The 72,089-nt window shown below is 44.0% G+C and overlaps 1 non-coding gene and 2 pseudogenes across 1 annotated transcript; 1 reads left to right on the top strand and 2 right to left on the bottom strand.

Moving 5' to 3' along the window:
* Positions 1–29,361: 29,361 nt before the first annotated feature.
* On the bottom strand, positions 29,362–31,433 carry LOC127298120 (uncharacterized; annotated as a pseudogene).
* A 6,339-nt stretch (positions 31,434–37,772) lies between these two features.
* On the top strand, positions 37,773–38,206 carry LOC127303935 (uncharacterized; annotated as a pseudogene).
* A 3,272-nt stretch (positions 38,207–41,478) lies between these two features.
* Positions 41,479–41,549, bottom strand: TRNAG-CCC (transfer RNA glycine (anticodon CCC)). The gene has a single exon. It is a non-coding gene; the product is annotated as a tRNA-Gly (tRNA).
* Between the last annotated feature and the right edge of the window lie 30,540 nt (positions 41,550–72,089).

Below are 72,089 nucleotides of genomic sequence, written 5' to 3'. Positions count from 1 at the left end.
ATGATTTTTCTGGTTTGAATATGTCTAGACCTTGTTTATCAACTTGCCTGTTTACTATATGACATAATTAAGAGGGCTATGTGCTTTGGTTTTTCATTCTTTAGATTTTTTGTCTCAATTTTTATGCCCATTTGAATCTTGGTCAAATCCTAGGTTTGACCAAGATTTAAATAAGTTTAAAACATGGAAATGAAAAGGTAAGCATCGATCCTTCTTAGTCGCTCTAAAATGAAGCTGAATTTTGGGAGGTTTTTGAAATTTCCATATTTGAAACCCAAAACCACTTCTCTTCATGCTTGACTTCATAAGACGAAGTTTAGGGTCGATAGGGGGTATATACATGATTTGTCTGGTTTGGATATATCTAGACCTTGTTTATCAACTTGAATGCTTACGATATGACATAAGAACACTATGTGCTTTTATTTTTTTATTTTTTGTGCCCATTTGAATCTTGGTCAAATCCTAGCTAGGTTTGACCAAGATTTAAACAAGTATAGAACATGAAAATGAAAAGGGAAGCCTGTATCCTTCTTAATTAGTCACCCTAAAATGAAGTTTTTGGGAGGTTTTTGAAATTTCCATGTTTGAAACCCAAAACCACTTATCTTCATGCTTGACTTCGTCATAAGACAGAGTTTAGGGGTTAGGGGGTAGATACATGATTTGTCTAGCTAGTTTGAATATGTCCAGACCTTGTTTATCAACTTTAATGCTTACTATATGACATATAAGAAGACTATGTGCGCTTTGGTTTTTCATTTTTCTGTTTTTTATTTTATGCCCATTTGAATCTTGGTTAAATCCTAGATTGACTTCATAAGACAGAGTTTAGGGTTAGGGGTAGATATACACATGATTTTTCTGGTTTGAATATGTCTAGACCTTGTTTATCAACTTGAGTGTTTACTATATGACATAATTAAGAAGGCTATGTGCTTTGGTTTTTCATTCTTTAGATTTTTTGTCTGAATTTTTATGCCCATTTGAATCTTGGTCAAATCCTAGGTTTGACCAAGATTTAAATAAGTTTAAAACATGGAAATGAAAAGGTAAGCATCGATCCTTCTTAGTCGCTCTAAAATGAAGCTGAATTTTGGGAGGTTTTTGAAATTTCCATGTTTGAAACCCAAAACCACTTCTCTTCATGCTTGACTTCATAAGACGAAGTTTAGGGTCGATAGGGGGTAGATACATGATTTGTCTGGTTTGGATATATCTAGACCTTGTTTATCAACTTGAATGCTTACGATATGACATAAGAACACTATGTGCTTTTATTTTTTTATTTTTTTGTGCCCATTTGAATCATGGTCAAGTCCTAGGTTTGACCAAGATTTAAACAAGTATAGAACATGAAAATGAAAAGGGAAGCCTGTATCCTTCTTAGTCACCCTAAAATGAAGTTTTGGGAGGATTTTGAAATTTCCATGTTTGAAACCCAAAACCACTTCTCTTCATGCTTGACCTTCTTAAGACATAGTTTAGGGGTTAGCGGGTAGATACATGATTTGTATGGTTTGAATATGTCTAGACCTTGTTTATCAACTTTAATGCTTACTATATGACATAAGAAGACTATGTGCTTTGGTTTTTCATTTTTCTGTTTTTTTTTTGAATTTTCTGCCAATTTTGTTTGACCAAGATTTAGACAAGTTTTACACGTGAAAACGAATAAGTAAGCCTGGATCCTTCTTAGTCACTCCAAAATGTACCAATTGATAGGTGCGTTAACTTTGCTTCATGGAAAAAATAATGTCATGTAAATGAGTTAACTTGGATTTCCTACCCTTGAAACCATAGGAAACTTTGTTCTAATGCACTATAATAATCAACCGAGCTTTTACACCAGCAGGTCTGTCACTTACGTGTGGTGCCCATGCGTGAGGTCCCACATTTCAGTGAGCACAAGTCACGTGCAATAGGTACGCAAACTCCCAGCCATCTTCTTTGTCAAGAGAAGACGCATCAGGATGCGTATTGGAAGTCTGTGGGTCCTTCTGGATCCTTCGGTTGTCCCTCTCACAAAAAAAACAAATCTCTCTCATTCTCAGTCTCGCTCGACTCGCTCGCTCGCTCGCTCGCACCTCCTGCTCACTGACAAACCCTGCACAAAAGTCAACATCATCACCCGAAAAAGGGGAGACACCATAATTCTCTCCCTTCTTCTCTCCTTCCGAGTGATCCCTCTTCCTCCGAGTTTCACTCGACGGGCAAACACACATGTGCTGCATAGTAGAAAAATCGACCTACGAATCTATAATTAAATAGGTTAAACTAGGGTTTTGCCCAGTACTACAGATCAAGGTTCAAAAAATCCAACTACGGGGTTCGAACAACCCCATTTCTAATCCAAGATTTTTTTCGACCTCATCCAATGGCCTCAAACTATAGGCCGGGTTAGCATCTAGTGCAGTATGTGTGAGAATGTATGCACTATGTGTGCTATAACTTGTGTGTCTTTCAAATTTGAACCAAATTTGAATAAGTTTGAAATATTTGAAATGGGGCTTTTGGCTTAAACGTTTGAAACCCAAAACGACTTCTCCTCATGCTAGACTTCATAAGACCGAGTTTAGGGTTAGGGGTAGATACATGATTTGTCTGGTTTGAATATGTCTAAACCTTGTTTATCAACTTGAATGCTTACTATATGACATAAGAAGACCATGTGCTTTTGTTTTTCATTTTTCTATTTTTTTAAGAATTTTATGCACATTTGATTCTGGTCAAATCCTAGGTTCAACCAAGATTTAAACAAGTTTCAAGCATGAAAATGAAAACTTAAGCCAAGATCCTTCTTAATTAGTCACTCTAAAATATATGAAGCTTTTGGGACGTACTTGAAATTTCCATGTTTGAAACCCAAAACCAATTCTCTTCATGATTGACTTCATAAGACAGAGTTTAGGGTTAGGGGTAGATATACACATGATTTTTCTGGTTTGAATATGTCTAGACCTTGTTTATCAACTTGAGTGTTTACTATATGACATAATTAAGAAGGCTATGTGCTTTGGTTTTTCATTCTTTAGATTTTTTGTCTGAATTTTTATGCCCATTTGAATCTTGGTCAAATCCTAGGTTTGACCAAGATTTAAATAAGTTTAAAACATGGAAATGAAAAGGTAAGCATCGATCCTTCTTAGTCGCTCTAAAATGAAGCTGAATTTTGAGAGGTTTTTGAAATTTCCATGTTTGAAACCCAAAACCACACTTCTCTGCTTCATGCTTGACTTCATATATAATTAAGACAAAGTTTAGGGTTAGGGGGTACATGATTTGTCTGGTTTGAATATGTCTAGACCTTGTTTATGAACTTGAATGCTTACTATATGACATAAGAAGACTATGTGCTTTGGTTTTTTATTTTATTTATTTTTTATTTTATGCCCATTTGAATATTGGTCAAATCCTAGGTTTGACCAAGATTTAAACAAGTTTAAAACATGAAAATGAAAAGGTAAGCCTGGATCCTTCTTAACTAGTCACTCTAAAATGAAGCTTTAATTTTGGGAGGTTTTTGAAATTTCCATGTTTGAAACCAAAAACCACTTCTCTTCATGCTTGACTTCATAAGACAGAGTTTATGGTTTTAGAGGGGTAGATACATGATTTGTCTTATTTGAATATGTCTAGCTAGACCTTGTTTATCAACTTTTGAATGCTTACTATATATATGTATGTGACATAAGAAAACTATGTGCTTTGGTTTTTCATTTTTCTGTTTTTTTTTTGGAGTTTTGATGCACATTTGAATCTTGGTCAAATCCTAGGTTTGACCAAGATTTAAACAAGTATAGAACATGAAAATGAAAAGGGAAGCCTGTATCCTTCTTAATTAGTCACCCTAAAATGAAGTTTTTGGGAGGTTTTTGAAATTTCCATGTTTGAAACCCAAAACCACTTATCTTCATGCTTGACTTCGTCATAAGACAGAGTTTAGGGGTTAGGGGGTAGATACATGATTTGTCTAGCTAGTTTGAATATGTACCTACATTGTTTATCAACTTTAATGCTTACTATATGACATATAAGAAGACTATGTGCGCTTTGGTTTTTCATTTTTCTGTTTTTTTATTTTATGCCCATTTGAATCTTGGTTAAATCCTAGATTGACTTCATAAGACAGAGTTTAGGGTTAGGGGTAGATATACACATGATTTTTCTGGTTTGAATATGTCTAGACCTTGTTTATCAACTTGAGTGTTTACTATATGACATAATTAAGAAGGCTATGTGCTTTGGTTTTTCATTCTTTAGATTTTTTGTCTCAATTTTTATGCCCATTTGAATCTTGGTCAAATCCTAGGTTTGACCAAGATTTAAATAAGTTTAAAACATGGAAATGAAAAGGTAAGCATCGATCCTTCTTAGTCGCTCTAAAATGAAGCTGAATTTTGGGAGGTTTTTGAAATTTCCATATTTGAAACCCAAAACCACTTCTCTTCATGCTTGACTTCATAAGACGAAGTTTAGGGTCGATAGGGGGTATATACATGATTTGTCTGGTTTGGATATATCTAGACCTTGTTTATCAACTTGAATGCTTACGATATGACATAAGAACACTATGTGCTTTTATTTTTTTATTTTTTGTGCCCATTTGAATCTTGGTCAAATCCTAGCTAGGTTTGACCAAGATTTAAACAAGTATAGAACATGAAAATGAAAAGGGAAGCCTGTATCCTTCTTAGTCACCCTAAAATGAAGTTTTGGGAGGTTTTTGAAATTTCCATGTTTGAAACCCAAAACCACTTCTCTTCATGCTTGACTTCTTAAGACATAGTTTAGGGGTTAGCGGGTAGATACATGATTTGTATGGTTTGAATATGTCTAGACCTTGTTTATCAACTTTAATGCTTACTATATGACATAAGAAGACTATGTGCTTTGGTTTTTCATTTTTCTGTTTTTTTTTGAATTTTCTGCCAATTTTGTTTGACCAAGATTTAGACAAGTTTTACACGTGAAAACGAATAAGTAAGCCTGGATCCTTCTTAGTCACTCCAAAATGTACCAATTGATAGGTGCGTTAACTTTGCTTCATGGAAAAAATAATGTCATGTAAATGAGTTAACTTGGATTTCCTACCCTTGAATCCATAGGAAACTTTGTTCTAATGCACTATAATAATCAACCGAGCTTTTACACCAGCAGGTCTGTCACTTACGTGTGGTGCCCATGCGTGAGGTCCCACACTTTAGTGAGCACAAGTCACGTGCAATAGGTACGCAAACTCCCAGCCATTTTCTTTGTCTAGAGAAGACGCATCAGGATGCGTATTGGAAGTCTGTGGGTCCTTCTGGATCCTTCGGTTGTCCCTCTCACAAAAAAAATAAATCTCTCTCATTCTCGGCCTCGCTCGACTCGCTCGCTCGCTCGCACCTCCTGCTCACTGACAAACCCTGCACAAAAGTCAACATCATCACCCGAAAAAGGGGAGACACCATAATTCTCTCCCTTCTTCTCTCCTTCCGAGTGATCCCTCTTCCTCCGAGTTTCACTCGACGGGCAAACACACATGTGCTGCATAGTAGAAAAATCGACCTACGAATCTATAATTAAATAGGTTAAACTAGGGTTTTGCCCTGTACTACAGATCAAGGTTCAAAAAATCCAACTACGGGGTTTGAACAACCCCATTTCTAATCCAAGATTTTTTTCGACCTCATCCAATGGCCTCAAACTATAGGCCGGGTTAGCATCTAGTGCAGTATGTGTGAGAATGTATGCACTATGTGTGCTATAACTTGTGTGTCTTTCAAATTTGAACCAAATTTGAATAAGTTTGAAATATTTGAAATGGGGCTTTTGGCTTAAACGTTTGAAACCCAAAACGACTTCTCCTCATGCTAGACTTCATAAGACCGAGTTTAGGGTTAGGGGGTAGATACATGATTTGTCTGGTTTGAATATGTCTAAACCTTGTTTATCAACTTGAATGCTTACTATATGACATAAGAAGACCATGTGCTTTTGTTTTTCATTTTTCTATTTTTTTTAAGAATTTTATGCACATTTGATTCTGGTCAAATCCTAGGTTCAACCAAGATTTAAACAAGTTTCAAGCATGAAAATGAAAACGTAAGCCAAGATCCTTCTTAATTAGTCACTCTAAAATATATGAAGCTTTTGGGACGTACTTCAAATTTCCATGTTTGAAACCCAAAACCAATTCTCTTCATGATTGACTTCATAAGACAGAGTTTAGGGTTAGGGGTAGATATACACATGATTTTTCTGGTTTGAATATGTCTAGACCTTGTTTATCAACTTGAGTGTTTACTATATGACATAATTAAGAAGGCTATGTGCTTTGGTTTTTCATTCTTTAGATTTTTTGTCTGAATTTTTATGCCCATTTGAATCTTGGTCAAATCCTAGGTTTGACCAAGATTTAAATAAGTTTAAAACATGGAAATGAAAAGGTAAGCATCGATCCTTCTTAGTCGCTCTAAAATGAAGCTGAATTTTGGGAGGTTTTTGAAATTTCCATGTTTGAAACCCAAACCCACTTCTCTTCATGCTTGACTTCATAAGACGAAGTTTAGGGTCGATATGGGGTAGATACATGATTTTTCTTGTTTGAATATGTCTAGACCTTGTTTATCAACTTGAATGCTTACTATATGACATAAGAGGACTATGTGCATTGGTATTTTATTTTTTGATTTTTATGCCCATTTGAGAATCTTGGTAAAATCCTAGGTTTGTTGAGCAAGATTTAAACAAGTTTAACATGTGAAAATGATAAGGTAATTAACTCTAGATCTTTCTCTTAGTAACTCTAAAATGAAGCTTTTGGGAGGTTCTTGAATTTACCATGTTTGAAACCCAAAACCACCGTACTTCTGTTCATGCTTGACTTCATAAGACAGAGTTTAGGGTTAGGGGTAGATACATGATTTTTCTGGTTTGAATATGTCTAGACCATGTTTATCAATTTGAATGCTTACTATATGACATAAGAAGGCTATGTGCTTTGGTTTTTCATTCTTTCGATTTTTTTCTGAAATTTTATGGCCATTTGAATCTTGGTCAAATCCTAGGTTCGACCAAGATTTAAACAAGTTTAAAACATGACAATGAAAAGGTAATTAATCATGGATCCTTCTTAATTAACCAGCCAGTCTAATTAAAATGAAGCTTTTTGGGAGGTTTTTGAAATTTCCATGTTTGAAACCCAAAACCACACTTCTCTGCTTCATGCTTGACTTCATATATAATTAAGACAAAGTTTAGGGTTAGGGGGTACATGATTTGTCTGGTTTGAATATGTCTAGACCTTGTTTATGAACTTGAATGCTTACTATATGACATAAGAAGACTATGTGCTTTGGTTTTTTATTTTATTTATTTTTTATTTTATGCCCATTTGAATATTGGTCAAATCCTAGGTTTGACCAAGATTTAAACAAGTTTAAAACATGAAAATGAAAAGGTAAGCCTGGATCCTTCTTAACTAGTCACTCTAAAATGAAGCTTTAATTTTGGGAGGTTTTTGAAATTTCCATGTTTGAAACCAAAAACCACTTCTCTTCATGCTTGACTTCATAAGACAGAGTTTATGGTTTTAGAGGGGTAGATACATGATTTGTCTTATTTGAATATGTCTAGCTAGACCTTGTTTATCAACTTTTGAATGCTTACTATATATATGTATGTGACATAAGAAAACTATGTGCTTTGGTTTTTCATTTTTCTGATTTTTTTTGGAATTTTGATGCACATTTGAATCTTGGTAAAATCCTAGGTTTGACCAAGATTTAAACAAGTATAGAACATGAAAATGAAAAGGGAAGCGTGTATCCTTCTTAATTAGTCACCCTAAAATGAAGTTTTTGGGAGGTTTTTGAAATTTCCATGTTTGAAACCCAAAACCACTTATCTTCATGCTTGACTTCGTCATAAGACAGAGTTTAGGGGTTAGGGGGTAGATACATGATTTGTCTAGCTAGTTTGAATATGTCCAGACCTTGTTTATCAACTTTAATGCTTACTATATGACATATAAGAAGACTATGTGCGCTTTTGTTTTTCATTTTTCTATTTTTTTATTTTATGCCCATTTGAATCTTGGTTAAATCCTAGATTGACTTCATAAGACAGAGTTTAGGGTTAGGGGTAGATATACACATGATTTTTCTGGTTTGAATATGTCTAGACGTTGTTTATCAACTTGAGTGTTTACTATATGACATAATTAAGAAGGCTATGTGCTTTGGTTTTTCATTCTTTAGATTTTTTGTCTGAATTTTTATGCCCATTTGAATCTTGGTCAAATCCTAGGTTTGACCAAGATTTAAATAAGTTTAAAACATGGAAATGAAAAGGTAAGCATCGATCCTTCTTAGTCGCTCTAAAATGAAGCTGAATTTTGGAGGTTTTTGAAATTTCCATGTTTGAAACCCAAAACCACTTCTCTTCATGCTTGACTTCATAAGACGAAGTTTAGGGTCGATAGGGGGTAGATACATGATTTGTCTGGTTTGGATATATCTAGACCTTGTTTATCAACTTGAATGCTTACGATATGACATAAGAACACTATGTGCTTTTATTTTTTTATTTTTTTGTGCCCATTTGAATCTTGGTCAAATCCTAGGTTTGACCAAGATTTAAACAAGTATAGAACATGAAAATGAAAAGGGAAGCCTGTATCCTTCTTAGTCACCCTAAAATGAAGTTTTGGGAGGTTTTTGAAATTTCCATGTTTGAAACCCAAAACCACTTCTCTTCATGCTTGACTTCTTAAGACATAGTTTAGGGGTTAGCGGGTAGATACATGATTTGTATGGTTTGAATATGTCTAGACCTTGTTTATCAACTTTAATGCTTACTATATGACATAAGAAGACTATGTGCTTTGGTTTTTCATTTTTCTGTTTTTTTTTTTTGAATTTTCTGCCAATTTTGTTTGACCAAGATTTAGACAAGTTTTACACGTGAAAACGAATAAGTAAGCCTGGATCCTTCTTAGTCACTCCAAAATGTACCAATTGATAGGTGCGTTAACTTTGCTTCATGGAAAAAATAATGTCATGTAAATGAGTTAACTTGGATTTCCTACCCTTGAAACCATAGGAAACTTTGTTCTAATGCACTATAATAATCAACCGAGCTTTTACACCAGCAGGTCTGTCACTTACGTGTGGTGCCCATGCGTGAGGTCCCACACTTCAGTGAGCACAAGTCACGTGCAATAGGTACGCAAACTCCCAGCCATTTTCTTTGTCAAGAGAAGACGCATCAGGATGCGTATTGGAAGTCTGTGGGTCCTTCTGGATCCTTCGGTTGTCCCTCTCACAAAAAAAAAATCTCTCTCATTCTCGGCCTCGCTCGACTCGCTCGCTCGCACCTCCTGCTCACTGACAAACCCTGCACAAAAGTCAACATCATCACCCGAAAAAGGGGAGACACCATAATTCTCTCCCTTCTTCTCTCCTTCCGAGTGATCCCTCTTCCTTCGAGTTTCACTCGACGGGCAAACACACATGTGCTGCATAGTAGAAAAATCGACCTACGAATCTATAATTAAATAGGTTAAACTAGGGTTTTGCCCTGTACTACAGATCAAGGTTCAAAAAATCCAACTACGGGGTTCGAACAACCCCATTTCTAATCCAAGATTTTTTTCAACCTCATCCAATGGCCTCAAACTATAGGCCGGGTTAGCATCTAGTGCAGTATGTGTGAGAATGTATGCACTATGTGTGCTATAACTTGTGTGTCTTTCAAATTTGAACCAAATTTGAATAAGTTTGAAATATTTGAAATGGGGCTTTTGGCTTAAACGTTTGAAACCCAAAACGACTTCTCCTCATGCTAGACTTCATAAGACCGAGTTTAGGGTTAGGGGGTAGATACATGATTTGTCTGGTTTGAATATGTCTAAACCTTGTTTATCAACTTGAATGCTTACTATATGACATAAGAAGACCATGTGCTTTTGTTTTTCATTTTTCTATTTTTTTTAAGAATTTTATGCACATTTGATTCTGGTCAAATCCTAGGTTCAACCAAGATTTAAACAAGTTTCAAGCATGAAAATGAAAACGTAAGCCAAGATCCTTCTTAATTAGTCACTCTAAAATATATGAAGCTTTTGGGACGTACTTGAAATTTCCATGTTTGAAACCCAAAACCAATTCTCTTCATGATTGACTTCATAAGACAGAGTTTAGGGTTAGGGGTAGATATACACATGATTTTTCTGGTTTGAATATGTCTAGACCTTGTTTATCAACTTGAGTGTTTACTATATGACATAATTAAGAAGGCTATGTGCTTTGGTTTTTCATTCTTTAGATTTTTTGTCTGAATTTTTATGCCCATTTGAATCTTGGTCAAATCCTAGGTTTGACCAAGATTTAAATAAGTTTAAAACATGGAAATGAAAAGGTAAGCATCGATCCTTCTTAGTCGCTCTAAAATGAAGCTGAATTTTGGGAGGTTTTTGAAATTTCAATGTTTGAAACCCAAAACCACTTCTCTTCATGCTTGACTTCATAAGATGAAGTTTAGGGTCGATAGGGGGTAGATACATGATTTGTCTTGTTTGAATATGTCTAGACCTTGTTTATCAACTTGAATGCTTACTATATGACATAAGAGGACTATGTGCATTGGTATTTCATTTTTTGATTTTTATGCCCATTTGAGAATCTTGGTAAAATCCTAGGTTTGTTGAGCAAGATTTAAACAAGTTTAACATGTGAAAATGATAAGGTAATTAAGTCTGGATCTTTCTCTTAGTAACTCTAAAATGAAGCTTTTGGGAGGTTCTTGAATTTACCATGTTTGAAACCCAAAACCACCGTACTTCTGTTCATGCTTGACTTCATAAGACAGAGTTTAGGGTTAGGGGTAGATACATGATTTTTCTGGTTTGAATATGTCTAGACCATGTTTATCAATTTGAATGCTTACTATATATATGACATAAGAAGGCTATGTGCTTTGGTTTTTCATTCTTTCGATTTTTTTCTGAAATTTTATGCCCATTTGAATCTTGGTCAAATCCTAGGTTCGACCAAGATTTAAACAAGTTTAAAACATGACAATGAAAAGGTAATTAATCATGGATCCTTCTTAATTAACCAGCTAGTCTAATTAAAATGAAGCTTTTTGGGAGGTTTTTGAAATTTCCATGTTTGAAACCCAAAACCACACTTCTCTGCTTCATGCTCGACTTCATATATAATTAAGACAAAGTTTAGGGTTAGGGGGTACATGATTTGTCTGGTTTGAATATGTCTAGACCTTGTTTATGAACTTGAATGCTTACTATATGACATAAGAAGACTACGTGCTTTGGTTTTTTATTTTATTTATTTTTTATTTTATGACCATTTGAATATTGGTCAAATCCTAGGTTTGACCAAGATTTAAACAAGTTTAAAACATGAAAATGAAAAGGTAAGCCTGGATCCTTCTTAACTAGTCACTCTAAAATGAAGCTTTAATTTTGGGAGGTTTTTGAAATTTCCATGTTTGAAACCAAAAACCACTTCTCTTCATGCTTGACTTCATAAGACAGAGTTTATGGTTTTAGAGGGGTAGATACATGATTTGTCTTATTTGAATATGTCTAGCTAGACCTTGTTTATCAACTTTTGAATGCTTACTATATATATATATGTGACATAAGAAGACTATGTGCTTTTGTTTTTCATTTTTCCAATTTTTTTAATTTTATGCCCATTTAAATCTTGGTCAAATCCTAGGTTTGACAATGATTTAAACAAGTTTCAAATATGAAAATGAAAAGGTAAGCATGGATCCTTCTTAGTCACTCTAAAATGAAGCTTTTGATAGGTTTTTGAAATTTCCATATTTGAAACCCAAAACCACTTCTCTTCATGCTTGACTACATAAGACAAAGTTTAGGGTTAGGGGGTAGATACATGATTTTTCTTGTTTGAATATGTCTAGACCCTTGTTTATCAACTTTAATGCTTACTATATGACATAAGAAAACTATGTGCTTTGGTTTTTCATTTTTCTGATTTTTTTGGAATTTTGATGCACATTTGAATCTTGGTCAAATCCTAGGTTTGACCAAGATTTAAACAAGTATAGAACATGAAAATGAAAAGGGAAGCCTGTATCCTTCTTAGTCACCCTAAAATGAAGTTTTTGGGAGGTTTTTGAAATTTCCATGTTTGAAACCCAAAACCACTTAATCTTCATGCTTGACTTCGTCATAAGACGAGTTTAGGGGTTAGGGGGTAGATACATGATTTGTCTAGTTTGAATATGTCTAGACCTTGTTTACCAACTTTAATGCTTACTATATGACATATAAGAAGACTATGTGCGCTTTGGTTTTTCATTTTTTCATTTTTTTATTTTATGCCCATTTGAATCGTGGTCAAATCCTAGATTTGACCAAGATTTAAACAAGTTTAAAACATAAAAATGGAAAGGTAAGCCTGGATCCTTCTTAGTCGCTCTAAAATGAAGCTTTTGGGATGATTTTGAAATTTCCATGTTTGAATCCCAAAACCAATTCTCTTCATGCATGCTTGACTTCATAAGACAGAGTTTAGGGTTAGGGGGTTAGATACATTATTTGTCTAGTTTGAATATGTCTAGACTTTGTATATCAACTTGAATATATTATTGTACCATGTCTCCACACAGCCCAAAATGCACATATTTTCAAAAGTTTTCATGCATGAGTACTTGTAACTAGTAAAAATAGATAGTAAAAATAGGAACCCCATGTATGAAGGATACTAAAAAGAACTCTTTCACATTTTTTTGGTATAGATTATGAGTTTGCTTGGCTTCATACACAAGTGAGTACATGTCATGCAAAAATTAACACGAAATTTAGTTATCATGACCCATTTTTGGCAGGCATTGTGCATATCACCTTGAGAAACATCTTTGCGAGCTAGTGTATTAAACGTTTATTCACATATAATGGATTTTTTTTTACTTTATTAGTGCACACAATGACAGAATCGGCCAAATGTGTATGATTTTTGTGAAGGTGCTAGAAAAACAAGATGCACTACGATGAAGCATGAAAGGAGGCAAGGGGAGGGATAGTGAAGAGGTGGGAGAGACCGAGAGATGAACCGCAAGGTAATTAAAAAATTGGGGCCAAAACGATTCCAACTTCCTAGGCATTGACCAACTTTGCCCCTCTTAACCCAACGTGGCGTTGAACCCGTATAAGCAACAACTTCCTCTTACTCCGCTTCTCCGAAATGGTAAGAGAACCTCTCCACTTAAGTGACCAATCGACATAGCTATGGCCTTCCGACTTGGCTCTCGGTCGCCGCGCGCGTAGTCCTACCACCGACGAGGAAGCGGAGAATCAGCGCCGCCTTCGCTTCGTCCATCGCGCACCAAGGCATAACCCGCCCGCTCCGCACCGGCCGGTTGTTCAGCCCGCGGCGGCGGCGCTGGCCGTGGAGCCCTCGCCAGCCGCTTTCCCGTGCGGGCCGATGGATGCAGAGGCAGGGATCTCCCACGCAACCCCGCATGCGACGCCCGCTCGGCCCTGGCCGGCTTTTCCGCCCGCGCATGCCGCATGGTTTTCTTTGCCAGCAGGTGAGATCCCCTTCCCGGCCGGCGCGAACGATGCGGAGGCAGGGAGCTCCCGTGGCCAGCCGCCTAATCCGACCGCACTTCAGCGGTGCCGCCGTGGAGCCAGGCCGTTCTTTCGAAGCGCATCACGGCGACGCCCTTTGCAGGAGCAACACCGCCAAGGAGCTCGTATATAACGTGATGTTCCCGGCACTCTATAGATGCCGGGATGCTCTGCAAGCTTTCGTGCAGGCTAAGAATGCGGCGGCTGCAAATCCCAGGGACGCAGCATTGCAGCGGCGCGCCGATGAGGCTAAGGAGGCGCACGCTTTCCACCAGGCGTGCCTCGACAGGCTTAACATCCAGCACGGCTTCGTGCAACCGCCAAACGCCGCTCCAGCTAAGATCCAAAAATACTCCGGTGAGCATATCACTCCGGAGTAGAACAATTCAATTTCTAGTACTGTAGGAGTACTTTATTAGTGCACAAACCTAGCGAAATTAAAGGTGTGTTCTTTGTGTGTGATGTAAATCTAAAAATTTGAAGGTTATAGCAAAAACATTTCTTCACAAATATTCGATGTGTTTGCTTGGCCTTATCTATATATCCGGTGAGCATATATGGATGCCAAATCCTTTACAAACTTAGGGCTCCTTTGATTCATAGGAATATGAAGAGTGTAGGAATAGGAAAGGTGTAGGATTGGAATGTCATGCCAAGTTGAATCCTATAGGAATATGGTGTGTCTTTGATTGTAGCAAAGAAAATTTTCCATGAGGTATGAGCTAATGCTTTTTTCCTATAGGATTTGTACTACAAGATTCCTGTAGGAATAATTCCTATAGGATATGTTCCTATGAATCAAATGACTTGTATAGAAATTTTCCTATAGGATCCAATTCCTACATAATTCCTATATCAATCCTATGAATCAAAGGAGCCCTTATATTTTTTAAGAGATCGATGTGCATGCATCTATCTCGCCATGGTAAATTAATGAAACAAGTTGCATATTTGCCAGAATTCCAAACTTCGTGAGCAGTATAGAGATCGAGACCTTAATTAATTATTATGGGTAGGATGCATGCATGCATGGACATTTTCTAGGGTTTTAAAGGATACTAGAGCTTTTCTAGGTCAATTTGCAACTATATGTATATTTGTTTTCTAGTTCTGGGCTGATCATTAAACTCAACATTGAATTGTAGATTATGTGAAATTAGTACATGCCATAAAATATAGTAATTTTTTATGTACCCTACGAGGCAGTACGTGTGGTGTACCCTTAATTATTAATTGGTAGACATGTACCGTTGGCATGTTTGAAGAAAATTTGAATTTGGAAGAAGTTTTTTAAGTAAAATTAACGCAAGCACAAAATCATGTGTGATGGTGAAATTTCTAGAACAAATTAATACAAACCTAGTAATATGAGTTTGTTTGGCTTTCTGCCCACAAGTGAGTATTGTGCGCATGTACTTTGATGCAAAATCCCGCCATACAAAACTTTTTAGTTATCATATGACCTCAAGTTTGGAAGAGATCGTATTTTAAGCAACTTCACAAACAAGAGATTCTAACAATTATATGCATGCATGAAAGAATGATTTCCCTTTTTTATTACTCTACAAAAATGGCTAGATGTGTGTTATTTGTGAAGGAGGGCTACCAAATTTTAACAGTTGCACATTATTGTCATAATTCCACCTTTTGGAAGCAGTAGGGTAGACATGCTTTCCGCTTGGTAGGATGTGTTAGTGCCATCAATTTTGTAGATATAGGTTCAAGGATTTGTTCATCTTAATCTGCAACTATATATGGATTTTTAAGCTTTTGCCTAGTAATTAAACTCATAATTGAAATAATGTAGGTTATTTAACTACATACATGCCATAAATTCTGACAGGAAATACTTGGACGTGCCTTGCGAGGGTGGTAACAAACAAGAACACAATGACCAAACTTCAAATGCCAATCCACCCACCAAGCTATACGATTGGCATGTACAATCGATCGACTCCTTCGAATCAAATTTGAATACAATAGAAGAAGTTTAAAAAAATTTCAAAATGAGATCAACTTGTGCATTGAGTCATCCTTTGTTATTTATTTGCTTGTAAAAATAGAAACATAGGCATATGAATGTATTCGAAACACTTCACTTTTCAACGGGGAAGGGACCCGAAGGTCCCAGAAAAACAAAAAAAGATTACAATAGTAGTACTCCTTTGAGAAGGCAGTAGAAGAAGGATCCTCGAAGAGCCAAATGCTTTTATTATTCACAGCTGTTCGGCTCTTTTCCTTCTCATGTAAGCTATCGCGCAATGATTATACTAATGGTCAGATGGTAGTACAACTATTTTCGCAAACTTCTGCGCCCTTCGTCATGTCAGCATCGTATCCCAGTGTGCAAGCAGTCTGCTCGAATGAAATACTCCTAAGTACGTACGGTATTCCCTCCAAAGACACAGCACACGGTATTCCCTCCAAAGATGCACCGTCGCCCCGATCTGCTCGAATGAAATACTCCAAAATACTTCTGCGCCCTTCGTCATGTCAGCATCGTATCCCAGTGTGCAAGCAGTCTCCTATGAAATGGAGACGACATTTTGTTGAAAAGTGTCGGTGCATGCTATATACCACACTAGTATGAGAGTTTTTACAGCATTATTCCGATTTCCACAGAATGCATTAAATTTGGACGCGATGCCACACTGACAAGAGTGGTTTAAACAAGGCCATTATTTTTATTATGTTATATTACTACAATACTCCAAGGTAGCACTTGTAGCCTTCGGTTGTACTCTGCCGGTCGCGCTGCCTCATTCGACCAGACTTTATTCTTCTTCTCATATATATATACAAAATACTGTCTGCCGAGGTTCGATGACCGCACCGTCGCCCCTCTCCGCGCCGCCGTCTTGGGCCGCGCCACCATTCTCCCCGCTGAGTTCTCCCCCGTCCCCGACGCACCACCGTCAAGCACCACCGGACCGATCTTCGCAGGTATGTACATCTCCAACCTCCGGCGAGTACAGAGGTTCATCGGTCATTGTGTTCGATATAACCTTAATTTGGGGATTGCAATGTGAGTAACTTACTGGGTTTTCTAGGAAATGAAAACGGCGTCGCCGATGCCCACACTGCGTCGGCGGATACATGGAAAGCGGAGACGGATGCTCTGCATGCATCGGCGGAGACATGTAAAGCGGATGCGGATGCGGATGCGGAGGCAAAGGCGAAGGCGGTGGCTAGGACGGGCCCAGGCGCTGTGGCGCTGGCAAATGCTCGTATCGAAGCTGCATTTTGTTGGAAAGTCTTGGCGCGTGCTTCGAGAGTTTTGGCGGCGCAGCCAGGAGAACCGTCGGAGGCTTCGAAGCTGGCTGCTTTGAACACGTCGAGAGCTTGGATGGTGACTTCATCTAAGGCGGCGCTTGTTGCATATGATCGTGACTCGTCAACCCCTTTGTAAGTTCTACCTTCCCCAACTGCAATGAGGTTAGATCTGGTGGATTGGGTTTTTTGCCCAAACCAGACGTGATGATGCATTGAGATGTTTTTGTATTTTTGATGATGCATTCTGCTTCTTTTGTAATTTGGGTGATTCATTATGCTTTTTAGGTAGTAATTTTTCTGATGCACTCACCTCTTCAGGAATTTTTCATGGTTTTTTTTTTGTTTTTTTTTCTGTCAACCTAGCTAATGCTCTCTGCTGTTTAGCCAGAAGTTGGATGATGCATTGTACTGTTTACATATATTTTACTCTGATGATGCATTTTGCTCTTTTAGCCTTTTAGGTAATTTTTCTGATTCCTTGAACAAAGGTGGGAAATTTCGATGAAGAATTTTGCTGTCAACTTAGATGATGTATTGTGCTGTTTACATTTTATTACCTATATCAAAGCTAACCCCATCTGATGTTACCACAGCGTTTTGGGTCCTGTAGAGGTCTCTTTTTCCTCCAATCGTGTTGACACGTTAGCAATTATTACTGTATATGCGAGATTGCCTTCCGTTGGTGCGTCCTATTTTTGTGGTGTTTTTTTTTTTACAAATTAAGGGCTTCATTGATTATGCAACAGGATTACAATTGCATTGTCCTGTTTACAATATTTTGATTTTGCTGATGCATTGTGCTGTTCACATTATTTTGATTTTGCTGATGCATTGTCCTGTTTACATTATTTTGATTTTGCTGATGCATTGTGCTGTTTACACTATTTTGATTTTGCTGATGCACCGTGCAGTTTAGGAAACTTTGATGATGAATTAGATGATGCATTTTGCTGCTTAGTCAAATTAGATGTTGCATTTTGTTTTAAAAATAGATGATGCAAGGTGTCTTGTTTACATAATTTTGACGATGCATCGTGCGATTTGCATAAACCTACCAGCTTCGGCCGAAGGACACCCACAACAATCAACGATCTGCTCGGAGATGCAGTCTCTCGTATTCTTGTCGTGCTTCCTCCCCATCCAACCTGCTTACTAGCTGCATCAGGCACCAAGAAAGCATGGAGGCAATGTATGGGAAGCAATTATTTCAGAAAGCTAACTGTGTCACACAACGGAGGAAACCCGTTGCTAGGGTTTTTCACCAACAACTCCGAGGACAATCGATTCATCACAGAGCATGATCTTCACCCGGCCATCTTGAAGATGCTGGCAATCCCGTCTCGTGAACGGTCCCAAAATCTATGTCCTGGGATGCCGCGATGGTATGGTGCTACTCCATTCTAATGTATCCAGTGGGTATATATCAGTCTGGGATCCAATTAGGCAAGTTCTCACAGCGATACCAGAACCACCATTGTGGCGCAATCACACAATTGAAAGCAGCGGCTCAATTCTCTCGTTCGAGAAACAACTCAACCGTTTACACATTGTGGCAAGTTCTCGGTTGTTTGGATAACAACTAAACGTTACGATGCACAGTGCTCATATCTACTCACCAGATTCAAAAGAATGGGAGTTTCTAGCTCGATCAACTCCGATCTTTGTCAGAGATTGACCGTAGACCGGCAACTCTCATAGGGGGTATTTTGTACCGGCCAACGAAGTCTAGATATATCATTGAGCTTGACCATGCAAAGAAGGCTCTGAAATATATTCGTGCCCTCATGAGACGCATGATATATTCATGCTTAACATTCACATCTTCAAGGGACATAATGGAGATGTTGCCCTTGTCGTTATAAGAGACTTCACCCTACAAACATGGGCCAAGACAAGATCATCAACAAAGCGATCACGAGTCATGGACATGTCATATAAATTTTGAATTGGATACTTTTTTGGCCTTGACACATCATTTCCATACAATTGGAAACATGCAGTAAGGTTACTCTGCGTATTTGAGGACAAAAATGAGCTGGTTGTACGGGCAAAGGAGGGAGTATTCCAATTAGATATGAGCAACTGGCAGTGGAGAAAGTACAATTCTGCTAGACGTTGGTGCACTTTACATCCCTACTCGCTAGACCGGGTTAGTCATTCATATGTAACCTTTGCATTCATTTACATATGACTTTTGCTGATCAATTTGTTCATTTCCCGACAAGAACCGACCTGATCCGTAGTGCAACATCAAGGACATGAAAAATAACGCGCTGTCAGAACCCATCTAATTCAAAGTTCAACATCCATAAGAGAAAAGGAAGTCGCATATGAAGGAGCAAGGCTTGTTTGGGCAAGAAGTGATAGCCCAGCTTTTGTTTGGTCTGATGTCTTTTAGTTTTCGTTCTGGTGGAAATGTCGCTGCACCATTTGTTTGTACTGCAGCTCCATAGTGCTAGCTGCTAGTACGTTGGCGCTGTCCTACGTCTGCTTGTTTTGGGGACATAAATATGCCACGAAACCTTTGTTTTATGTGATCAAACGGTCATCTCTCGCATGTATATGTTCGGGTTCTCGATGAAACCTTTTTGTGATCTGTACATATATTTGAGTCGATCTGTGTTTTGTTTTATGATGGGCAGGAGTATTTGTTTTACTACACCATTGTTTATCCGAATTGTATTACTCACTCTATTCAAAAAGTTAGCGGCTCACCTTTTTCCTTCAAGATACGGATGTATCTACACACTAAAAACATATATAGATGAAACCATCTTCAGACAAAGTTTAGTCACTTATGTATGGACGGGGTAGTATTATTTATGTTGTGCTCCCAAACAAGCAGACATCGGACAGCGCTTTGTTTAAAGTTCATATGTGTAATCTTATTCCCTTTGGAAGTTAAGCATTAAACTCTACTAGTACAACCGTGGTGGTCTTGTGATGTAGTACTCTTTAGATGCATTTGTGATGTAGTAGTACAAGATTTTTTTGAACTGGTATAGTACTATCTAAGAAGAGTACTCCCTCCGATTCACATTCATTTTACACCAAGAAATATGGATCGGAGCGAGGGAGTAAATTAAACATGGCATCTCGTGCATGAAGCTTGACATATCGATCAGGTTGGCTAGAATGGCAATACAATGCTCCTCATTAGGCAAATGCATGCCATGTACGATAGTATACATCCAGTAAAGAAGTCTATACTGACATAAAAAAGACTACATTGGGGATGAGAGTCAATTGGGGAATCTACAATACATAAAATCTTGCTCGTAGCTGATTTTGGCTAAGAGGGTTTTACTCACATTACACGTGCCACTTTCCTTGTCTCGCAAAACAAGTTCCAATAAAGGAAGAGGAAAGAAGAGGACATTGTGGGCGAGATTGAACACCTTTTTATGTGTTAAGCCGAGGCCTTGTTTAGCTGAGGATTTCGACTTAGTCCTAACAGCTCAAGACACCCAGAAATAAATTTCCTTGCGCGCACCACTCGTCAAAGAAAAATAACAAAATTAGCACGCAAGATTAAGAACGAAGTGAATTTAAGTAACTTGGTTAGCTTTTCAAGCAATATATTCAGAGAAAGAGCACACATGTCCGGCTAGAAATAATTGTAAGAGAAGAACAATAAATCTAAGACATCCCACTTCATATGCAGAAGGGACGCGACAGCGCATGGATTCATACCTTGAGTCGACTCTGGCTCGTAGAAGGGCGGTCGCGCCTCGAGGATGCCGGCGACGTCTCCACCTCGATCTCACATGTGATCGCTTCTCGGTGGGCGGTGCGCCACGCCATGTAGAAGATCTATCAAAAGAGGAGAGCCCGATGACGCTACCGACGCCTCAACCTTGATAGCACCGGCTTGTTGCTCCGCACCGAGATGCGCCACGTGCAAGATTTAGCGGATGCGCCAATTTTAGAGATATGTCATGATCGTTGTAACAAATTTCAACATGATGATGATTTGATCCTGCACTCGGCCTTGAACATAAGTACTAGTACAGTCTCACAATTTTTTTATCATTATACTTTGCGAGATTTAGCGGATGCGCCAAATTCAGAGATAGATCATGATCATGGTAACACAATTTTCAATGTAATGATGATTTGATGTTGCACTAGACCTTGAACATAAGTACTAGTACGGTCTCACAATTTTGTATCATTATACTTTGCAAGTTTTAGCGGATGCGCCCATTTTCAGAGGATCATGGTAACAAATTTTCAACGTGATGATGATTTGATGTTGCACTCGACCTTGAACAGAAGTACTACTACTATCTTACAATTTCTTTATCATTATACTTTGCAAGATTTAGCAGATGCGCCAAATTCAGAGATAGATCATGATCATGGTAACAAATTTTCAACGTGATGATGATTTGATGTTGCACTCGAACTTGAACAGAAGTACTAGTACAGTCTCACAATTTTTTTATCATTATACTTTACGAGATTTAGCGGATGCGCCAAATTCAGAGATAGATCGTGATCATGGTAACACACTTTTCAATGTAATGATGATTTGATGTTGCACTCGACCTTGAACATAAGTACTAGTACGGTCTCACAATTTTGTATCATTATACTTTGCAAGTTTTAGCGGATGCGCCCAATTTCCCCGGTACAACAGGATCATGGTAAAAAATTTTCAACGTGATGATGATTTGATGTTGCACTCGAACTTGAACAGAAGTACTAGTATGGTCTCACAATTTTTATTATCATTATACTTTGAAAGATATAGCGGATGCGCCAATTTCAGAGATAGATCATGATCATGGTAACAAATTTTCAACGTGATGGTGATTTGATGTTGCACTCGGCCTAGAATAGAAGTACTAGTACGGTCTCACAATTTTTTTATCATTATACTTTGCAAGATATAGCGGATACGCTAATTTCAGAGATAGATCATGACCATGGTAGTGACCAATATTCAAGGTGACGATGATTTGATTTTGCACTCGGCCTTGAATAGAGGTACTAGTACGGTCTCACAATTTTTTATCATTATACTTGGACCTTAGCGAAATTCAAAATCTCATAGGGGCAAAACTTCCCGCCTACAAAATACAAAAATTTCACACGCTTCCAAATTCCCATTCTACCCCTGTGGAGATGACAAGAAAGTCGGTTGGTGGGGGTCTGCCCGTCATTTTTTTGGATCACCACCTCCCTAGCCCGGAAACCCTCCCAAAAAAATTCATTTCCCTCAGACCACCCACCGGAACTTCCCAAGTCCCTCTCTCCCACCTCCACGACCACCGCACCGGAACATCCCCGCCGGACTTCCCTGGCCTACCCGAGCCCTCGCGATCCTCGTCATCCGGCTGCCTGCCGGAGCCGCTTCATCGACGCCGTCATCAACCGGATCGGATCATCCCCGCCGAACCTCAAAACCATATGCTCATCTAGAAGTCTACCGCAGTCGCTTCAGCTGCGGTATCGTCCACCCCACCGGAGCCGCTTCGCCGGATCCGTCGTCCACCGCATCGGATCTTGCTCACCGACACCGCTGTGCACGAACCGGATCTGCTTCACCGGCGCCGTGCATGATCTAAACTCTTCTACTGTCGCTTTTCTATTGCTTGCCTGCAAGTTCTTGTTTAATCTTGGGGGAACCTGTTTGTGCTAACGACGCGCCGTTACGTTTTTGCAGATGAGATGAGTAATCATGAAGTGTAATGGCCGTCTCTCCAACCCCAAGTAGCACATGTAGCGTACTTCATCACCGGATCTATCAACCCCAGGAAGATCTGCTGTGACTCCCACAGAGTGCTTCTCCTAATGTAAGTCCCTTGTTTTAGCGCCATGTTCTGGGTTCAGATGCTTGTTTGTCTGAAGCTCTTATAGTTCATTCCTAGCTATGACAGTAACACGTTGCTATTTTCTACTTCATTGCTAACTTTAAGCGATTGAACATTTTGGTTTGCATTCCCTGCTCTGTAGATGTAGCCATCATAACTTCTATCTTGCTCAGTCGTTGTTACAAAAATTATAGGTATTATAGTAACATCCTGCTATTATTTAGTTCATGGCCAATTTTAAGTAATTGCACATGTTGGTTCGCATTCCCTGCTCTATAGCTTTTGGCATCGTAACTTCTATATTTGGTTTACATTCCCTGCTCTGTAGATCTAGCCATCATAACTTTATCTTGCTCAGTCGTTGTTACAAAAATTATGGCCTGCTACTATGTTGTTTGTGCCAATTTTTTACTCCATGAACATGTTGGCTTGCATTCCCTGTACTACAGGTGATGCCATTTTTTGTATCTAGTTCATTGTAAGCTAACAAAGTAAGGACTTAGTTTGGCATGCTATCACTCTGCTATCTAGCCTGTAGTACAAATAAACTTGTCATACTACTAGATAATAATTTTGCGTGCCATCTTGTTCTTCAAAAGCAGCATTATTGACTTGTTTCTCTGACTTGGCATGACGCTCACATATGGAAAGCTGAACATATTGGTTTGCATTCCCTCTTATACAAGTTCACAGATGATCCCACTATATTCTGTATCTGGTCCATCCTAAGCTCTAGCATTAACTATCCTCTATGTGTTGCTCATTACAAGTTTATATCCCGAAACATCTTGATTTGCATCCCCTTCACTATAAGTTCAGGAGTATTATTTAGTTCACGGCCAAAATGAAGTAATTGCACTTGGCACATGTTGGTTCACATTCCCTCCTCTTTAGCTTTTGCCATCGTAACTTCTATTTTTGGTTTACATTCCCTCGCTTCAGTAGATGTAGCCATCATAACTTCATCTTGCTCGATCGTTGTTACAAAATTTATAGCCTGCTACTATGTTGTTCATGCCAATTTTGTACTCCCCGAACATGTTGGTTTGCATGGGACTCGACGATAGTAAGTCTGTGTTTCATTCTAACATGCTCGTTATATTGGTCGTTGGTATGCGGCATGCACTCTTTGTTTGCTTATTGTGCGCATTACAATGTTCTTGTTATAACGACGAAATGATGATTCCAAATTCTTCGGCAAACGATCTTGTAGTGTCTTTGCCTTTCCATTGTTCTTTGTCTTAACTTGTAATGTCTTTGTTTCGGATATAGGTGCTGCATGGACAACTTAAAAGATTGCCGGATCCCTTCATTGTATTGCTAGGTTTAATTACCATTCAATTTCTCTGGGTTCTGTAATATTTTTTCAATGCCTTGCAGTGATGTAATATTTAGTTAGTTTTTATAGTTCTTTCGCGCATTTTTTCTTTGGTGCTTGTGGTAAGTGAGGCTATCCGACGTAAATCAATGTCGTAAATATTCTCGATATCTAAATCACGAATTCCCATCTCTTAAACGGCCCAATTAAGCGAAATCACATATGTGCCGGCCCGCAAAATCCTAAAGCGCCTATTACGCCGGCATATAAACAACAACTAAACGGGCTGGCCCACTTACTTATTGGGCCAGCCCACTTGATTTTCTGTGGACCCCACACTTTTATTGGGCCGGCCCACTTGCTTTAACGAGGACCCCACCCACTCGGGCTGGCCCACTAACTAGTTGGGCCAGCCCAATTGCTTTTGTGGTGTTCCACACATACTAAAAGGGCCGGCACTTTTAGACGAAAGTGGGACCCACCTGTTTTTTTTTTGCTGCCCACTAGCGTGTTGGGCCGGCCCACTTGCTATATGGTGGACCCCACATACTAAATGGGCCGGCCCTTTAACAGGAAAGAGGGACCCACCTGTGTTTTTGGCCCGGCCCACTAGCGTGTTGGGCAGGCCCACTTGCTATACGGTGGACCCCACATACTAAATGGGCCGGCCCTTTAACAGGAAAGTGGGACCTACCAGTGTTTTGGCCCGGCCCACTATCTTCTTGGGCCGGCCCACCTGCTATATGGTGGACCCCACATACTAAATGGGCCAGCCCTTTAAGCTGGAAAGTGGGACCCACTGTGTTTTTGGCCCGCCCACTATCTTGTTGGGCGGCCCACTTGCTATATGGTGGACCCCACATACTAAATGGGGTGGCCCTTTAACAGAAAGTGGGACCCACCGGTGCTTTTGGCTCCGGCCCATCGGCTTGTTGGGCGGCCCATTTGATCAAATGTGGACCCACGCACTAAATGGGCCGGCCGATAGCAGGAAAGTGGGACCCACATGCTAATTGGGCCGGCCCAATAACTTCTTGGCCGGCCCGATTGCTTTAATGTGGACCCCACTTTGTAAATGGGCGGCCCGATACGAGGAAAGTGGGTCCCACATGTCTTGTGGGCCGGCCCTTTTGCTCGTTGACCGGTCAATCGAGTGCATTCGGCCCGGCCCACATGCTTAGTGGGCCGGCCCATTAAAGTTTTGACCAGTCAACCTTAGAGGTTAGGCCCGGCCCACGTAACTAATGGACCAGCCCAGCTATATAGTTGACCGGTCAAACTAAGTCAGCTGGCCCGGCCCGCAAACTTAATGGGCCGGCCCGCTTAAGACGTGGCAGGCCTCGTGTGGGCCTACCATCTACCACGGGGTTTCAGCCGGTTAACGCCGTTAACTGACAGTTAACGACGTCTGCCACGTGTCAGTTTGCATGACGTCAGCAGTCAACGGGCTCCCGGAAACACTTGGGCAACGGTCCGATTTTCCGTGGCGGAAGGGCGCCCAAGCGCGACGGACCGAAAAAATCGTCGTAGGACTTTGCCTGACGCAGTTTCCACAACAGAACCCATATCGTCGGGTTAGGCCCATAGGCGACGAAAAATACCCCTTAGCGGACGATTTTGAGACGTTGTCTATCAGAACTTTTCTTGTAGTGTGTTCACCCAACATGCTATTTCTTATTGGAGAGACACTACTAGTGAACTGTGGACCCCGGTCCATTCTTTTACATCTGAATACAATCTACTGCAAGCATTGTTCTTTACTGTTCTTCGCAAACAAACATCATCTTCCACACCATACATTTAATCATTTGTTTACAGCAAGCCGGTGAGATTGACAACCTCACTGTTACGTTGGGGCAAAGTACTTTGATTGTGTTGTGCAGGTTCCACGTTGGCGCCGGAATCCCTGGTGTTGCGCCGCACTACACTCGTCCGCCAACAACCTTCACGTGATCCTTGACTCCTACTGGTTCGATAACCTTGGTTTCTTACTGAGGGAAAACTTGCTGCTGTACGCATCACACCTTCCTCTTGGGGTTCCCAACGGACGTGTGCTTCACGCGTATCAATAACCTCCCAATTACGAAGTGGTGTTTCAAAGTATCCATCTGGTGTAAGTGATTAACATGATCTCATGGTCGAAGGATTATGTTACTATGTATGAAATGCTGTGCTTACTATGGGTGTGTGTCCATCACATCATTCACCTAATGATATGATCTTGTTATTAATAACATCCAATGTTCATGATCAGGAAACCATGATCATCTATTAATCAACAAGCTAGTTTAACAAGAGGCTTACTAGGGACTCTTTTATGTTTACAAAACACATAAGTATTATTGTTTCCAGTTAATACAATTATAACATGGGATGTAAAAATTTATCATAAATACAAAGATATAATAATAACTAGTTTATTATTGCCTCTTGAGCATATCTCTAACAAGTATTAATGTTTCCGGTTGATACAATTATAGCATCGGATGTAAACATTTATCATAAACACAAAGATATAATAATAATCAATTCATTATTGCCTCTTGGGCATATCTCCAACACCTTCATGAAGCTTATAGGGTTTGACCTCAGGAAGACTGCGGTACATGGTACGGGCGGACGGTACGGGCAGGGCTTCCCGTAACGATGCCCGTTAAAGTCCCTAGAACTGCCTCTTCGAGCATAGTCAACACTGACATGCCTCTGACGTGATTTTCTTCAGTAATTGCAGGTCCATTTATCATTATGACGTTATTTCCTACACATCATACAAAAATCGAATAGATTGCACATCTTTGCAATAATTAGTCATTAGTGGCATGTTGAGAGGTAAACATATTCAATTTCTTGACTTAGATAAGGGTTTAAACATGAGAAAAAGTGGCTTATTTCACAGCCATCAACTTCCCCAAGCTTAAACTTGATCGTCCTCGAGCAAGAAACAAAGAACCATAAGGAACTTGGCGTTTGAACCAAAATAACGAGAAAGAAAAATCACTTCCATTTTAAAGCTTAGAATAATTAGAGAAGTGCCAAGAATACAATACAATCATCGATAACTCGATTCAATCACAATAAATATTATAAATATGAATAACTAGTTATGTAAACAATCACTCTAGCTTAAGTAGTTAACTCTCAGTTTGCCGAGGAACACTGGAAGTTTTTTATCATCAAAATTAAGTATGAGCATTCATGTCAAAAGAGGTATAATCAATGAAGTATCTTAATTATTCCTAGATAATTTGATCAAGGCTATCAAAACACTTATTATTCATTCATTTCCTTTCAAGAATATTCATCTAATGATAGAGAGTAAATGACAAGACTTGAGATGTGATACTTTTGGATTCTTTGATAGTTTCCAAGCAAGAGTCATGAATGACCTTTTTAGTATGCATGAATGTGCGCGTTGCTAGCAGCGGGAGGAATAGGACCGCGAGCGTAAGAGGTATTGGATGAACGGTTGTATGCACCTGCAGGATGCGGTAAGCGAGCCTTGCTCCTACGAGCGGGATGCGGAGGTGGAGGCACCAACCACGCCTAGACAATGACGAGGTCAAGGGGTGCCGATCGGAAGCCGCGTTGGCCGCATAGGACAAAGATGGCCGACGGTTTGGGTGATGTGCATCCAGTGTAGGAACTAGCGAAGACATCTCTGCCTTTGGATGCAAATTCCCACCATCCTCTGAGCATGCTTGGATCAAAAGTGATAGCACATCGATTAGAATTAGGAACTCATCTGGTTGTCAAAGAACTAGATGCAACACAGTATTTTTCATACTCCCTCCTATCCATAATATTTGTCTCTAATGTAGATGTATCTAGACATATTTTAGTTCTAGGTATATCCATACTAGTGTCAAGTAATATGAATCAGAGGAAGTATAAGAAATAAAAACCATACTTTAGAACTAGAAATGAAGGTGGAGGACAACGATGTAGGTGATGCGCCAAATGATAGCCTTTAGGTCTCCAACTTAGGCTTCATCCCCTTGTCATGACAAGAGGGGAGAGGAAGTTAGTAACAAAGATAGGAGTTGGTGAGATCTAATTTTCCTATCTAGTCTTGGTCTTAGCTAATGGGAGTCGATACTATGAGTGTGGCGGCTTACGGAGAGGGGAGTACATAGTGGGCAAGCGTGGCTAAGTGTTCTCTATATTATATAGCGACCGGGCTAGCAAGTGGTGGTTAGGTTTTGTTTATGGGCCCCAGAACTAGTGTGGCTAGTTATTTGGGCCGTGTATGCACAAGCAACCCATTTAAACACAATGCAGGACTCGACAGGGATGTACCACACTTCCTTTTATCAAAACATCAATATAGAGAGTTTACACCCAGCTTTTGCATATCCAGAATGCACATACCGAACAAAACACACATAAACTAAAGAGGAAAACTATAGGAACAAAGGGAACTTCGCTCCCTTGTGGTTTGCCACTTCATGTCTTCGCTTGCACCTTCCAGGGATCCAGATGATAATGGTAGGACCCAAAATGATATACCAAATAACTATATTTCCATAGCTTATACAGTTTTGTGGTTTGATTTCTACATGATATAGTTTTCGACAACAGATCGAAAAGCTTTAATTGAAATAAGTGTATATGTACTACACAATATCAACAAGTATAAGATTACACAAGACAACTAAAGTAATCACAGGGGGAAAGAAAATATATGAGACTAAGCATGCATCTACTAGTCATAATGAGGATTTCAAGCATGCTTCATCAACTCCATTGCTGACTTGACGAGCGAGCAAACAGTAACGGCGCGACGGCTGAGCCCGATGCTCCCGGAGAACGCATTGAAACACTCAAGCTCTGATGTGGTGCCGGCAATGCGCTTTAGGTCCCCTTCCATCCCATTTTCCACGAATAGGGCCATGTATCGCGTGTCCAATTGCATCATGGCAACAACAAGTTCAATGGTGTATCGGCGGATCCGAGGCACGACCATGCACGGAACGCTATACTCCCGCATGATTTGCAAGAGAGTCTGCACCAACGCCCTATCTGTCACCCTCGCCATGGCCAGACTTGCCCGGAGGTCTCCAGGCTCCATGAACTGAAGCATCTGTGCGGCGAGGCCTAGAAAGATGTTCAGGATCTTCGTCTTCTCAACCATGATGGTACTCAACACCTAAGCAAGACAGTGATCATCAGTGATGTCATTAAAATCATGAGATATAATGGATGCTTTTATATGGCTGTATTAAGCTTTAAAATAGCCAGTTGTGCTGCTTAGCCATGGCATTTACATTTAGTGTTTTTTAAAATAAAAAAATTCTGAAAATTTAGGCATCATTTATCCATATCATCCAAAGAATATCGACATAAATAAATTCAATAATTCAATTATACAAACATCTACTGAATTATGATGATAGTTGCAATGAAAGGAGAGCGCAAGTGTATATTACATAACTAGGTCTATCTGCTTTTAAAATTTAAATCTTACTTTTTTAGAGAAATATATAGCACTATTTTCTTGCCCAATAAGCGTTCTACAGCTATTTAGTGAGGGCGGGAATTACGTTTAGCGTTAAAACTGCACATGGTGGTTTGAAAGTACCTTGGTGGCGCTGGCGGCGACTCCTCTGAGGGGAAGTTGACACTCGTCCCCGGCGTAGGTGCAGATGTTGCGCAGGATCCTGGCGGCGCCGATGATGATGACGGGGTCACTTAGAGCCTCCACCAGCCGCTCCACGCCACCGCCGCAAGCCATTATGATGGCACCGCAGTTGTCCCTGCTCTCCAGCGCAAGCATCGCCAGCGCCTTGCCGGCCTCGTTCCGGATCTCGTTCGTCTGCCGGCTGTTCCTCCTCACCTCGTCCTTTCCAGGCAGAAATATGGCGACCAGCTCTCTCACCACGCCCCCAGTCCCGCCTATCTGCTCCCTCGCCTCCTTATCGATGGCGAGGCTCGTCAGTATCTCTATTGCGAGCTGGTGTAGCTCGGACTGGATCTTCCCCTCGCGCTGTTGCAGCACCTCCCTAACGTTGCTCACCGTGAAGACGATGTCGGAGAGCTCCCGCCGGAGAAGTTTACCGGTGGCCCCCGTTGTACCCGCCAGCCTCTTCACGACGAGGAGCGCCTGCTTGACTGCCTTGAGCCACATGCCGGTCGGTGCCGCCTGCTCCCCGCCGGCGATGCTACAGTAGGAGATGATTTTATCAAGGAGATTCCTGGTCTTGCCGATCTTGTCGCAGTTGTCGTGGTCATGCGCCAGCTTGCTGAGGATGGTGAGTCCGAGAAGGTTGAGCTCGTCGAGGTCTGCGTACAGCAGAGACGCGACGGACTCGATCGCCCCGGGGATGCCGGTGAGACGGAGGGCGATGATCTTCCTCCCGGTGAGCATGGAGACGACCACGGCAGCCGATCTGCGCACTTCAAGCTCGGACGTGTTCTTCCAGCTAAGCATCTGGATGAGCTGCTCGATGGTGGACGCGGACATTCCGATCTTGCGGAGCGTGGAGTCGGCGAAACAGTCGGACTCGGCGAGGGCGACGAGGATGCTGACCCCGAGGCTCTGCTCGTCGTGGGAGCCCGCGGTGAGCATTCCGTCGGCGTAGCAGACGAGGTTCATGTGGAGGCCGTCGAAGATGCTCCCGTTAAGGCCTCGGGAGTAGGAGTCGTAGAAGAAGCGGTGGACGGCGACGACGCCGAGGGCGGTGCCGCTAAGGTGGCACTCCTTGGCGACGCGCTCGAGGAGACGGTGGTGCCCCACCCTCCACTGCCAGAGCGCCTTCTCGACCAGGAAGAGCAGCGACTCGGCGAGGGCCAGCCCGTAGAATATGTCGAGCGCGGCGCGGCGGTTTGTCCACGGGTTGCCGCCGTCGACGCCGTAGCGCTGGGTGACGAGGCGGACGAGGGAGACGGCGGCGCACACGGACGCGGAGAGCAGCTGCAGCAGGCAGAGGACGTGTCCGACGGCCTGCGACACGGCCGAGAGGCAGGTCGCCCTCTTGTGCCACTCCAGCTCGTGGCTGCGGCCCTGGATGCGGGCGCTCTCGGTGAGCAGCAGCACGGTGATGCACTGATGCACCAGAAGTCGGTGCAGCTGAGCGTGATGGCGAAGCAGCCGAGCAGGACGACCGTCGCCCAGATGAAGGCCAGCGTGCCGAGGCGGCTCACGGCCTTCTCCAGGACCGCGAGCTGCATGGCCAGCACCGTGAGCTGGTGCTCCGGCGGTGCCACGTTGGGGTCATCGGCGCCGGAGCGGACGCGGGGTGTCATCGTGGCCTTCTGCGGCTCGAACGGCGTCGCCGGCAGCTGCAGCTGGTCGGGGATACGGATGCAGACTCTCGGGACAGAGAAGCTAGCGTGGCGTTCCATTAAGTGGAAGGGGGATCCCTTGTGTTTCTGACAAGTGATGCCGATGTTACTATGTTTCTCACAAGTGATTGTGGTTAGGTGTTTGCCTTGCAGATTATCGGGCGCTTCATAGGGTTTTTATACGCGTCCAATGTAATGCAACTAAGCGCGGAATTGAATCAACGAAGAGATCGATATATTTTCTTCTTTTTTCTTGTTAGAGAGAATATTGCTCTCTAAGGCAACGGTACGTTGACGTTTCCATAATTTTCTGGTAGTCTCTCTTCCAAAATTCGTCAGCTCCTCGTGATCACCAGGCTGTTACCCAAAGCTGTTATTCACGCCGCCGTTGTGATCGGCGAATCGTCCCCTCAATAATTTCCACAAGAGCAAGCGTTTTTTCTGTTACGACCGACTCAGCTTATTTTTCCTTCAGTTTTCAACTTTTCATGCTGGAATCGTCGCCTAGTATGGTTACTGCACGCCACATCCTTAATTATAATCATGTGTTTTGGTTAACGCGTGTGGCACTGGTGTTAGGATTTTACTTGAAATTGTCTTGCCAGATAGTCTGTTCGTCGGTAAGGCCGTTGTTTGGCCTCCTTGGATGGCATTGTGCGGAACACATGATAAAGCATCTGGCTGTCACGAGTATCACTCCGTAGAGACCAACCTCTGGGAAGGTCTGGCTGGCCTAGGTACGCACGACACGTGCCATCGCTGGAGACTCCCGCGTGTAAGGGCATCTCCAGCGGCGCGACGCATTTCGGACGTTCGAAATGTCCGTTTCCGTCGCGCGGCGGACGCGAGACTGACCGTTTTTGTCCGCGCGTCCGTTTGCACCTTGGGGTGGCTCCAGCGGCGCGACGCATTTCCGCGTTTGCATGAAATATGAAGTTTCGAAACAACAAAATAATATTCAACGAAGTCATAGTTATTACATTTAAATTTTAAAAAGTCTGCATGCAAATAAGATAGTACTCCTCTAGGCATGATCTGCATGGCCAGCCAATGTCCATTGATGCTCAATCAGATCCGTTTGCAGCTGTTTGGAGACGTTCTCGTCAGTGACTTCTACATTCCTATGTAGATAGTCTTGCCAAGATGAAGCTCCAGGAAGTGGCGCAACCAGCTCACCTTGTAAATCCCATTGATTCTCATTGCGGCCATCAGGACGCTCGTTCTCAACGATCATGTTGTGCATGATCACGTAGCATGTCATCACCTCATGCATGGTCTTCAGCGACCATGTTCTTGCCGGGTGACGGACAATTGCCCACTGGGTTTGGAGCACACCAAACCCGCGCTCAACATCTTTCCTGCAAGCCTCTTGCATCTTCGCAAACCATCTCGTCTTCTCGGAGTTTTGATTACGGACAGTCTTCACCAATGTGGCCCAGTCAGGGTAGATGCCATCAGCAAGATAATATGGCTTGTCATATGCATTTCCATTGATCTCATAGCTCACCCGGGGAGCTTTGCCTTGCATGAGCCGGTTGAAAACCGGTGATCGGTGCAACACATTGATGTCATTGTTGGAACCGGCCATGCCAAATAATGAATGCCATATCCATAAATCTTGAGATATGACAGCTTCAAGAATGACAGTTATTTCTTCCTCATGCCCGCTGTACGCACCCTGTCATCCAAATGGACAGTTTTTCCACTGCTAGTGCATGCAATCTATGCTGCCAATCATTCCTGGGAAGCCTCTAGACTCGTTGATAGACAGGAGGCACCTTGTATCCTCAACAGTTGGCTCCCTACAGTAATACTCTCCGAACACGGCAATCACGGCTCGGCAAAACCTGTACATGGCCTCAAGACAGGTGCTCTCACCCATTCGAAGATACTCATCGAATATATCCGCAGACATTCCATATGAGAGCATGCGAATAGTCGCGGAGCATTTTTGGTAGGAGGTGAAGCCTAACGCACCTGTTGCATCGCGCCTACATTGAAAGTAGGGGTCGTAGTTTCTGACGCCCCGTAGAATGACCAAGAACAGGTCCCTTGACATCCTGTATCGGCGCCGAAAATATTTTTCCGGGAAGATCGGATTGGTGAGGTGGAAGTAGTCCTTGTGGAGGCGGGCCTGCCCTTCCACTCTGTTGTGCGGCAGGTTTTTGGAGCGCCCCTTCACAGAGCCCCGGTGCTGCGGCCCCGGGTTAGAGGTGAACTCGTGGATCATGGAGGCCGCAGTAGTTGCCAATGTCTGCGTCGACTCATCGGACTCCTCATCGGAAAAGGAGTCGACGACCTCCGCGCGGAACTTGTCCAACATCTGCCACATGTCCATCTGTGTGGGTACAAACTGCGGATCAATGGCCGCGCACAATAGCGCCGAAAACACGAGTAGAAACCTACCGGCGCAATTGACCGAACAGGTCGTGGGCGGCGCGGAAGGGCGGCGCAACCGGGAGCGTTTCGCCGCTTGATCGGCGAGTACGCGGCGGAGCACGCTCCTGCTCTCCCGCGCGGCAAGAACGGAGCCGACGCCGACTACTGCGGCGCTACGGCCGTACGGCGGCGCTAGGGGTGGGGGTGGTGCCGTCGCACTAGGGTAGGAAAGAAGGGGAACAAGAAGCAAATCGAAGCGGTTGATTTCGCTGTCCCTGACATGCGGGACCGGGTAAGAAATGGAGGACGCTCGGAGCGACCGCCGAGCGTCCACCGCGACGCAAACCTGGCGCATATTTGGGCCAGGTTTGCGTCTCCGCGGACGGCCCGATCATTTTGCGTCGCCCCGCTGGAACAGGCCCCAGACGCATTTCCGGTCACGGCGGACGAAAAAGGTCGCTCAGCGACCGTTTGCGTCGCGCCGCTGGAGATGCCCTAAGCCGAAGGCCTCGTCCGAACGCCCCCGCGCGTCGCCCGCTGTACGCCGTACTTCCGCATGCAACGCATCAGCTCTTGGCCGCGCATGCATAGAGAAGCTTTTGTATATACTAGGAAACATGCCCGCGCGTTGCGGCGGACTCATTTTTACTAAACATTATTTTACCAAAACACAAATACCATCAAGAAAGAATATGTTTCTATTAATTTTCAGTAGTCTAACACACCCTTCATATAAATCTCGATAACCCAAATTGCTTTTTAGCTAGTCTTTTCTTATTTCATAAAATCTAAGTCAACGAACATTGCAATATAGGTAGTTTGCAGATGTCGACTGGGTCTTTTTTTCAATTCTGTGTGTGTGCTAGTTGTGTTGAACATAGAAGAAGTTACTGCTTTTTTTTTTAGAGAAAGATGGAAGCTATCAGTTTTTTAGAAAGAAGGATGCTACCTGAACGTGGGAAAATATTAACCGGTCTTTATCTAATTTTATTTTTATAGGAAATTTTGTACGTGAGTTGCAACGAAAAAACTTTGTTAAAATGGCAGCGAAAAGAGAAATCATGAAAACATGAAAGGGTTGTGTGTGATTTACCTCCTTACAATGTCCTAGGCGACAGTCCTTCGTGCGCTGCATCATGTACGACGATGTGACAAACATCATTGCAGTCCTAGAAACATTGTAATACGGACCACTCAAAGGTTTTACTTTCGTTTTTTCTTTTATTACATTTCAAATATAATAGCTTTCACTTTACGAAAATTAGATCTGTACCTCCCTTCTCGCAAGGTAAAGTTTTTTTTGCGAATGGTCGCAATGTAAAGTTAAAAACCTGTACACAGTAAAAGGGTGTGAGGTAACCAAATTGCACTTAAAATAAATGTCATAACAATCTATATTAGGCTTTCACCGATTCAGTCAGCAACGCACAACAGGCAGTAGGGTGTGGTAACAATATTTTATTTTGAAAGAACACATGAAAACTTGGATGAGCACTAAGCAGTAAGTACATCATTCGTTTTTTCCATTGATTCAGATGGACAACATCTACCTTTCATGTTGTTCTTTTTTCTGCAAATTTAAGTGTTCCAATGAGTATAAAAATCAATCGATAGGGTTCACTTACTGAAATCAAAATCGGGACTTTACACGGACACTATCAGATCAAGCTTGCAAAGTAGAGTTTAGAACTACAAGCCATTCTCTACAATTTGGTCCTGCAAAAGCAAATGTGTCAGGTCCTGCCAAATAGGAAACGAAAAAGATGACAAAAATTCAGATTGCACGTAATTCAGTACAAGCATTACATTCACTACTCCAGGTCTTCTGCACGCAGAGTGCAGTCCAGGCGTTGCGGCCTATCTCCTCCCCTTGCATGTCCTCATCGGGTGATCTCCTTTCCTGCGCCAGCAACCATCCCGTGCTCACGTCCCTATCTCTCGCATGCTCTCTTCGGTATCAGAAAAATCAGTAACAGTTCTCTCCCAAATTCAGTATCAAATCCACTGCCAAATCTACATGTACACCCCTCTCCTTCTCCACCACCGTCGTATCCGCCCTTCCTCTCTGTCCATCCCCACCGAAATCAGGTGGGGTATCTTCCCCCATCAATCCACAGCACGTCCTCTTCCACCCCATCATGCCCTCATCGACCGAGCCGCGGGTGCTCGGGGCGGCCGGAGCTCCGGGGTGGGGAAGGCATCAGCAGACGTCTATAGGACAGAAGAAGTGCTCGGGACGGCGGCGACTTGGCTGGGCAAGTGGGGGCAAGAGGGGCTCGGTGGCGGTGTTTCTGGCCGGTTCCACAGATGGATCTCATGTCGGATTTGATAGTTGCAACTCGAAGGGGTGACAAGCTGATGGCGGAGACAAATCCAGGGGGTGGCGGCGGCCACCATCAGCAGGGTATCCTTCTGACCGCGCCACCAGCGTCATCATCGGCGAGACCGACATCGTCGGCGATAACGTCCCCATCCACAACAGGCAAACTGCTGGAGATTGGAAGGTCATTGCGTGTCTTGCGGCCCATAAGAGAAGACAGGGAGCGCAGCGACGGGCCCAGCACGGTTTGGTTCAAGACTCACGTGTACTGATCGCCCGTCGGAGGATGGAACGAAACGCTCCACTGAACCGTTTTCTCAGCTTTGCGGTGGCAGCATCCGTAATTTTCATTGAAAGTTAGGGGCAAATCCAAAACGGACGAAAAAACTGGGGAGAAACCTTACTTCCTTTATTAGTAGGTATAGAATGCATCGATATCTAATTCTCTATCTACACATGTATCGCTCAGATTCAGCTAGCTCTGATCGTTTTTCTTAACGCAATGATATATATCAGATTGGTACGTACAAACAGTACGAGTACAATTCAGTGAACACGCGACTACAGTTGCGTACAAAGCACGAGTACAGTTACATACAGAGCACGAGTACAAGTACAATTGCAGGAGTACAAGTACGTACAATCGCGTACACGAGCAAATACTGATACAGAAGTACAGTCGCACACACGAGCAAGTACTGGTACAGAAGTACAGTCGCGCACACGAGCAAGTATAGTCGTGCACACAAGCAGGTACATGCACAACAGTCACGCACACGAGCAGGTACAGTCGTGAACACGAACAATTACATGTACAGTCGCACACACGAGCGAGTACAGTCCCCACACGAGTAAGTATAGGTAACACACGAACAACTACAGTTACCGAGTAAAGGGAAAAACTGCACCAAACACACTAAAAATAGAAGTATTTATCAGTTGAAACACGAGTACAATTAGGTACACACCACAGGTACAATCATAGTACTATTGGAAGTACGGAAAAAAATATCTTCAAACCTATCAACATGGGATCTAGTTTCGAAGATCTCGACGCGGGGATCTCAAAAGTGAAAACGGTTCGTAATTTGGACTTACGGTTTTCAAGATATTTCATTTTGAAAAACCGAATCTAGGAAAAAAGGGAAAAAACTGTCACAACCCAGCCAGTGCAGCGGAATCCGTTGTGCTCTTCTTATCCGCGAAACTGTCTCCTGTGAGGCTGATCACATCACTATTGGGTATGCTTCAAAGGAGAAACCTTGTGGTGTAGCCTTCCCACAGCTTTTGTGCAAAAAAAAAAAAAATGCAAGAGGTTAGTTTACAATTTGACACAAGTTACCCTGCCTTCTCTACTCCCTCATTGCTTCCCCTTGCGACACGTGGCGAGCAGGGAGACCACTTCCCAGAAATTTTCTGACACCACATCGCGCCACTTATCGCGTGCCGCGCGAGTTATCTTCCCTTCGCGAATGTCGGCCTTTTCTTAACGATTTTGGGAAAGTACAGAAGGTCTGCCTGGATGCTAGGGGGCACTGGGCCCATAACTGGGCTAGTTTAGGTTGGGTTTTTCAACTCTCCTCCTGATAATAACGTGAAATCTTCACTGACACACTTCAGAAATCAGAGGAGACGTGCCGGAAAATCAGTCATCAGCACATATTCCGAACAGCGGTCCATGTTGAAGTGGAAGAAAAGCTTCAGTCTCCAGCATAAAAACACCTAACCACAAAGCTGGATCAACAGCAATTCATTTCTATCATCTTCTTCTGACTTCTGCCGCTCCCACAGGCTGACAGGCCACAGCAGCCCCGCTAGTTTCAGCCTAACACGAGTCCACGAGCATGAGCTCCAAATCCGACCTTGTCGTCGTCCACAGCGGCGGGTGCCACTGCAGGCGCGTGCGGTGGGAGGCGGAGGAGCCGGCGAGCGTGGCGGCGGGGACCTGCAACTGCTCCAACTGCGCCATGCGCGGGATCACCTACTTACTTCACCGTGCCCAATGCCAGGTTCGGGCTCCGGGACGGCTCCGAGGAGTTCCTTCGGCACCGGCACCGCCAAGCACATCTTCCGCAAGGTCTGCGGGATCACGTCCTTCTACAAGCAGCGGGAACCCCGGCGAGGTCGCGCTGTCCATGAACTGCATCGATGCCGGCACCGCCGCGCACGTTGAGCTCACTGAGTTTGACGGCAAGAATTTACTTTGAGATGATTCCTTTTTTTTTGCGAAAGAACTTTGAGATGATTCGAAGGCCGTAAACCCAGCTGTCAAGATAGATACACTCCTACTAATAGTTAGATGCAATCTTTCAGATTTTTTTTAGGGGGGACGGCACTTTATTGACCAAATTAAATCATTGGGAAGTGTTTCTCGGATACAACCCGTGGCAACAAAAGGAAAACTAACATTCCCAGAAGTTTCAGAATGCCGAGCTAGTACATGAGTCTATTCTTTACGCTTACGAGCGACATGGAAAAAAGCATAGGATACAAAATTTGCAATCTCCATCTTGACTCCTCAATAACCACTCCCAAGAACGAGCAGTCCAAGGTGTAGTTGTTGATGCGATCCACAACTGAAAGACAGTCCCAAGCCAACATGATCCCGCGGTAACCTTTTTCCCGAGTGAGAGCTAATGCAGTCTGAATGGCCAGTGTTTCTTTTTCTTTTGAAAAATTTAAAATATATTAATAATCAACAGAGAGTTTGTTACAATCATGCAAAACAAAGTTTGACACGCAGGTCGGAACAGATTGAGATAAAACACCACCACTCAACTCTCTACGACCTAATTGGCATAATTCATGAGCAACTGTGTTACAACTTCTATTGACCTTGACAATAACCACTTCTCTATCAGGGGGCTTTTTAAATTTGAATTTTGTTGCAATTTGCCCAATAATCGAACGATCTTCACTACCGTCTTCAAAAGCCTTCAGGATTGAAGAGCAGTCCGATTCGATGATCAAATCCGCATTAGGTTCAGATAAGTAAAGCTTCAGACCGTCTAAACAAGCAAGTGCTTCCCCCATGGTAGCCGAGTCACAAACAGGAATGTAACCCCATGCTGAAGAAGCAATATGTCCCAGGTGATCTCTGATGATTGCACCCCAGGCTCCACACTTAACACCGACTGTAAAGCTTGCATCGACATTGCATTTGTACCACCCAATATTTGGATTACACCAGGTTTGAGTAACATCACTGGTTTTAGCTATACTCTGTTTTTCGGTAGTTTTCCCCTGTTGCATCATCTTCTTTCCTTTCCTATCCGTGATAATTCCCCCACCAGCAATATCCAGCAGAGTATTCGGTAATTTTGCAAAAACGAATAGAATTGGTAATGGAAGCATCACCTTTGTCAAAGATGATATTGTTACGGTAATGCCAAGCGCGCCACCAAATAAACATCATTTTGTCCCTATCATCTTTACTCAGTCTGTCTAAAAGGATAAGTACCCAATCAGTACCCGTGTATGGGGTATCCTTTTCATCTGGTAAGTCCCAAATTTTTTATAGCTCCTGTCTAAGAGCTCGAGCCTTAGTGCAAGTCATAGTAGCATGGTAGCTGGTTTCATCTTCTCTCCCACAAATAGAGCAAGTTGGAAGCACATTTGGCAACCTCCTGCTTCTGTTTACCTTGAATGGCCAGTGCTGGTTCAGGCGACATTAACTCGTAGTACAAGTACAAAGGAAGTAGAGTAAAAGTACACAAAGAACAAAGTATAGATTATACGAAAGACAGAGTACAAATATACAGGAGACGAAGTATAAGTACACGAAAAAAGGAGTCAAAGGATACAAAAGAACGAATGAAGTACAAGTACACGAAAAACAACGTATAATTACACAGAAAAATAAAGCACTAAGTGAACAGAAGATGGAATATAAGTAGACAGAAGGCGTAGGCTAGTACACTATAACCCAAGTACAATTTGGATACAGAGTTTTGCATTAATGATGCTGCGCAGGAGCTTGGACGGAAATTTAGATGGTATATAATGTATATAAGATTTTCGAAGCAACATGGCCATGTGTAAATGGACCTGCATGTTAGCATACAATCGCGAGTTTCATAGGCGTAGAATGCGCAACCAAAGAAGGTAGTATTGAACGCGAGCTCCTATACGCCACCATATCGGCACCATATGGTCCGCCACACATCCCATTTTCACTTTTGGACCATGGCCATATAGACCTTGTGCCGGTTTTCTATCTAGTTTCTCTGGTTTTTAGCAAGTTTTCTGTATTTTGATCATGTTTTCTCGGTTTTTGAAGTTATCCGAACATTTTTCAGATTAAAATACTTTCGAAAACTGAATATTTTTCAAATCTAGACTTTACTTCAAGGAAAGAAAATTTCCGAAATCTGGATATTTAAAAAAAAATTAACATTTTTTAAATTTGAACAATTTCCAAAATCAAACATTAAAAAAACAATTAAACAATTTCAAGATTTGAATAATTTTCGAGATTGGAAAAAAATAGAATTTGATTTCTTAAATTTAAATATTTTTAAGTTTTGAAAATTTTATAAAATCTGCACATTTTCTAAATCTTAATAATTTTCCAATATTAAAAAAACAGAAAAGAAAAAAGTAAGCGTCTAACTAGGCCAGCCCGTATCACGTGAGGATCTGGTCGGCGTATATATAGGTGTGGCCTAGTGTGCGTACTATGTTACCTAAAAACAACCCTCTGGCCCAACTTGACTGGACCGAGTTAACCGAAGCACAAGGCCTGGGCCTTCTGCACTCATTTGACTTCCTCAATTAATGAATAACCTACGCTTAAAAAAGAATGAATAACCAAACAAAGAACAAAACATGGAACATAGATTTTTGGCTCCTGGGCACCACCGCACCAGTGCTCCTTTTATTTAAAAATAATTAAAAATCACATTTATGTGTTTCAAAAAAATTAGAAGAAAAATCATGGTGTGGCCTGTTGTAAAATGTATATGTGGATTGCCTAGTCCTTTCTATCAGTTTGGACTTTTAGTTCAAGTGGCTAGTGTATAAAGCTTAACATGATATCAGAGCTTCAGGTCTTGAGTTCAAATCCTGGCTTTCACATAGTTTTCGCAATTAAGCCTAAAAATTGATGTTGCCCCCCTCTTTAGCCACCGCTGTTTCGGACTTTTGGTTCAAGTGGCTAGTACATGAAACTTAACATAGCCAATAAATTATCTCATAAACATGCAAAATTTCAATTTTAAATACAAAATATTTTGGGCTACACAAAATGACAAACGTGTGGATCTAGATATGCATATTTCAGATCTCTAAATTTCAACATATTTTATCTTTTTCGTGTAGCCTGCCATATAAAGAATTTGATATTAAAATTTTACACGCTAAAATGTTTGCGCATCCAGGGTTAACCGAAGCACAAGGGCTGGGCCTTCTGCAGTCATTTGACTTCATCAATAAACGAATGACCAAACAAAAAAGAGCAGAAGATTTCGCAAAATCAAATTGCGCATCCAGGGAATCGAACCCTGGTCAGTACCGTGGGAGGGTACTATGATACCACTACACCAGATGCGCTTGATGCTACAATTGTTTGATTAATGATAATTATACCATGATACTGCTGAAACTTGCATCGACCAAACTATTACTTACGGGCGTTGGTGCATCAGTGCATGCACTGCTTCTTTGGCAGGCAGATTATAAGGGGCAGCGCAGCAGGTTCCTGTCCATCAAAGCTTCAGTAGAGGCTGGGGTGTGTTAGCTGGCGCCAAAGCATTCTTACATGATCCTTGGATAAGCAGCACGTCTGGATCGAGCGAGATGAATTTGCAGGGTCATGATCGAGTAAGAGTGAAGACCCACTGAGCTAACCATGTCGACACCTCCCATTCGAAGATCTACTTGGACCGAATTGCACTAGCTAGCACTGGAAGCACAGCCCCACTGCCGCAAGATCCCTAAGATCACAACGGTACATGTGATACAAGACAAACACCGTGCACATCACACATTGTTAAGTACTGGGCGCCAACTGCTCCACGCGCCATGAATCATGCCGCGAGAAGAAAGTGTGCCGCGTCAGGGCCGGCCCTGGCCTCATTTGCCCCGCAGCTTGTGCCCGGCACACGCAAAGGCGAATCACATATCCGTAGGCCTTTTTTAGACTTGTAGTTGGCCAGTGGTCACTCGCTTCGGTAGCTTTAATAATTCCGTGTTTGATCTGTGACCCTCATGCTCGGCCATTTCGCATGTGGCTTCTTGTCAGATGTTAACATGCAGTAGTATTAAGGAAAAAAGAGGTGGCTATGGGCAAGATATCGATTTCAAAGATGCCTCATTGATTGTACATTGAGCTAGAACCTCTGTCGGTTCTCGCACTAAGGGCATCTCCATCGGCGTCTCCCACAAGCCCCTCAAATAGACTTTGGGGGCATCGGCCTCTCCCGAAGCGAGCACACTCCGGATGCGTAGACCGACACTGATTTGGGTCACCGACAGACACCTTAGGTGGCCGTTGTTTGTGGCCGAGTGCGAGGCGGCGCTCTCAGTCCATACGATGCCCCTTACAATCGTGTCGGACGCCACGTGTTCTGGAGCGGCCGCAACGTCAACGTAGTCATCGTGAAGCACAGCAGCCCAAGGCCGACGCAGAGTCCACCAAGGGACCCACACTAATCCCTCGATATCCGTGGGCACGTTCTTCGTCTTCACGCAGCAACAACTTTCAGTCTTTCGTCCAAAGCCCGAGACGAGTCTTCACGCCCCGAGGAAGTAGAAGGGGCGACCCTTCATCGAGACAGCCTCTTTTTTGTCACCCTAGCCAGACGCGAGCGGTGTCGCCATCACCACCAGACGGCAGTAGGCGATGCTGCATGGACTCGATGACCTGGATGACTCGCCAAGGCGCTAGAGGCATCCATAGACGATGTACCGGCGACCGGCGAGGATTACGCCAAGTGGTGGTCCGCGACGGAGAGTGGCACCGCCATCGACCTGGACGAGAATGCCGTTGGAGCGAGGACAATCTTAGGAACTTCTCGTCGTCCTTCTGGGACGGGAACACCGACGGTGGTGGCGACGGGACGAACAACTGTGCCGCCCTCTACTAGAGCATCTTCAAATGCCTCTACGACTTGATCTAGGTTTAGGTTGAGTTAAAATTTGTTTAAACATTGTAAAAGTCAGAAAATATTGAAGGAATATCAAACATTTAATAAGAATTTGATATTTTTTTTAAAAAAAATATTAGGATGCCACTGTAGAGATGCCGATGTGTGTAATTACCCTTGCAATGTTTGTTTTTTTTTTTGAAACGGAGGCAAAAGCTTTGCCTCATTCATTAATAAAGAAGAAAGTGCCCAATTTTTAGGAGAAAATCGGGCGAAAACCAACAACACACACTGGACACCCCGGCCAACCTGGCTACCCACACGGATCACACACGCCATCGAGAAGAAAGACCATCGATGAGGGTGTCATCGAGCGTCATCGTCGTCACTCCTCCACGAGCCAGCGATTCCGACTTCACCGTAGACGCCCGCCACCGAGACCCTTACCGCGAACGACACTGGAGCCCATGCGAGCCTATGCCAAACAGTCGACCCCCAAACACGTCGAGGAGGAGGCAGCTCCGACTTCAACCGTGACCTTCATAGGAGTAAGTTGCACGCCTTGCACCGACGCAAGCACCAATCAAGTGGCATCGTTGCCACAAGTCGCCTCGCAGCTCCGACTTCACCATCACGACAGGGGTGACGAAGGACATGCCGCGACCCCGATCCGCTCACCATTGTCATCGTTGCCACGCAGCCCACAACGCCAACACCAACCATCTTCCACGGGTCCCTCCGACCAAAGCAGCTCCAAATCGATGCCCTCAAGAGGGAAGACGACACAAGAGCGCCGCCATCGACCGATCACGGAGGATCTAGGGATTACCCCGGAGCTTTCCCAGACAGGATGACAAAACATCACCTCGGCGATGCCTTCAAGAAGGAAGCGGCGCCCGAAGCCGTTGCCATCGCCGGCCTCGGCCAGCTGCCGGCCGGCCAGCCACCGAGGACAGGGCATTAGCCCGGAACCTTGTCGCGCCATCCTGCTTCGTGCTCTTGGCCAGACCCACCTTCAACCGTCGTCCCCCATCTCCACCACGGCCACCCCACCCGCCCTGGCCCTGGGCAGCACCACCGGCCAGCCTCCGCGCGCTGCCGGAGAGGGCCAGAGCCAGAGCCAACGCGGCCTCCAGGCGCCGCCCGCTGCCAGAAGCGCCGCCGCGCCCGTCGTCGCGCCCATCGGACCTCCCGCGCCCGAGGTGGCCCGCAAGGCCCGGATCTGGCCCGGCCGAGCCCGACAACTCCGGCGCCGCCGCGCCCGCCACACCCGCACGGCCTCCACGTGCAGCCCGTAGTCAGCTGTGCCGCCGCGCCCGTCGCATACTGCATCCCGCCGCCGCGGTTCCCCCAAGCCGCGAGCTAGCCTCCGCCGGCCGGAGAGAGAACATGTCCTGCCGCCGCCGCTCCGCGCGGGCTTTGCCCGGCGGAGACCACCGGCGACGGCAGGGGAGGAGGGGCGGAGGGGGAGGGGAGGTTGCAGGCGGGTGGTGTCGCCGCCCGTGTCGCCCAGGGGAGGAGCGACGCGGGGGCCTCCGTTCACTTTTCGCGAGCTAACAATATTTCTCCTCAACCACGCCTTGCAATGTTTGTAGTTACCCCGATGCAAATAGATAAATTCTCACCAAGAAGTTGAAGTGGAATCTGCGAGGCGACAGTGGGAAGTGGGCGTCAACGTTCGACGGTGAGCTACGGGGGCTGAGACGAGAAAGCCGCTTTGGGGTTGAACACTTCCAAATCCTCTTTGATTTCCAGCTCAGCCTGGCTTGTCCGCTTGCCTTGTTCCCTTGCTCTTTTTCTTCCCAAAAAGTGTTGGTGGGCAGGTCGGGTCACCTCACCGAAATTAAAGAAGGTGCAAGGACAAGGGCGTGAAGGCGTGTGGCCGCCACACTCCCCTACTAGCTTAGATCAGCTCCCTCGCCCTGTGTCTCCCTCGTCGCCAGCAGTAGCACCTACCCCACCCATAGTCCACATGTGTGTTTTTTTTCCTCCGATGCTCGTTTTTCTTTGCGATAATTACACCGCTCATACAAAAACTTGTTCTTTAGGTGCATTTTCATACAAAAACTTGCAAAATGTGTCCACACTGTACACAAACTTGTATTTCAGGTGCAAATTCATACAAAAACTCTGGGAGGCTGACACTTGGCATGCCTCACTGGATTAGAAACTTCGCAACAAAGTCCGTAGAAAATAAAATATTAGCAAACAGATCCATACAACGTCATGAGCAACAAGCCAGCAACCACTCCGTGCGCACCGTGCGCTGCCGTGTGGCCGAGCAGGAGCTCGAGCGTGAGATGCACCTGAAAGTGTCCTCCCACCCAGCAAGACGTGTTGTCGTCGCATGAAGCTCCACCGGCTCAGCCCCAGGCGCCGGCACCCAGATGGCGCTCCTCGACACCTTGAAATGCAATGGCGCAACGTGAGGCTTGGGGTGTGCGGCGCCGCATCAGGTATGTTGGCCGTCACAGCGATGCTTCCAAGGAGGCCAGCATCGGTTGTTACGAAATAGAGGTCAGCGTCAAGGAGCAGCAACGTCCGGCCTTGTTCTGATTCGTCGGGCTGATGGGTGCGACGCGGTGCAGGTAGTACCTCACGAGCAGAAAGGCGGCGAAGTCGAACATGGTTAGCCGCTGGCCGTCGGGGGGCAAGCTCCAGAACAAAGTCGAACTCCTTGTGCATGCGGAGGCCGACAGTGACGAGCAGGAAGAACCGGACATTGTCGTCCTTGTCGAGGTCCACGATGGATAGCCGCCGCACAGCTGTATGTTGCTGACCAAGAGATGGGCCTTGCGCCCTTGCCGCCGTACTGCCGCGACGCCACGAATAGCAGCACCAGCGCGTCGCTAAAGTCATGCCAGTTGTTGCCAGTCAGGCCACCTAATGCGAACACGATAACTGGTATCTGGTGCGTCGCCGGGCACGCCGGCGCCGGGGATGACGCGGAGATGTAGTCGAGCTGCGTGATGGTCACCTCTGGGATGCCGGACATGGTGCATCTGAAGATGTTGGATTTGATCGTCCACTCTCGGCTCTCTGCAGTGAGGGACATCGTCGGGACGAAGGTGACCATGTGTGTGCCTTGCCATTGGTGCGCACATCGCCGAGCACGTTGCAGGTGTTGGAGTAAAGGCCTTGCCGTTGTGCACACTCCACATTTCCGTTGTCAGAACAAAAAGAAATCGATGATTTATTCATCATGGAAAATTTCCTAGTGAAAGACGGAGGAAATTCAGATCAAGGAAAATAAACAGAAGTCTAATTTATTGATGTTTTTGGCATCAGTGACAAAAGGCTGAAACTGCATTTGTCATGCGGCATCCAGACTCGCATCAGCAGCTGCTGGAGCTCCTGCATGCACGAGTGAGCTGGAACGTCTGTGTACGTACGTATAACGCCAAGCGTGGGGTCAGGCATGCATGGAAATCAGCGGGGGAGATAGCTGCGGCATCAGCATGGCGGCATCGCCCTTGGCAGGTCGCTCCCCGGCGGCATCAGTGGCAGCTGCCCCGGTATCGGGCTAGGGCATCATCGTTGCGAGACACAGTTGAGGTATTGATCGAGTCAACCACTAGACCCCCACATGATGGTCGGAGTCTACTTCTCCACCCCGCCCTCGGCGTTGTCCACCAACGCCCTCTCAAGCCATATTCACTCTTCAGCGTCATGCACACTAAAACAAACACATGGGGTTCTCTGCAAAAATGTTAAAAGTTGGGCCCATCCTTTTTTCTATCTTGGCAACACCACTTGTCAGCCTCACAACGTTTTGTATGATTTTGCACCTGAAATGCAAGTTTGTGTACCGCTCTAACACATTTTGCAAGTTCTTGTATGAAAATGCACCTGCAAAGCAAGTTCTTGTATGAGTGGTGCAATTACCTCTTTTTCTTTTCTGTAGCTATCTATCTCTTCATTTTTAGGACATCAGACCCAAACCAGATGCGTTGGTTCGTTCAGATTGCGTCGTTTGGGTGGCACGCGGACCTGACCGACGGTCCATTTGGATCGCGCATTGCACCCAACGCGCGAACCGCATCACAAAAGTTAAAGACAACAAAAAAAAATTAAACCTAAAACATAGTTCACTAAACATATGCCCTATTTTGGGCAAATTTATAAACATATACCTATTTTGGGAAAATTTCTACAAAAGAAATGGCCTCTATATGGGCTTTAAACTAAAAAAAAAAAAGATAAAACCCTCGCTAGGGTTTGAGGTGGACGAGGTGGCCGCCGGCGCGCCGCCTAGTCCCTGTGGACCTCGTCGCCGTGGGCGTCGATGACGTCCCCGGGCGGCAACGCGCTGTTGTGGCTCGACCGCGCCGGGGACTTCGGCCACGGCGACCACTGGGCCTCTTCCCAGGGCTGGCCGCCCGCAGCTCCGCCTCCTCCCTGATGCGGAGGTGGCGCTTCTGCTCCGCCTGGCGCCTAGCCTCCTGATGCATGGCCTCCTCCTGCCGGTGCCTGACCTCTTCCTCCCGGCGCGCTTGGCCGAGCAGTGCCCAAGCCTCAGCGTCCTCGACTGCCTGCCTGGCCTCCTCCTCCTCCATCACGGAGGTGCGAATCACCGCCGCGAGCTGCGGCCACTTGGCCTCCTCCTCCTCCGCGAGGGACGCCGCCAGAGCGGCGCACTTGTCGGGGTCGTCGTCCTCCTCAGGCTTCGGCACGGGCGGCGCGAATTGCGCCAATGCCGCGGCGACGTGGCCCGTGACTTCGATGTAGAGCCCGCCGTGGTGGCAGGCAGCCCTCAGCGCTGGCGCGATCCGCCGGCTGCTGCCGGCCTCGTCGTCGTTGGCGCTGGGAGCGAAAGCTCTCTTCGGGTCCATGGCCGCGGAGTGGGACGCGTGGGAAGTTGGAGTGCTAGTGGGGAAGTGGACTGGACAGGGACAGTCCCCTGCCTGCCCACATTTAATAAGACGCGCGCCCTCCCACCGACAGTTGGGGAGGCGAGCAAGTGGACGCGCGAGGACGCTGCGTGTCATCCGCAGCCGCGCAAACCTGGCCCAGATTTGAACCGGATTTGAGTCATCCCGGACACCGCGGCCATCTGCATTTGGGATGCGTCGCGTTGTTTGGCCTGCGACCCATCCGGACGCGCGTGCACGGGATAGGTCGCCGCGTTGCAGATGGCCTTAGGCCCGAGAAGAGAAATATTAAAATACGGAGTAGAACGTGATAAGAGATCACAGATACGCAGGACTATTAACTAGCTATGTCTTTGCTGGAACAAATCAGATGTGACATACTCCCTCGGGTCATAAATATTACTCTCTTCGTTCATAAAACAAGATGTCTTAATTTTATCAAAATATCATTCATCTCGACATATTTTAGTGTACAGATACATGTAGATTTAGATAAAGTTCAGATATCATTTTGTAGATGGAGGGAGGACATCCGTTCTAAAATAAGTTTCTCGGTGCTTTCTAGATTCAGGTGTATTTAGATATATTCTATTCAAATAAAGTTGGGATACTTATTTTAAAATAGAGATAATAGGTGATTTAGCTTTGTCTAGCTGTGGGTGTATTAAGATGTATTTCAGTGCTTACATACGTTGAGTCACTTATTTTTCCAATGGAGGTTGTATGTGGATGTATAAGAACGGATGCTTAACACCCAACACTAATCGCAGGATCCAAACTAGAGAGCATGACTAACCAAATTAGGATAGCCACCGAATGCCACTCACATTTGTCTGTTCAGACGCGTGACCTACACATTTGTCTCTAGCTTCCCATATGACCTGCACACCAAACAACACCATGGCGTGAGCTGATAAGAGCGTGATTTTTGGCTAATTGCTTTATGGATGGTCATCCACTGGCAACTGGACTAATCAGGCCGGCCTGTGGCGGGCACACGCAAAGCTAACATCTGAAAGTTGAGCTACAACAACTGCGCACAGGTGGAGGGTGGCTCGGTGATCTTATTTTGGAGTTTCAGATTGGAAAGTTGGAGTTGGTTGTCTCCTCTTATTGTCCCCGAATGCTGGTTTATTCCTCAAGATAGTACAAGCACGATCGCTTGATTGCCTATCTACACTACGGGAAAACAAGACGTTGACGTGCGGCACTTTGCACGGCAAAGGCCGCTATACGCACGGCAAAGGCTGCCCGGCAACGAGAGCGACGGCAAAGGCAACGTTGCCGTGCGCTCCGCCTATTTGCACGGCAAAGACCGTTGCCGTGCGCCCTATTCTTTGCCGTGCGACAGAGCGTTGCCGTGCGTGCGGGACTTTGCCGTGTGCGGTAACATTGCCGTGCGGCGCCTCCTTTGCCGTGCGTGGCAACGTTGCCGTGCGCTATTTCTGTGCCGTGCCGTTGGCTTTGTCGTGCGGCAGAAGGCCAGCCCGCACGGCAAAGGCCTTGCCAGCAGACCCTCCAGGACCTCCCAGGCGCACAGGTGAGCGCCACGTGGCCCCTTTGCCGTGCGTGTGCACACGGCAAAGTGACCAAAAGTTATTTGCCGTGTGCACACACACGGCAAAGGGGCCTGATTTTTTCATTTTTTTTGCTGTTTTTCATTTATCCCTGCAGTTCAAATATTGCATTTCACAAATATAGCATATATATCAACATATGATCACCAAACACATCAACAACACCACAAATACGTCGAGCACACATAGTTCATGCATACAATCCGTTACATAGAGTCCATAGTCCATCCACACAAGTTACATAGAGTCCATAGTGCAATGTCCAATATTACAATCCATTACAAGCATACAATCCGACAAAGTGCACGAAGACCATGCCATCAACCTTGTCCTCCTCCATTGCTTGCGCCCGCCTCATCGTCATTGCCTTATGACACATAATCTACAAGGTTTGATGGAATTGGCATTTGTCATTTGCATAATGATCACTTGAACAAGCACAAGTAGCGGGTTGGGCACAAGTGTAGGATGACTCACCGCGGTTCATGCTCCGGATGATGTTCAAGTTGTTCACGGTGATAGGTGTCCCCGGGCTCTGAGTGGGCGGTGGCGGCATCCACGGCATGGAGTAAGGTGGAGGAGCAGGAATACTCCCCGGTGGAGAAGACAGAGCCGTCTGGCTCACCAGCCAGCTCATCTGTGCCTGCTGCTGCTGCTGCATCATCTGCTGCTGCTGTTGCATCTGCAACATCATCTGTGTCTACTGCCGCTGATACTCCAGAATCTGCCGCTCCATGTTCCGTGCGTGCTCCTGGGCCGCCTGCTCCTTTGCTGCCATCTCCGCCTACGATGTGTTGTCGCGATGTCATTAGCATTTCAATGGAAAGCATGTAAAGAAAAGGTAGAGGCCGGAGGAAGAACATACCCGTAACCGCTCGACAGCTAGATCCGAAGCTCGTGGCCGGGACTCTACCTCAGGCTGGCCGCTCTTACGACCACGACGGATCTGGCGGAGAGAGGGAACCTTCGATGGGTCGACAACCCCGTCACCAAGCCATAGGCGGCCATGCTTCAAGCCTTCTCCCGCAAGCACCGCAACCTCAGGGTCAAAGTCCTCGGCCTCTGGGTTGGCGTCCTCGCCGTACTTCTGCTTGAACTTGGAGAAATACGACGTGCACTGGGTCTCGGATTGCGGGTTAACCCACACGGACCCCGTCTCAGGATGCGGCGTCTTCCTTTGCTTCATCTTCTTTAGCACAGCAAAGACGTTAGGCTTCGCTCCTGTCCTCACTTCCTGCAAAAGAGAACATGTAATAAAGTGAAGTGGCACACCCTTGCAGAGTTAGCAAATATATAACATGAATTCAAAGAATGAAGAAACCATTAATTTGCTCACCTCGTTCTGCAGGTGAAGAGAGATGGGGATGCTGCCTTGGATATGCGATCCACCTCGCATCTCTGCCCGCTTCTTCTTGCCCTCCTCGTGCTTCTTGAGGTACTGGGGGGCATGTCCACCACATGACCATCGCAAGAAAGCACCTGTCGTCTGCGCCAACGTACTGAGGAGGGTTCTACATGCACAAGATAAACCCATTATGGTAAAATAAACTACATGGCGATAAAGAAATCAATAACACACAAATGCAAATGCCTGCATGTACTGCCACGGCTGCATGAGTGTGTCGCGAGCGTCCTCCTTAGTCATGTGGACGAAGCGGTCGGCGTGCCAGTCGCGGACACACTGAACACGTACCTCGTAGTGCATGTCAGTCACCCTCTTCCTTGCAAGCTGGTGAAGGACATCATCACACGCATTTTCATTGCCCTCGGCCTTCTTGAAGTATTTCTGCAACCATGCACATAGGTAAAACAAGGGGCATTAGTGCAATTATTGTCAACCAAGGAGAGTGTATGAATGGTAAGAAGTCAAAGTCACGTACCCAAAATTTGCCAACAACGCAGTCCGCCAAGGTGCCGCGGCCAAGACCATCTTCCGCGGCCAAGATTTCTTTGCCGTGCACTCACGGCAAAGATTTGCTGGACGGCAATGACCTTTTTTCCCGTAGTGTATAGCCATCTTGCCTCATGCATCATGCCTTGGTAAAATTGGATGATTTTAATACTTCCTCCGTTCTAAAAAAAGTTGCGTAACTTTTTCTAGATAGGGATGAATCTATAGCTAAAACATGTCTACACCTTCCTATCTATATAAAGTTGGAAAGGGTTTTTAGGAACGGAGAGAGTATTATGATATTTGAACGACGGGAAGTGTTCTTTTGGTAGCTTTATTATCACGTTTGTAGTGACAGTCCAATTCTAATTAACCAAAATTATATTACCAATGCGAATCAATTGTAGTGTGAAAACACTTGTTAGTTCCAGCTTATGCAGCGGCAAGTCTCATCGTCGACATTTCTTAGGAACTATGCCTAAAAATAGTTTTAGTAGGGTATTGTGTTCATATTGTATTTTTTTGTAGCTTTATTTATCACGTTTGTAGTGATATAAACCAAATGAAAAATCCAATCATAACAAACTAAGATAATCTTACGAACATGAAACGTGTGGTGCAAAAACACATGTTAGTTAAAGCTTATCAATGGTAAGTCGTGTCGCTGATATTTACTAGAAGGTGTGCTTTGTTACACCTTCCTAGGAAGTTTGTAATGGGTAAAGGTTATTAGTCGCGTAATTAGACCCTATGAGTTTGGCAAGATTCCATTTCGGATCGATAGTTCATGAGAAATTTTCACTCAACTACTCTTTTTTAGCTCTCTAGTGGTTTGGTTGCCGCCACAGCTACAACAATGCCTGCTTTGGGAATCATGCTAGAAATAGTTTGCGAATGTGATTCAAATTATCCTATCACATACACCTTGCTGCAGGTTTATTGGGATACCATAAGCCATCTTCTTTATTCTTTAATGCTTTGTCCAATGAATGTGGGTTTAGCGCAATTCATGCTTTCACGATTTTTTTTACTCGGTCCGAACTACCGTATCAACCCATGCTGAACGACGGTCATCATTTGTGTGCATCCATAGTACATATATGCTCCCTCTGGTCCACTGGAGTAGAAAAAAGCACATGTAAATCTAATATGAAGCCTTGTTGATAACCATCAGAAATTGAGTACTTCTAGATTTTTTTTTATCACATCATTTTGAAAATTTCAAATTTCCCAAAGAGGATCATAAACTCCTACGCGAATTTGAGCTTTAGTTTTGTTATCTTACCTATGTCATTCAACCAATTACCAAACTTAATTTTGACATTGGCTGGCAGAGGTAAATTACCAAACATATTTTTGATATTGGCTAGCGGAGGTATATGTTAAAAGTGAAGTGCATTACCATCCATATTAGTTTTGCAAAAGGACATCTAATAAAAAAAAGCTCAACTGACTCCTCCGAATCACAAAAGCACACTTTTTACAACCTGTACATTTTCTTTTTTGCAAGGTTATCTTCGGTAAGACAAAAAAAAAATATTAAGAGTTCACATAAAAATCCTAATTTTTAATGATACCTTGATATTTCACAAATGTTTTTCCAAAAATAACGTATGTCCATTCAAAAAGTCTGCATATAAGGATTTTACCGTGAATTTCTCCGAGGCTGTTAAATTCCAAACAAATTACATATATGTGCACTGCCATTAAGAGCAACAACTAAATTAACCCATGCCACCCATTTATCCCCATTTAACGAGCGCCTGAAACTAATTTTCAGCGGTGTTCGTGCAAGTACATCAGCAATACTAGTATTCTTTTGCCGCACTATATTGAGTTGATACGGGAGTTCGGCCAAGCCACGTATCTTCCCAAAACTGAGTAATCTTCCCATAATCTATGATAAAAGTCCCTCATTTAAAGAATTCACATTTTGCACAGCAATATCCCTTTCCAAAAGAGGAGAATCTGTGGGTTTTGCTTGAATCTCATATAAAGTTTTTGATCCTAAGTATGTACTGTGTAACAGCTCCTGGCACACACCATCTTCATTTAGTAGATTAAAAATTCATTTGCTAAGTATGCACCTATTTTTTAATATCTAGGACGTCTATACCCAAGCCTCCGTGATATTTCGGAGGGAAAATAATGTTACATTTCATTAACCGATTTTTTTCATCTGATCACTTTGCCAAAAAAAAAAGCAGGTTCTGTGAAAATCTAATCTGTTTCTTACCTCTTTGGGTATTTCAAAGAAAGATAAAAGGAACAGCGATGAAAGAATACGATATGGAAAAACATATACACTTAAAATAACAGCGTAGCAATATATATATTACTCAGTTCATTGTCATCGATGGTGCACTTCTGCATGATTAACAAGATATGTAAGAACATGCATGAGATTTATGCTGATGGGAAGTAGCAGGACACCTCCATAGACCATAATGGAACATCTGGAACATAGAAGTATCCAAACTAAGATTTAATCATGTCCTCGCGCCCTCCGCCGGTGAGGGGCGGATCCCTAGATAGGATTGACTATCGCCGCTTCCCAATCGCCTCCTGACCTAACCCGATACACGATACTGAACTGGTATGTGACACTGGTGGAAAAAGGGCATTTGGTCGCGGTTCGCAACTGCCATTAGTCGCGGTTGCGCAACCGCGACCAAATTAGCGCGACTAAAGGCCCCCCCCCCCCCCTTTAGTCGCGGTTGCTTACGAACCGCGACTAAAGGCCCGTCCACGTGGGCGCCAGGCGACCGTCGGGGCGGAGGACCTTTAGTCGCGGTTCTTCTGGCCAACCGCGACTAAAGGCCGCCGCAGGTTTAGGGTTTTAGGCCCCCCCTAAACCTGCCCCCCCTAAACATATTTTCTGTTTAATTTATATATTGTTTTATTTCTTTTGTGCTTTATTGTAATTTTGGAGTTTCACATATTCTACGGTACTACATATATACATGCATATGAATGTACAATTTCAAATAAATTTGAAATTAGAACCAAAAAGAATTCAAGAGGAATATACAATATATATTCAATATCATCGGATGACCATATACAAGTTTGAACAAGTTTCCATACATAATTTAATGCATGTATAGTTCTACGTCCTCGCAATGGTGTTCTCCTTTAGGATCGAGGACTTCCCTCCTGAACCATCCAGCTAGTTCCTCTTGAAATGGTCGGAAGCGAGCTTCTGGACTAAGCATCATCCGGAGGTTATTCCTCTGAGCATTGAGATCACTCGGAACGCGCTCGGAGGTGTATCTCCGGATCATCTCACAGACATAGTATCCACACAGATTGGTTCCCGGTGGCTGAATATCGCTACCATTCTTAGCCTTTGACCGCATGAAATTTAGCTCTTTTTTGAATTCACCGACCTTTGTATCTGCGAACCGTCTCCAAACCCTACGAGGCAAAGAAAATTTAATGAACAAGAGAGTTATTAGTTAATTACTTGAAGCTTAATTAGGAAATGAACGAAATAGGCCGATCGATATAGAGCGCAAATGAATGAAAACAATTACTTTTGAATCATTTGTCTCATGTCGGCCCACTCCGCCTTATCCATATTCAGAGAGTCGTGGACGATACATTCTGATTTGTCAACTTTAATTACTAGCAGAATCCAGTGGAACCTGCGGACACGATACATGCACGCATCGTCATGCATAACTCATCGATTAGCCGGCCACATACCATGCATGGAGTAAACAAAAGAGAATGTGCTCAAGACATAAACACTCACCCAAAATGGTAAGGAAATAGAATATCACTTTTGAGTTCCTGCTTTTCAAGAAACCGCCACAGGTCTTTCTCCACGTCGGCGGGGTGATGTTTTAACGTATATCCATTAACGATGTGTGGGTCAATGAACTCAACATCATGGATGCTCCTTACTCTGCATTCCTTAATCTTCAATCTGCATGTATAATAGCGGACACAACAATATAGTTAGGACATATATATATATATATAGTGCAAGCAATATGAACGAGATGGGGTAGAAATAAATCACTTACAGAACGTAGCAACTGATGATAGATTTGTTGAGCTCGCGCAGATTGAAAAGCTGGAACAATTCACTCAGATGAATTTGTACAGAGTATTGTTTGAAGTGATGCTCATATCCAACTTCCGCATAAATATAATCTTTGGCGTTTTTATGTTTTATGTAACCCTTGTACCAGTTCAGCAGACCTTTCATTTGTGGAGGTAGATCCTCTTCCTGCGCATGCTCGACGAGAGGCCCATTCTTCACATATGTAAGTACTACCTCCTTCACTGGCGCCTCATCAAGGCCTAACAGTTCACGAAGAGTAATACCTAAGTTGGCCGCTTGTTCTCTGGCACTCGTTACAGTCAATCCCTGTGCTGCCGCAGCTTCTATGATTTCGGGGGCATCCGGACCGGCGGCTGTCACTATAAGCGGGGCAATCGATTGTTTACTTTGTTTCCCGAGCTGGGCAACAACTCGTTTCCCGCTTTGTGCACTTTGTAATTCCGCTTTATCGGCCTCCTCTTTCTTCTCCTTGAACATGCGTGCCTGATTCTTTAGTTCACGTGCATAGTCGTCAGGCAGATTCTTCGCGGCTTGGGACGGTGTGTTCAAAAATGACTTAGCCCACTTCTTTTGCTCATCAGAAAATACTGGCTTGGGCTCGGGCTCTCTTTTCTTCTTGCAGCCCGCCTTCCATTTCTCTAATTCAGCAGTCGCGGCCGCCTCGACTTCATCGGCACTACGTTCCCAAGGCCTCGTGGGGAGAGGCTTCAGTGATGGCTCCGGTACCTTTGTTTTCTTAGGTACGTAAGGGTCTGGGTTAATAATCCAGGACTGCTGCTTCTGCTTCTTCGCCGGAGGTGGATTGGGGGGCGGCGTCTGCTTACCCGCCCGGGACGGACTAGGGGGCGGTGGCTGCTTACCCGCCGGAGGTGAATTGGGGGGCGGCGTTGGCTGACGTGAAGGAGGTGTAGGTGAAGCACCACCACCACCACCGCCACCGCCGCCACCACCACCACCGTAGGGGGGTGGACTTGTTGGCACCTCGCCTGGAAACTTGATAAACTTCTTCTGCCATAGAATGAACTGGTGCTTGACATCTCCAAGTCTTGTCACCCCTTCAGGTGTAGCAATGTCAATGTCCAGGTCCTCAAACCCTTGGACTATGTCCTCCACCGTGACACGAGCATAGCCATCTTGAATGGGGTTGTTGTGGTGGAGTGCTCCAGGTGGTAAAGCACTGCCGATGGCTACCTTCATGGACATGTTCCCGATAGGATAATACAGATGACATGCTTTCATCTCCTTTATATCGTCCACGGGGTAGCGAGGAGGCTCCGGTGCAGTAATTTTGACCACCAGAGGCTCCGGTGCAGTAATTTCGATCGTCGGTGCACCAGCCGGTGGGGCCTCCGTGGAAGCCACGCTGCTTCTCCGCTGCTGGCTTCCGAGATCCAATGGATGATCTTCATGCTGCGCCCGAGCTGCATCTCTTTCGGCTACTAGTACACTCACGGTTTTCTTCATGACATCCATTTCCGATGCCAACCGCGCCACAACATCTGCTTCCCGATCCATCTTTCTCTTACGGCTTCTCAGAACCGTACGGGTCATCGTTCTGGGGGAACCCTACTTTCCACGGAATGTGCCCCATGCCTCGTACACGTCATCCATGTTCAGGATTCCCGAGGGCTTTTGTCAGGGCGTCGTTCTCTCTGTTGAACTTGATCCTCCCCTCTTGAGCATCCCTCATTGCCTCAATAAGCTTTTGGGTGGGTTTAATTATTTTGCCCTGGTAAACACACTCCCCTGTCTCCGGGTTCAGCGATCCCCCATGCCTGTACCACTAGCTTTTGGCCCTTGGGTCCCATCCCTCCGTACCTGGACGCATTCCTCGCGCCCTCAGCTCGTTCTCCCTCTTCTCCCACCTAGGCAGCCAAAAGCGATACCCTCCTGGCCCCATAATATGATTGTACTCCTTCTTGGCCGCATTTTCCTTATTTTTTTTCGATATTTGAAGGAACTGCTCCGATTTCTTTTGCTTCACAAATTCTGGCCAATCATGTTGCAGTTTCTCATATTGTCCTTTGAAATCCGGAGTCTTGCCCTGCTTGACAAAGTCATGGGCTGGATTTTTCTTGTATTTCCGGAATGCGTCGGACATCTTAGAAAGAGCGAACTGTTTGACTAGCTTGCACCTCTCCTTGTTTTCCTCAATCTTGTTACCCTCCTCATCGTATTTGCGGTATTCCGGAGGTAGAACGAAATGTTCCATAAGCTTGTTGAAGCAATCTTTTTTTGTTCTCTTATCGACAAAAGTGAAACCAAGACGTGTCTTCTTTGGCTGATTCCACTCCTGGACGGTGATCGAGACGTTATCTCTAACAACGGCTCCGCATTGGCTGATAAACTTGGTGGCGTTCTTGCGGGGCTCCAGCGGCCTGCCGGTTGCTTCCTCGACAACCTCGATGGTGCATGTTTCTCCTGGTTTCATCGTCTTGGTTGCGCCACGCTTTGACGACGTACTCGATTGTTTCGACGATCCGGCCGAGGGCTAAAATAAGAAAGAGAGTCGCACGCATTAGTACACACATATTTATTCAAATCAGTTAGTTTGTATCACCAGAGGCTCAATGTATATATATACCTCGGCGCCGGAGGTGGTTGCTACTTCCAATTGAAGATCGTCGTCTATCGACGTTTCTTCGGCATCATCTTGCTGACGGCGCCCTTCATCTTCACCCTCAAGGTTCAGATAAGAAGAGATATCATCTTCTTCTTGTCCGGTCGGCACATATAGAATATCGCCGTTTATGATGCCGAACATATGGTCTTCAAGGTCCGGATCATAGTTGTCCATAATCGGGTCAGCTCTATCGTCCGCCATATGTCAGTCCTGAAAACATGTAGTCAAAACAAATTAATTAAGTGAAGAAGGGGGGCGGTGGCGGTGGCGAAAGGGGGGCGGTGGCAAAAGGAGGGGTCGAGGAAGGGGTGGGAGAGCAGGGTGTCGCGGAAGAGCGCGAGACGGGGCGGCAGACGACGGCGTCACGGAGAGGGAGGCGAGGACGAGTGCGTTGGCGGCGATTAAAGGTTTTTTTAACGGCGTCACGGAGAGGGGCGACGACGAGCGCGGCGAGGAGAAGAAGTACTGGCGTGCGTATACGAAGGGGGCGACGAGGGGATCGTTGCCCCCTCCATATACGCGCGCGGTGGTTAAGTCAAATTTGAGTTTTTTCTAAGTCGAATTGTAGTTCTTTTTTGAGACATAATTTTTAAGTCAATTTTTTGTTTTTTAAAGTCAAATTTTAGTTTTTTTACACAATCTTTTTTAAGTCAAATTTTAGTTTTTTTTACACAATCTTTTTTAAGTCAATTATTAGTTTTTTTAAATCAAATTTTAGTACAAAATAACATCCCAAATTTTGTTAAATTTATAGAGTTAATGTCAAAACTAAATATATAGTACATAATTCAAATTTTGTTAAATTTATAGAGTTAATGTTGTTATAAGATAGAGATTTAATTTTGTTAAATTTATAGGGGCGCCCCACACACGTACAGTATACACGCGGGGTCGGCGGGCGATCGATGGCGCGCGGCGGCGGGGCGGACGCGGCGGGGCGTGCGAGGACACGAGACGATGTACAACGACTAGGCGGCCGGGGCGCGCGACAATGACGCGGCGAGGGCGACGGGGCGACGACGACGACGGCGCGAGGGCGACGGCGATTTAGTCGCGATTTTTCTTAAGTTACAAATTTTTAGTTACAATTTAAATTACAAAGTTTAGTTACACTTTTAATTACAAAGTTTAGTTACAATTTAAATTACAATGTTTAGTTACACTTTAAATTACAAATTTCCGTTACAATTTTAGTTAAAAAAAACTAAAAAAATCCTCTCTCCTCTCTTCTCTCTCCTCTCCCTCACTCTGTGTTACACACACACGCATATGCAGGGCGGGCGCGCGTGCACCGGCGCCGCCGCGGCCATCTGTGGCCAGGGAGGGCGCGGCGGCGAAGGGTGGTGTCAACACCCGGATTTTTAAGTCCAGGTGCCTATTATGCCATTCATCGCAATCCCAGGAATATTGTTTTTGCGAGACATAATAGATTGATATCACAACACATCATTCATTACATACCATAATCGTCTTACAAATAAAGGATCACATGATCCCGTCTCATTACAATAATAGAAGTTCTATTTATTCATTACATAACACATAGCGGAAGCGAAAGTAGCGTAGTAGTAGTCCATCTATTCCACAGGCAACTGTTGACGTCCGGAGTGATCCTAGTTGTCGTAGACGTCCTGATGTCCTTCTTCCGGGTTCTCGTACTCATCTTCATAGTCTGGCCATTTGAATAGCCAGGGACACAGCCGTGAGTACTTCAAAGTACTCGCAAACTAATACTAAGGTAAAAACTATCAACTATAATAAGAGGGTTCTAAGCTCTAGTTTCATTTGCATAAAGCCAGTTTTATTTCATAAACACTTTAATAATCAAAAACCTTCATTTGCTCAACTAACTCAAGTGGAAACCTTAGTGTCATTCCCACAACTCAGTTGTGATTCAAACTCAAAGTCACCTTTCAATTCAAATCACAAGTCACCATTCATATTTTTCAGAAAAGTTCTGATGACGGAACAGTATGGCATTTCCAACTGTCCATAACCGCGGACGCGGCTATTCGAATAGGTTTAACTCTGCAGAGGTTGTACACTTGTGCCACAACAATTGCAATAGTTCGTCAGGGGTAACTGGCCCTGATTTATCGTACGCAGTACGCGAACTACCAATCCTAACCTTTCATTTACATACTCTAGTATAGGCACCTCCCCCCATGAGCTTGGCCTCCCAGTGAAGACACGCGGTCAGCCTGGGAACTGCACAGGGCTTGGGCCGGACATTCACCTCATTTCACGTCATTTCACATCACTTCACCAGTACGGAGGCAGCCTCGGCATAACCCCTATGACGCTTGTTTAGAGGGAACCCATACTAAAATACATAAGTTTCCAGCTAAGCCTTACCCAGATTCAGGTATTGTGGGGGTACTTGTAAAATTGGAATGGTATCGCATCCGAACCCAACCATCAGTTTTTGTAAAATTCACCAAGTCATTCACCAGTTATATTTACCTTCAAAATCTCTCAATAGAATGACTCATCATTCCAAGGTTTTCAAAGTCATTTAAATTCACAAGTTCCCAACTAGAGTAGTCACTTTTAATATTGAGCACTAGCAACTAGTTATGAGGGGTGCTAAGTATCTTGGAGCTTGCTAGGCTAAGTGTGATTCTCTTGTACTACTCTATAACTAAACCAAGTGAATCATAAATCAAGAAATACTTTGATAAAATAAAATCAAGTAAAGCTTTGTAAAGTAAAAAACTTGGGATAGGTTCATAAAGTAAAATGTAATGGTGCCTTGCTCTTGTAGAACTTTGCACTTTGCAAGAATGTAAACTTGCAACCAAAATAGTTTGCATTAGTCTAGCTTGCATTGGTAATAGCTTGCCTTGGTTGGTGATGTGATCAAAGTTCTCTTGCTCTTCCTCTTGGTAGAAGACCTCTTCCTCTTGATAGTCTCCGGTACTAGCGTCTATAAACGAATACGAGGATACAATCACCAAACAACACTTAAGTAGTCTTAATTAGCCTTATTGGCTCACACAAAGGATCTAGCATCACTACTTAACATTTATTCTCAAATTATGCTAGGGTTTCTTTATTTAACATTAGGAAAATAATTTCCTCTCATTGAAAGTTGAAAATAGGGTTTCTCTTTCGTTTGGAGAAATAATTTCCTCTCATTGAATTCTTCTTAAGATTTAATTTCTCTTATGAATAATATATGACCTAGGTTGACCAAAGTCAACCTCTTCATACTTATCATTTGAGAAAAACGATTTAAATGAGGTTCCATACCTCATGCAATTTAATACTAACATGGTAGTGATTTAATGCCACCAAATAACTCAATATGAGATTATATAGACCATGGTCACTACCTCATGTTGAATTACTTGAGAACAAGATTTAAATGAGAGGAAAACCTCTCATATGATTTAACACATAGTTGTAACTAATTTAAAACTACTATTGAGGTGATTTAATATTCTCAAATAACCAATGATGATACCATGTTGACCAAGGTCAACACTTCACACTTAGTATTTGAGAAAAGTGATTTAAATGAGATTCATCATCTCATGTGATGTAATTAACCTTTGGAAAATTAAATACTATTTAGATTTAAATTCTACAAGTGAGCAAGTATGAGCCTAAGTAAACAAAGGTCAACTCATTACTTCATATCACTTGAGAAAGGATTTAAATGAGGTGCTACACCTCATAGATTTAAATTTCTAAAATTTGGATAGTTTAAATGGGCTAGTATTGACTACATAGCCAATATTTGCTTCTAGCCCATGATCATGTACAGAACCCATATCATATTTTTACATAAACAATTAGAGTTTGTGAAATGTGAATTTTGAGAGGTGGAATCACCTCAAAATTCAAAAGGGTTGATTTTTAATAATTATTCTAAGTCAGAAAAGTCTATGTCTTTTTTATTTTGCTACTTTAATTCTACAACAGCTATTGGTTTGAATCTAGTGGCATTGGATAGATAATTTCACAGGCTTTCCAACCATATGAAATTCACTAAAAATGGCCAAGTAGATTTGGAGATATTTGATTTCTAGCAAAGCATCTGATAGCAATTTAAATGAAAAAGAATTAAACAAAATTTGAATTCAAACGGGGGCGGGAAGAAGTTGGGCCGGCCCAGCTGCTGCCCGGGCCATGCGTGCATGGCGCATGCACGTCGCCCGCGCGCGGGGCGCGCAGATCGTCGGATGACGATCCGACGGCGCTGGGCCGTCGTCTTCCTCCCGAACCAGGGATCTTGCGGGGGCCATATCTCTCACCTCGGAGCTCGGATTGAGGCGTGGTTAGGTGCGTTGGAAAGGTATTTTCAAGGGCTACAACTTTGGTGTAGGGCTCGATGGCTATGGTGATGAAAATCTGGGCGGTTTTTGAGGGATGCCGCTGGTGGCCGTGGCGAGCTCTTGGCTCCGGTGTGAGGCAAGGAGGGAGAGAGGGAGGCTCTAGGAGGGAGAGAGGGAGGCTGTGAGGTGGTGTGGTGCTGTCCCAAGAGAGGAGGGGGGTTTATATAGGCTTGAGAGAAGGAGGAGGACAAGTGGTGGCATGGTGAGGTCTACATCAATGGCATGGGCTTGGCATGGTCCTCTTTGCATCATTTTCTTGGTCTATGAGTGCTGCATGCTTGGTTGAGGTGTGATGATGGTATTTGACATAGGGTGCAAGGTGTGAGAGGGCTAGAGGTGTGCACCATTGATTAAAGTGAAAAGCATATGTGGTACATGCAAATGAGTGGCATGCTTGAGCATGGTGAATCATGGCCAAGGTGGTGTCACTTCATGATGTGCTTTTCAGAGTACCATGGTGTACTAACAAGGATGGAAAGAGAGAGAGAGAGAAAAGTGAGAAAGTGATGATTAAAGTGAATTGTACCCCATTTTCACTTTATGTGTACTTTTCATCTCCAAAGCAATGACCTCCCTTGTGTGTAACTTTGGACAAATGGCTGCATGGTTGTGTTCTAAATGATGTTGGACAACAATGTGTGGCATTGGTTTGAAATTTGGAGAGGTTTTGTGAAAATTCAAATAGTGGAGGGAATCTAGAATTTGTTTCAAGGTGGCATCTTGGCTTGAATAATTAGAGCAATGGTCAAAGCTTTGGTCAAAGTGGTCAACACGAAAAATGTTCATCTTGATGAGGTCTTGGATGAGGTGCAAAGACTTGTTAGGGTTTGGTTTAAGAATCTCTTAATAGAAGAGCTCAAAGTGGGTAAGATAATATAAAATGGTCACATGACCATTATCATATATAAGTTGCATTTGAATTCTTCTTTGCTTTGATTTGGGTTTCTTTGATGCAATTGTGTTTATTTATCATATATAAGAGTTTTACAAACAATAGATCAAGCAATGGTGGCCTTTGGTGAAGATTTGCAAAATTGGTCTTATGTGTATATGAGTGAAATTGGGATTATCTCACAATTTGATTTCTCTTCATTTGATTTGACTTTTCTTGACTCTAATGTGATTCTTATTAGTTTAGAAACATTTCCCAACCATTGAAACCAATTCAAATGGTCTTGATCAAAGATTTGCAAAAATGGCCATAACACATAAGAGGTGATGTGTCAATTTTTCTTAATCTTGTAAATTGTTGATCTTGCTTTACTTGGGCATGGGTTAGGGTCAATTTAGTGTTATATTAGGTTTAGAGATGGTTTCACATCATTTGGTCAAGGTTTAGAGTCATAGGTCAAGGTTTGGTGAAATGGGTATGAGTCACATATGCCTCTATGCATATGTTGCATTTGATTTTCAATTTGACTTGGCTTGACCCAATTGGTGTGGTTGAGTGTTGAAATGGTATAGAGGAGTGATCCAACCATTCACCACATGTCTTAGGGTCAAGATTCTTAAATTCACATTTTTACTATTTTACTCTCATATGCCTCTATGGCATTTTTAGTTTCTTTTTATTTTCTTTGGAAACCACTTGGATTTGGTTTGATAAATACTAGGTAAGGTGTATGAAGGTTTTCCAAACCTCTAAGCAAAGTAGAAAAGCTTAGGGTAAAGATTTATAAAAATAGCCATAGGCACATATACCTTTTTCTTATTTAATTTCCTTTTATTTTATTTTAACTAGGAAGGTGAAAAGAGGGGTGAGGTTTAGGGTTTAAGATCACTTCAAATACTAATAACAAGCAATCATAGCAATAACACAAGAATTAAGCAAGATCACTATGTATCATACTCTATTTAATAAAAGTTTTTGTTGGTTCCAAAATTTGGAACTAGGGAAGTGCATTGTCTTTGTTTTGAAATTTTTGGGATGTTACAGGTGGCCAGGGAGGGCGCGGCGGTGAGCGGCCATCTGTGGCCAGGGAGGGCGCGGCGGCGAACGGTGGCCAGGGAGGGTGCGGCGGGGAGGGCGCGGCGGCGAACGGTGGCCAGGGAGAGGCAGGCGGTGGAGGGGCGGCGAGAAGGAAGGGGGCGAGACGAACGGCGGTGTGGCTCTCCTCCGGCGGCGGCGTGGCTCCTCCGGCGGTGGCGTCGAGGGCGATGTACGGCGGCGTCGAGGGCGACGGCACGGCAGCCTTCGGGGCGCGCGAGATGAGGACGGGTCGACCAAGAAGCGGAAGAAGATGAAGTGGGCGCACGGCGCGTGAGTATTTATACTCGTAGGCCTTTAGTCGCGGTTGGGGACACCAACCGCGACTAAAGGTCACCCATTAGTCGCGGTTGGTGTCCCCAACCGCGACGAAAGGCTTTTTCGCCCGTTTTTGCGGTTCCCGCGGAAACGACCTTTAGTCGCGGTTGGGGAGACCAACCGCGACTAAAGGTGCTTTTTCAGATTCATTTCAAAAATTAAACTAATACATTTCAAATTTTTTAAAATACAAATAATATATCAAAAAATCAGAAAAATAAAACTAATTCAATTTAAAATCTTAAAAATACAAATATTATATCAAAAAATTAGAAAAATAAAACTAATTCATTTCAAAATCTTAAAAATACAAATAATATATCAAAAAATTCAGAAAAATAAAACTAATTCAATTCAAAATCTTAAAAATACAAATAATATATCAAAAAAATTAGAAAAATAAAACTAATTAATTTCAAAATCTTAAAAATACAAATAATATATCAAAAAAGTCAGAAAAATAAAACTTATTAAATTCAAAATCTTAAAAGTACAAATAATATATCAAAAAAGTTAGAAAAATAAAACTAATTCATTTCAAAATCTTAAAAATACAAATAATATATCAAAAAATTCAGAAAAATTAAACTAATTCAATTCAAAATGTTGAAAATACAAATAATACATCAATAAATTCAGAAAAATAAAACTAATTCAGTTCAAAATTTTAAAAATACAAATAATACATCAATAAATTCATAAAAATAAAACTAATTCAATTTAAAATCTTAAAAATAGAAATCTTTCCGCCTCCCTCTTCCCACCAGTTTTTCCCACCAGTTCTTCCCGGCCGCCTCTGTCTTCTCGTTGGCCCCCTCTTCCCGCCTCTTTCTTCCCGCCGACCCCCTCTTCCCGCCTCTTTCTTCCCGCCACTTTCTTCCCGCCACTTTCTTCCCGCCACTTTCTTCCCGCCTCTTTCTTCCCGCCACTTTCTTCCCGCCTCTTTCTTCCCGCCTCCTGTCTTCCCGCTCCCATTTTTCCCGCCATTTGTCACTACATATAGGTAGCCCGGCTTGGCCAGCATTATCACATCTCTACAATCTCTCATCACTCTCTCATGGCTTCCACCGCACCCACTCTAACCTACCAGCAGGTGGAGGAGCTTTGCGCCTCGAACTACCCTTGCCCACCAACGACGACAGCGACGACAACAGCGACGACGACAGCGGCAACTTAGAAGGCGATGACTACCAGTACAACGGCGGCGGCTATGAAGACTACGAGTATGCATATTATACGTCTAGGCAGGAGTATGACTAAATCACTCCAAATTTCATGTATGCAGGAGTATGACTTAGTCACTCCAAATTTCCTGTATGCAGGAGTATGACTGAATCACTCCAAATTTCATGTATCATCAGTGCTATCTCGAGTCAATTGAATCATTCGAAAAAGGACACCAAACACATCACGGGTAATATAATTCACATGATCCATTCAATAAAGTTTGGTACAATAAATTATTACACATCATTTCTTTCCTTGTGTCCCTGCTTGCTTACGATTGTGCCGTATCCATGGAGCATCCTCATCATTTAACTTAATGCTTGGGTCCGTGTTCACTTTGAAGGGCGGAATTTCAGCAAACATATTATAATCTTCTGACATGTCTGTCTTGTCCTCCACTCCCACGATGTTTCTTTTCCCTGAAAGAACAATGTGGCGCTTTGGATCATCGCATGATGTACTGATCGTTTTCTTATCTTTCTGTTTCCTCGGTTTGCTACTCATGTCCTTCACATAGAAAACCTGAGCGACATCTTTCGCTAGGACGAATGGTTCGTCAAGGTAACCAAGATTGTTGAAATCCACCATTGTCATTCCGTATTGCTGGTCCACCTTTACCCCACCTCCTGTTAGCTTGAACCATTTGCACCGGAACAAAGGGACCCTAAAGGAGGGTCCATAGTCAAGTTCCCATATCTCCTCTATGTAACCATAATATGTGACCTTTTGCCCATTCTCGGTTGCTGCATCAAAGCGGACACCACTGTTTTGGTTGGTGCTCTTTTTATCTTGGGCGATCGTGTAAAATGTATTCCCATTTATCTCGTACCCTTGGAAAGTCGTTATAGTCGAAGATGGTGTCTTGGCCAACATGTACAGCTGATCTACAACATGATCGTCATTCATTAAATGTTTTCTCAACCAACTGCCGAAAGTCTCCATGTGGGCCTTCCTAATCCAGGATTCAGGCTTCCCAGGGTTGTCCGAGCGTAAAATATTCTTGTGTTTCTCAAAGTACGGAGCCACCAAGCTGGAATTGGTCGGAAGCGTGTGGTGTGCTTCGATCGGAGAATGGCCGTCCATACATATCGTTGATTTCCTTCCGATCGTGCCTTTTCCACTTAGTCTCCCCTCGTGCCGCGATCGAGGAAGACCAATCGGCTTAAGGTCAGGAACAAAGTCAACACAAAACTCAATTACCTCCTCATTTCCATAGCCCTTGGCGATGCTTCCTTCTGGTCTAGCACGGTTACGAACATATTTCTTTAATATTCCCATGAACCTCTCGAAGGGGAACATATTGTGTAGAAATACAGGACCGAGAATAGAAATCTCATCGACTAGGTGAACCAGGAGGCGCGTCATAATATTGAAGAAGGATGGCGGGAACACCAACTCGAAACTGACAAGACATTGGATCACATCGTTCTGTAACCGTGGTAGAACTTCTGGATTGATTACCTTCTGAGAGATTGCATTGAGGAATGCACATAACTTCACAATGGCTACTCGAACATTTTCCGGCAGGAGCCCCCTCAAAGCAATCGGAATCAATTGCGTCATAATCACGTGGCAGTCGTGAGACTTCAGGTTTTGGAACTTTTTCTCTGCCATGTTTATTATTCCCTTTATATTGGACGAGAATCCAGACGGGACCTTCATACTGCTCAGGCATTCAAAAAAGATGACCTTCTCTTCTTTGGTCAGAGCGTAGCTGGCACGACCTTGAAACCGTTCCGGATGCCAGTCATCAGGGTCTTTCAAACTTTGCTGGTCCTGCCGTGCTTCCTTTGTATCATTTGTCTTCCCATACACGCCCAAGAAGCTTAGGAGGTTCACGCAAATATTCTTTGTAACGTGCATCACGTCGATTGCAGAGCGGACTTCTAGGACTTTCCAATATTCTAGCTCCTAGAATATAGATTTCTTCTTCCACATGGCTGCGTGCCCGTCAGCTCCCTTCGGAACTGATTGTCCGCCAGGACCCTTTCCAAAGATGACTTTCAAATCCTTGACCATATCAAATACCTCAGCACCAGTGTATTCCGCAGGCTTCGGCCGGTGATCTGCCTTGCCGTTGTAATGCTTGCCTTTCTTTCTTACTGGATGACCTTTCGGAAGAAATCGACGATGCCCAAGGTACACGTTCTTCTTACAATTTGGCAAATGTACACTTTCAGTCTTATGTAAGCAGTGCGTGCATGCATTGTATCCCTTATTTGACAGTCCCGAAAGGTTACTAAGAGCAGGCCAATCGTTGATGGTTACGAAAAGCAACGCTCGTAGGTCAAATTCCTCTTCTTTGTGCTCATCCCACACACGGACACCAGGTCTGCCCCACAGCTGTAAAAGTTCATCAACTAATGGCCTTAGGTACACATCGATGTCGTTGCCGGGTTGCTTCGGACCTTGGATGAGCACTGTCATCATAATGAACTTCCGCTTCATGCACAACCAAGGAGGAAGGTTGTAGATGCATAGAGTCACGGGCCAGGTTCTATGGCTGGAGCTCTGCTCGCCAAAAGGATTCATGCCATCCGTACTTAGACCAAATCTTATGTTCCTTGCGTCAGCTGCAAAATCTTTGAACTCTCTGTCGATCTTTCTCCATTGCGTTCCATCTGCGGGGTGTCTCAACTCCCCGTCCGACTTACGGTCCTCTTTGTGCCATCGCAACAACTTGGCATGCTCTTTGTTCCTGAACAGACGTTTCAACCGTGCTATTATAGGAGCATACCACATCACCTTGGCGGGAACCCTCTTCACGGGTTTCTCGCCTCAACATCGTCACCAGGGTCATCGCCTCTGATCTTATAACGCAATGCGGTGCATACCGGGCATTCATTCAAATTCTCGTATTCACCGTGGTAGAGGATGCGATCGTTGATGCATGCATGTATCTTCGTAACCTCTAAACCTAGAGGGCAGACAACCTTCTTTGCTTCGTACGTCTTTGGCGGGCAACTCGTTATTCTTTGGAAACATATTCTTCAACATTTTCAGCAAGTTTTCAAATGCCGAGTCAGCTACACCTGCTCGTGCCTTCCATTTCAGCAAATCCAGTGTGCAGCCCAGCTTTTTCGAGACCATCATCGCATCCGGAGTACGGCGCCTTCCTGTGATCCTCTAACATGCGATCCAAATTCTCCCTCTCCTTTTCAGTTTCGCAGCGTCTCCGTGCATCAGCAATGGTCCGACCAAGATCATCAACGGGATCATCACGTGCCTCTTCTTCACCTTCCCCTTCACCTTCCCCTTCACCTTCAGCATCCTCCATGAAAGTATCATCGAAATGAGCAAGATAGCTTTCATCGATGAAATCATCCCCTTCTTCATCTTCTTCCATTATAACCCCTCTTTCTCCATGCTTGGTCCAATAATTATAGCTTGGCATGAAACCGTGCCGAAGCAGGTGCATGTGAACATCTCTTGAGGAAGAGTAACCCTTCTAATTCTTACAGTTAACACATGGACAGATAACAAAACCCCCCTGCTTGTTCGCATTAGCCACTAAGAGGAAATCTTTCAAACCCGTAGTGAACTCGCCGGAGAGTCGGTTACGATACATCCATTGCCGATTCATCTGCATTATTATAATATAAAATATATAATTAACCATCATGCATTTGTTAAACTAACTAGCTACAAACAATATAAATTAAACAATGAACTACACACATATGCATATTTTATCAATGACACATCAAAAGTTCAAGTTGCTAACCGCGATCGAGGAGGAAAAAATAAATGAGGAAGCTCAAGTGTGACTCCAACACTTCATATCATGTTTGTTTCATGCTTTTGGGGCATTTCATCAAACACCTTATGTGCATAAGAGGAACCAAAAGCAAACCTAACACCCACTTGTGAAGTTTGTGAAGAGAATGGCTCCAAATGGCTAAGTGTTGGCCAACCGCGACTAAAGCCCCCCACGTGCACCAGCTGGCCACCGAGCGCCCTGGGCCCAGGCCTTTGGTCGCGGTCCCATTAGTCGCGGTTCCTATAGCTTCGCGACTTATGGGGCTGGACGGAAGCCTGTTTTTCTACCAGTGTGAGGACCCTAGGAGAGCTGATCAAGAGGAGAGCTGATCAAGAGGTGGCCAGGAAACCCATCTAATGCTCCGTTCCCCTCGCCGGAGACGCCACCGGTCCGTTGTGTCTTTGGTGTCCTTGGCCTTGGAGGTATGGCGGACCATGGCCTCAAAGGATTGCATTCTTTGTTTATTAGGCCTTTGGCCAGCTAGTGTATTTATTCTTTGTTTATTAGATCGCTAGGTGGTTCAAGTACTTATTTGTTATTTTGATTACTTTTAAAATATTTATACAACGTCAGAGGGAATTTGGCGATTTTTTTTTTTTGTAAGAACGGAATTAGTAAGGACAAAGACAGTATCTTTCCAAGCAAGGCACCAATACATGCATATATGAAGTTGTGTTGGTCCTTGGCAGGGACTTAAAGTTGAAAACCCACAGCTCTCACCAAGAGATGTGCCGTTCCAGTCCTTCCAAAAGACACTTGGCTAGAGTGTATCCATGCGTTAAAACAAACAGGATTAAAGTATAAGCGGCAAAAAAGCGAAACTATGAGACGGTTCAATTCAGGCCATCTCTCAGCCGAGGGGAAGTAGCAGACAACAATGTCGATTTGGAGTTTTGCTGGGAGCTCCGTCCAGGTGCATTATATTTTGGTTTTTTTCAGGCATTATTACTGCATCAGTACTGAGGGCACTTAAACTTGTACAGTAGCAGTAACACCGTCAAGTCGACGAAACGGAGGCTCCAAATCTCATCAGAATTTTCTCAGCCGAAAGCTAGGCAAGTTGGCGTGGGGGAACAGGCGGGCAGCTAACCAGAGCGCGCCGCTCGTCGCTCGTCGCGCGTGGCGCGTGTGGCGGCGGCGGCGGCAGGTAGCGACCGGCCATACTTTTCCGGGCCACCTTTCGTCGTCGCGCGGCTCGTGCCGGGCACACGACGCCCGCCTGCGTGTCACGGCGGCAACCACGCGTCCGGCTTCCGGCGACGATCGCGATCGGCGGCCCTCTATCCCCCATCCTCTTGGACGCACATGTGGGTGCTGGATGCCGCCTGGACGCATGCTTTAACTTCTGAAACACTTTTGTCTTGTTGCCCGTTCTGATCTCTGTGTTTCTCCTCCGTTAATTTGATCGCTCATGAAGCTAAGCACTTTTGGTTAGCTCTACCGCTGTCGTGTTACTGTGATTGCTCCTTTGTCAGTAGAGTAGATGGGATCACCATGTCAACATGGGCTACATTTAGACCCAAAAGTTAGGCCAATGTGGTACATGTCGTGCTCATCTTTATATATATGTACAAGGAGTAGCTAGCAAATCCGTCCCGCTGCTAGCCTGCTAGCACCGATATTTTCCAGGTTGCGATTATAATCAGTGTTTCTTGTCTAGAGTACGTGTGGTAGGCACGCTCTAATCGTAGTAGTAAGGAGTGAAAATCTTCTCCACAGCATGCCAACCGATTGAGGCCTGCTTTGTCCATATGTAGTAAATTTGTTTGGACGGGAACTCTAAATGCGCCAAAAAAAATTTAATAATTGGATATGAAGTAAAAAAAATCTGAATTTTGGGACAATTAAAGATGATCAAGCATTCTTGTATAAATTTTTTTCCTATCGGCCGTCATCAGCTGTAGGTCGACTATGCCTTCCATCCAAGGCTATCGCCCTGGAGTCCATAGTCATCGGTGTGAGCTAGAGCAAGAAGATCTTCTCGACACCGCCTTCATCAGCGACCACATGTCAAGTTGTGGGGGAGGGGTGAAAATCCTAGTTACCCTTGGGAGGATGACGCGGGGTCTAAGAGCAAGTACAATAAGACTAGTCACAATGCATAGTATCATGTAGAAGTATCATGCGTATGATACTACTACATGTTACTATCTCCACAATGCATGGTATCATATACTAGTATCATAGTCTCCATATATTAATTGTTTTGTAGAATCTCAATGCAAATATGTGTACAAGATTTACTTGACATTATTTTATCTAGTAGTATGTGCTATGATACGGTATCTACCTATGATACTAGTACACTCTCTCTCATCCTTAATTGCACTGCCACATCA

The sequence above is a fragment of the Lolium perenne genome, chromosome 5 (genome assembly GCF_019359855.2).
Source record: "Lolium perenne isolate Kyuss_39 chromosome 5, Kyuss_2.0, whole genome shotgun sequence".
NCBI lineage: Eukaryota > Viridiplantae > Streptophyta > Magnoliopsida > Poales > Poaceae > Lolium > Lolium perenne.
The sequence above is the reverse complement of the archived record's forward strand: the minus strand, read 5'-3'. Positions and strand labels throughout refer to the sequence as shown.